Source organism: Phyllostomus hastatus, unplaced genomic scaffold (genome assembly GCF_019186645.2).
Source record: "Phyllostomus hastatus isolate PE091 unplaced genomic scaffold, TTU_PhHast_1.1 phas_scaffold_345, whole genome shotgun sequence".
Lineage (NCBI taxonomy): Eukaryota > Metazoa > Chordata > Mammalia > Chiroptera > Phyllostomidae > Phyllostomus > Phyllostomus hastatus.
In genome coordinates this window covers 17,906,993-17,970,752 of record NW_025334024.1, presented here as the reverse complement: position 1 = coordinate 17,970,752, position 63,760 = coordinate 17,906,993, and the positions used below count along the sequence as shown (strand labels likewise).

The following is a 63,760-nucleotide window of genomic DNA, read 5'->3' as shown; positions in this document are numbered from 1 at the left end:
CTCTTTATGTCGTAAACACAGCCCCAGCTTTGACCCTGTGATATCCAAACCAGATGCCCCAGCTGGATCCCAAATGCCTCCCTCAATCCTGGTCTCGAGGGACCCAGGCCTGGACCCTGAATCCTCATTTGAGGCCAGGTTGCTTCCTGGTAGTGATGCTTTGGGGCAGACAAACAAGAAGGGCTCCGCCTACTCCCAAAATTCCAGAAAGACCATCTCTGGGGAGCCAGGGCAGGTCTCAAAGGGACCTCGGTTGGGGACCCGGGACCAGTGGTTACAGCGTGCCCAGTATGCATACAGGCCCAAGGCAGAGGATTTGCCCCCAGAGGAGCCAGGCCCTGCATCCCAGAGTGAGAGTCTCTCTTCTCTGGGGCAGGCCACTGGAGACAGGGTGGCTGTAAAGACCCTGCCCCAAGCTTTTGCCTGAAGAAGGCTTGCTCCCAACCTATGGTTACCTCCACAGCTACTGTGGCTACAGTGGCCTGGGCCGAGGACTCCCCTTAGGGCTGGCCAGGGACACCCACCTGCAAAGCCCTCATTTATAGGGAGAATGGGCTGTGGCCTGAGCAAGGGTTGGGGGCAGGGACAGAGGTGGGTCTGAGATGCAGGTTGAAAGGTAACCTAACAGAGTTGCTGAAAGAGTTGATGTCTGGAAGGGGCCACACTGATGCCCAAGCCGACAGGAACGGTCAGCTGGAGCAGAAGCTGGTCTCGGGGTGGGAGGGAAGCCCACTAACAGTATCTGCCCAGCCAGGACTTCTTGGGAGCTTCCCGCATCCTTGGGTTGCATCGTCAACTCTGAGCCCACCCTCAAAAGCAGCATGTACTGCTGGCTTATTAACATTCCAAGGAGAGTGCGGAATGTGACTCTTTGAGCATGGAAGGTTCTGGTGTTTGTCCCGCAGTCAGAGGCAGGGCCTAGAGAATAATTCATCCCTTTTTGTGTCTTTGCTCACGATCTCTAGGGCAGATGCACTGGCCTCCACACGTGAGTGGGCATTACACCACATGGCAGGCAAGCCCTCCAAAGTTTGTGTCTCCTCTGTAACATGGAAATGATGTCATGTGAGTGACATATATAATTTAAAACTTTCTAGAAGCTCTGTTTTATTTTTATGAATCCTCATCCAAGGACATGTTCAGTGAGCCTAGAGACAGGAAAAGAGGGAGAGAGAGGAGAGAAACATCAATTGGTTGCCTCTTACATGCATCCTGACTGGGGACTGAGCCCACAACCCAGGCTTATGCCCTGACTAGGAATCGAACCTGGGACCTTTTGGTTTATAGGATGATGCTCCAGTGAACTGAGCCACACTGGTCAGGGCTAGTAACTCTACTTTAAAAGGTAAAAAGAAGCAAGTATATTTAATTTGAATAATATATCTTATTTAACTCAATTATATCTAAAGTATATTATCATTTTAACAGATCATAAACATAAAAAATTAACAAAGTATTTCACATTTTTTGCACTAAATTTTGGGACTCCAGCGCATGTTTTATACTTACAACACATCTTGATTCAGACTCACTGCATTTCTAGTGCCAAGACCACATGTGACCAGTGGCTACTATTTTGGATAGTGCAGCCTGAAATGATGTCACCACCCTTTGCAGGACCATCTGCTAGAAAGGTGTACAGGCAATCTCCTGGTGTGGGCCTGTAGCCAGGCAAGGTGGGTGCAGGAATGAGTCAGATCTGGTCCAAACCTCTGTCCTCCACAAGGGCAGTCTCAGAACATTTGATGCCAACTTGGCTCCCTCATTCCTTCTCCAAGAAACCTCCCTAATCCCCACCTCACTCCAGCCTGGCTGGCCCTGCCCCAGGCCACCCAGCAGGACCTTTGCTCTTCCTCCAGGAGAAAGGCCAAAACCCTAAGAGACTGTCAAGAATGGTGAAAGATGACAGTATCCCTGAGAAGGATCCTGACTTGGTTGAAGAGACTTGATTAGTTTGGGAGGGCTTCCTGGAAGAGGTAGCCAAGGCAAAGTACAGTTGACCCTTGAATAACATGGGTTTGAACTAACACACAGACATTTCTCAGTAAATATTTTAAGTGTATTTTACTTCTGATTTCCTTAATAACATTTTCTTTCCCCTAGCTTACTTTATTGTAAGAATACAGTATATAAAACACATGACATACAATATATGTGCTAATCAATTGTTTATGTTATCGGTAAGGCTTCTGGTTAACAGTAAGCTATTAGTAGTTAAGTTCTGGGGGAATCAGAAGTTATACACGAATTTTTGGCTGCATGGGGTGGTTTGCATCCCTAACCCTGTGTCGTTCGAAGGTCAACTGTAGGTGACATCCCAGCAGAGGCACAGGAGCCTCAGCAGCTCCTGGGAATACTTACCAGACAGAGGGAGGAAGGCGTGACTCTCCCCTAGCATGTATGAACAAAGGGGGGATGTGTGACTGGGGACACACGGATCGCCAGGCTCTGGAGGTGTCAGTCACCAGGCAGAAGTGTGCCTTTCCTCCCAGGGGTCATGGGGAGCCACTGGAAGTCTGGAGCAGAGGCTGAGAGCTTCCTGGAATGGAAGGAGAGGACTCTTTCTCTGAAGCTCAGAAAGCACTAGGCATCCCTTGGCCCAAATCCACCTTCCAACATAGGCAAATTCTGGCAGGTGCAATGCATCCGCTCCTCCTGGTCCTGCAGTAGGGACACATGCCTGGGTCCTGGCATTTCTGGGCTTGGCATTCCATGAGTCTAATCTAAATCCCTCCACTGCAACCCAAATGTTTTGTCTTCAGGGGCATGGGAGGGTGAGCAGGTGGCTCTTTATTCCCACTCAGCTGCTGTCTTGGGAAGCATTGTGGGAAAGGCATGGGGACACAGTGGCCCCAGGGTCACATGGGCTCCTAGGGATCCCTCAGGTTTTCAGGAAGGGGCTCTTTCTCCTCCTCCTCCTCCTCCTCTCTCAGCACCTGCTCTGCGTGACAAGCCCTTGGTTGCCTTGGACACAGGTGCCTCCAGAGGGCACTGCCCTGTCTCCCCAGTTACCCAGGCCTCCTGGGTAACTGGGAAGTGGGTCCTTGCTGCTGCTGCTGCTCCTGAGTGTTCAGGAATAGGGTTTGGGGGCGGGGAGGGTACAACTGTTTCAGCCAGAGGAAGCCACAGCAGGAATCCATCGATGAGCTGTCCAGGGAATCCTGGAGCATCCAAGATGAAAGAGTTCCATGACCCCACTCTACAGGTAGACCAGCTGAGGCCTGAGAGGGAACAGAATCTACCAGAGTGAGTTGCTGGGAGACCTAGACTCCTGGATTTCATGACTCCTGGTTCAGTGCTCTTCTCTCAGCCTTACATATCAAAAAGACCACTATGCCAAATAATTCCATCATGGAACCTGAAATCCTGTCAACTGAGCTTTGGTGCTTAGTTAAGACAAGGTCCCCGATGAACTGCAAGTTCCCCTGGGGGGGATATACACCTTCAGGGGGAAGGATTTTGTCACCTCCTATTCAGTCTGCTTTATGACCTCTTCTCTTGGCCTCAGTTTCTCCATCTATAAAATGGTCTATAGGGGCTAAAAGTAGGACTTGATGAGGGAGGGAAGGCAGGTGCCCAGAAGAGTCAGGCTGTGACAGAGTTTGGGCACAGGCACCTCCGGATCTCAGGATGTGGGTTACCCCGGGTGTCTCCTGAAGTCAAAGGGGCCATAGCGCGGGACCAAAACTGACAGGGACAGATGACTAGAAGAGCCTCCTGACCCCCAGGCCTTTGCCCATCAACGTGACAGGAAAATAACTGGGCTGAATTTCCTACCAGCCCAATGTAATGGGGGCTCAGAGCTAGATTTAATTGACTTACAGAAAATAAAGACATTCCCAGTGTTTTATGCAACCAAGTCCATGATCTATGACCCACACAGAACAACGACACCTGTACTTTAGAAGTCAGTGCCTGGAAATGCTCTCTCTCCTAGAAGAGTGAGATCTGGTGGTATAATTTCCAGAATATGCAGGTGAACTGAAAAGATATTCTGGGGACAACCAGGCCTTTGAAACCCTGGCCCCAGTGCTAAATCCAGAAGCCTGTGGTTTCTGGGGGCAGCAGAGGGGAGTGGGAGGAGAGCTCCTCACCCTGTGCGGCTTGCTAGGTACAGAGCTGCTCACACGGGTCCTTTGATCCCGGCTTGTGGGTAGGGGCCCAAGTGCCAACCTGGCTGCTTTAGCTGACACTGGGGGGCTCCAGCAACTTAGCTAAGGGCTCAGGTCAGGGTAGCGGCAACCAGCTTTACAGTTGTTGGGGTGCCTGCCTCCATCTCAGTGCCCTTTGAGGTCAGAGGTCACACTGAGAAAAGAAACTCCCGTGTCTGGCAGCAATCAAGAGCTGACCAACCTCAGCCAGGTCACTGAGCCCTTGCTACAAGCTAAGACCCCTAGAGATGGACCCCCAGCACCCAGGGCACACAAGACCTGTCCATGTCAGGAGATGTCATGCTTGGGCTCCTTTTTTCTGCCCCGCTTCACACTGACACCAGGGAGAACTGGGGGTGCAGTCATGGAAACAGAGAAAGGAAGGGCCAACATTTAGGGTTCCACTCTCAGACCCAGAACCCCTTACCCCAAAGCCTTCCTACTTTAGCATAATTTCAGACTTATGGAAACATTGAAAAAAAGTAACAATGAGTACCCACAGGTTGGTCACCATGACTCCCTGTTTCATCACATTTGTTCTTTCTCTTTTCATATATATACATCTTTTTGAACTGTTTGAGAATAAATGGCAGCCATGATAGCTTTTTACCTCCAAATACTTCAGTGGTTTTTCCTGAAAACAAAGATACTCTCTTACATAAACAGTCCAAGAATCAAAATCAGGAAGTTAGCATTGTTGCATTACTATTATCTAATCAGCACACCTAATAAAGATTTGGCCAATTGTCCCATAATGCCTCTTGTAACCCCAATAAACTGCACAGTCAGGCCTTGCACTCAGCTGTCCAGTCCTTTCAGTCTCCTTTTCTCCGACGGGTCCTCAGTCTATCTCTGTCTTTCCCGACACTGATGTGGGTGGAGAGCACAGGCCGGTGGGTAGAAGAATGTCCCTCAGTTGCTTTTGTCAGGTGTTTAATCGTGAACAGACTCAGGTCACGAACTTTTCGGAGAAACATCGCCAAAATGACCCTGTGTTGACTTCAGGCACGTGATGTTGATTTGTCCTATTGCTAGTGATGTTAACTTCGCTTTTTGGTTTTGGGGTTTCAGAACTGAAGCATAACATATACACAGAAAATGCACACACCCAGTGAACTTTCACAATCTGGATGCACCTGTGGAACCAGCACCCAGATCAGCAAAAGTGCATTGTCAGCACCCCCAGACCCCTGTGTTCTCATAAGTTCCTACCTCCCAAGAGTAACCACCAACCTGACTTCTAATAGGGTAAATTACATTTGTCCATTTCAAATTTCAAAGAAATGAAATCATTCATTTCAGAATCCTCCTTAGTGTCTGGCTTGTTTGCTCACATTATGTTTGTGAGAGTCTCAGAGCCGACTTTATAGATGATTCTATAATCAGTGCAATGCCTCTCATTATAAGCCTTCAATGACAATTAAAGAAAATATAATTCATCTATACATAATTTCAAAAATTAATACCGTAGTTGTAACATAAAAGATAAGTATTTATACTACAGAATAAATCATATTTATGTATACAAATAGGTAATTTTTAATAAAGCAATACATGTGTCAAGACGTAAATGCCAGGGCACAAGGACACTGAAGATGAGATGAGCCGGCCAAAATGGAGGCATAGGTAGACACACTGTGCCTCCCCACACAACCAAAGGAAGGACAACAACAAATTTAAAAACAAAAAACAACCAGAACTGATAAAAAAATCGAACTGTATGGAAGTCCAACAACCACGGAGTTAAGAAACATTCATCCAGGCTGGTAGGAGGGGCGGAGACAGGCAGCTGGGCAGAGAAGATTCAAGGCAAGGAAGACTGCGGTGGGGGCGGGGGTCCCACATTCACATGCAGATAAACCAGGAGGAACAACTAGGGAGTGAGACAGACCACACAACCCAGGCTTCCAGTGCAGGGAAATACAGCCTCAAACCTCTAATTCAAAACACCTGTGGGGGTTGAGGCAGCGGGAGAAACTCCCACCCTCACAGGAGAGTTCGTTGGAGAGACCCACGGGGTCCTAGAATGTGCACAAACCCACCCACCCTTCAAAGAACAGATCAAAGCTCCAGAAAAAATACAACTAAGTGATGAAGAGGTAGCCAACCTATCAGATGCACAGTTCAAAGCACAGGTGATCAGGATGCTCATAGAATTGGTTGAATTTGGTCACAAATTAGAGGAAAAAATGAAGGCTACGCTAAGTGAAATGAAGGAAAATGTACAGAGGACCAATAGTGATGGGAAGGAAACTGGGACTCAAATCAATGGAGTGGACCAGAAGAAAGAAAGAAAACAATCAAACAGAAAAGAAGGAAGAAATAAGAATTCAAGAAAATGAGGAGAGGCTTAGGAACCTCCAGGACATTTTTAAATGTTCCAACATCTGAATTATAGGGGTACCAGAAGGAGACGAGGAAGAGCAACAAGTGGAAAAGTTATTTGAACAAATAATAAAGGAGAACTTCCCCAATGTGGCAAAGGAAGTAGACTTCCAGAAAGTCCAGGAACCTCAGAGAATCCCAAAGAAGTTGGACCCAAGGAGGAACACACCAAGGCACATCACAATCACATTAGTCAAGATTAAAGATAAGGAAGGAATCTTAAAAGCAGCACGAGAAAAGGAGACAGTTACCTACAAAGGAATTCCTATTAGACTGTCAGCTGATTTCTCAAAAGAAGACTAGCAGGCAAGAAGGGGTTGGAAAGAAGTATTCCAAGTCATGAAAGGCAAGGATCTACATCCAAGATTGCTCTATCCAGCAAAGCTATCATTTAGAATGGAAGGGTGGATAAAGTGCTTCTCAGATAAGGTCAAGTTAAAGGAGTTCATCATCACCAAGCTCTTATTATATCAAATGTTAAAGGGACTTATCTAAGAAAAAGAAGATAAAAAATATAAACAGTAAAATGACAACGAACTCACAGTTATTAACAACCAAACCTAAAACAAAAACAAAAACAAACTAAGCAAACAACCAAAACAGGAACAGAATCACAGAAATGGAGATCTCATGAAGGGTTATCAGCAGGGGAGTAGGAGGGGAGAGAGGAGGAAAAGGTACAGAGAATAAGTAGCATAAATGGTAGAAGATAGACAGGGGGAGGTTAAGAATAGTATAGGAAATGGAAAAGCCAAAAAACATATATATATGACCCATGGACAAGAACTAAAGGGGGGGAATGCGGGTGGGAGGAGGCGTGCAGGGCAGAGGGGAATAAAGGAGGGTGGAATAGGACAACTGTAACTGTATATTCAATAAAATACATTAAAAAAAAAAGATGGGATGAGGTTTTCTGATTTTTGTGCCCATGTCAGGAAACCCCACCTGTAACACGACCACTGCAAATGCGTTCAGGCAGAGGAACGTGAGTATGTTGCCTTCGTGGCATGATTTTCCTAGATGGCGAATGACTCCTTATAAAATTTCAAACAACACAAAGTACATTAATTTGCTATGCACTAAAACTGTGCAAACGTTACTTTGGGTTTGCAAATCACACGGAACAAGGTTGTACGTTTGTGTGAGGGCAAATTCAAACAATCCTTTGTTGTGTGAAACTGCTAGGACTCCTAGCACCCCTGGGACTTCCCAACTGAGAGCACCCCCAGATACCCCAAATGTTCTTCCAGTGGTACCACGAGTTGAGGGAATGAGAGGAGAGGCCGCCTGGGTGGATCTAAGAACCACAACGGTTGGGCACTTGAGGAGGGCGCAGGATGGGGGTTGCACATAGCCTGAAGAAAGTGGGGTCCCAGGGGAGAGCACTAAGGTGGGGCCTCCTGGTGGCCAGTTTCTGGAGTAGCAGGCTGGCATCTGGGGCAAGAGGGTTGGGGACCTTATGTGAACCTTGCTGCCCATCACCCAGCTCCTCTCCAGGAGATGCCACCAAGAACTACACTTTCCCGGGCTCTGCACAGACAATAGACAGTGGGGGCCCTGTCAACCACAGCCCCTATGGGGACCTCCATGGGCTGAAAACCCACCTAAGCCCCACACTGAAAGGATTATGGGACCCTGACATAATAAAAATAATACAAAATGATATTAAACTGACAGGTAACTATAAAGAAGGTTAGCATAGTACTACTGATTTCTCTCAACATGCTTTTATTTTAATAAAATAATGAATAACAAATTATTTGAAAGCACCTTCCTTTGTGCCCCTCAGAACATGCTTCCATGTGACTGTGGGGTGACCCACCAGCAAACACAACCCATGGACTGATTGACTCGTCCTCTCTTTACAGGTGGGCACCATTCTTATCCCTATTTTGCCAATGAGACATGGAGGATCAGATCGATGAAACGCGTGCTCCAAGCTGCATAACAGGAGTTGCCTGGGACCAGGACTGGCCTACCTCAGAGCCAAGCCTGAGCCACCACTCTCTAGGTCCCTTAAGGTATTCGTAGGCCTATCCCCCCTCCTCCACTGACAGTGCTAGTTCCTAATGTTAGTGCTAAACACTGTGGAGGGACACACACACACACACAAACACTCCTTCCACCAGCTCCAGAAAGTGAGATGCTCAGGTACTTCTTGCAATGTGTTTACGCCCCCACGTGGCCTTGTGTGAAGCTGTAGTTTGGTCTCTGGTCCACCTTAGCCAGCCAGCCAGCCAGCCAGCAGCAACAGGCGCCCAACCCAGCTGTACTGGGAAAGAATTTGCCCAGGTTATAGATTGACAAAATAACTGAACATTTTTTTGCTGTTGTTTGTGATCCTGTTTTGCTGGCACAGTAAACTCTTGCTTCCTCTGTTTTCCAGGGCTACAGCCCTGGGCCAAGCAGGGAGCTGGTCAGTGCCACTGAGCACCACTGGGCTCCTGGGCAGAGGGCATGCATGGAGGGCCGGGGCCAAGGCTGCAACCATTCCCCAAAGGTATAGAGGATGTAGGAAGGCATTTCGGGCTGGGGAACAGCAGGGGCAAAGGCTTGGAAGTAGTTACAAGAAACTGAAGGTTAGCGTGGGGAAAAAAGCTGAATTAGCTCTTGCTGGTGTGGCTCAGTGGATTGAGCGTGGGCTTATGAAGTGAAACATCATGTTCCATTCACAGTCAGGGCACATGCCTAGGTTTTGGGCCAGGTCCCCAGTTGAGGGAGTGAGAGAGGCAACCAGTGATGTATCTCTCACACATCAATGCTTCTCTTCCTCTCTTTCTGCCTCCCTTCCCCCTCTCTAAAAATTTTTCTTTAAAAAAAAACTGAATTAAATTTAACCCAGTCTCCACCATAGCCTGGGGATTGGGGGTGCCCTGATTACAGCCATAGCTCCCAGTCCTTCAGACCAAAATAGCTCCTGAGCCAAGAAAAAGAGGACAGCTTCGCATTAACACCCCCCACGTACTTTCCCCTGCCCCCATTATGTAGCCACTGTACAGCCCGGGGGAGGTGTCTGCTCCCACAACATACATGGAAATGGCTGCCCCTCTGCAGCGGATGAAGAAACAGAGGCTCTAAATTTGGCTGAGGTCCCTTGCCCAAGTCACGTGTTCAGTAGTGTCAGTGTTGGGGTTCTCGTGCCTGTCTGACCCAAGGCCCAGCTTCTGAAACCACCACATTACATGGGTGTCCTGTGTCAGAAGAGGCATTTGCCTTGGAAAAGCAGGTATGAAAATTTTTGGAGGCTTGGCACTTTGTAAATGAGCCCCAAAGCCACAGTGCCACCCTGGTAGTCCTCAGTGAGAAAGAAAAAATACCCAGTCCATGAATTCTCAGGCTTCTACGTGAAGTGAGGTGTTCAGGTAGAGGACCTGATTGTCATTATTGGCTGCTTAAATTATATTTGGTTTTCCCTGCATGTGTTTGAAATGCACTAGCCCTGCATGCCCACTAGGGGACAAGGTTCAGACTAATGAATACATTGTTAGCACCCATGGAGATGAAGGCCCTATTTAAATTATAATCTTTACTTAAAGATGGCTAAACAAAAACACAGCATGGTGGGGAATCACCTGTCTTCCCTGGAGGAGCATACAGGAGCTCTTCCTCTGGATTTGGAGAAACCCAAACTGATCCCTCAGGCTGTTAAATGTAGATAAGAGGCTCCCAGGTCAGGCCCTGGGCTGTGTGTCCAGAGAGCAGAGTCCAGACCACTCTCAGCCACAAACTTAAAAGTGGACCCCCCCGGGGAACTTGGGGAAGTCAGCTCAGATCTCCAGATTCTATTTTGCTCTTCAAAGAATAGATATATAGGCATCTCACAAAGTCATGGGTTCTGCCAGATGTGACTGGATTTTATAGCAAAAAGGAGGTTCATGGTGAAATGGTTGGCATTGCTGCAATAAATCTGGGCGAATTCCTTTTACTGCATGACTTATCAGTGCCTTGGCTAAACCACTGTTCATTGTGAACCTCTTCCAGTGCTGGGTGGTGGGGAGGTGCCCTTTTCCCTCAGGACATTTTCTGGAGTCATGTTCCAGGGAACACACTTTAGGATAACTGGGGTGAGATACTGTCTCATGTCCTCTCCTGCTCTGACCCAAGGCTTGGAGATGGGACAGGCAGCCTGGACCATAAAACTGGAGCCCTTCCCTTGGCCCACCAGGTCAGAAATTTTGTCCCTGATGTTTTCCCTTGCGGACAGGCTCTCTCCCAGATATCACCAGGGTCACACGCAAACTACCTTCAGATCTCCCTCCAAAGCCTATCCTATCACAGGAGCCTTCCTTGATTTCTCTGATAAAATAGTACTCTGGAGTTTTCCCAGCTGTCCTCTTCCCAGCTGCCTCCCTTGCCCCAGGACAGTCCACAGTCCACTGTGCTGTGCCTTCTTCCTTCTCACATGTACATGCAGGTGTGTAGCACAGACACACTTTTGGAATTTTCCTGATTATTAGATTCATGCTGCGTGTTGACAAAAATTTTTTTAAGAAAATGGAAAGGCGAAGAATGACCGTTCCTACAGAGGTCCATTACCCAGAGAGAAGCATTGTCAACTGCTGGCACGTGTCCCACTAAACTTTGCTCGCAAAGAGGCATGCACAAAGGGCAGGGAGGAGGAGAAGAAATGCACAAATAAATAATTGTCGCTAGTATCAAAAGGCCCTCTCTTCTTTGTTCAGTCTGTTCTTTCCATCTGATGTTCTATCCTGTCCAGAAATTCCTTCCGGACCTTTTCATCCCCACACTAGGAAGCCTGTTAGGTGCTGGGAGCCGCTGCTCAGGCCAAGGTACTAGCACTTCACTGCCTCCCCAACCCCTGCATCCAGCCCAGGGTGTCCTCAGGTACCCTCTTGGAGTTGCTCCTGAGCCTGAAATAGGAGCCCTAAGCACTTGGAGCAGGGCCTCCCCAGAAGGGACTTGGAAAGGCCACTGGGCACTCAAAATTTCCTGGAGAACTACATTCATGGGGAAACACAGGCTGTGCCATGATAGCCATTGCTTGTTGCTCAAGCCTATGATGTGCCCACACTTCTGGGGGCTCCTGCCCAACTTCGTCTTGCCTCCCCCACCCCCACACACACACCAGACCCCTAGAGCTGTTCTACTCCTCTCCAAATTTACTTTCAGGAATGGATATGAGTCATTGGCAACTTGGAGTGCAGATGACAGCTACAAGGCCCACACAGATGCCCTTCTCAAGTGGGTCTAGTTATATAAGATATGCCAGATGGAGCAATGTATACGCATGTTTAATGTAGAACATTTGTAACGCTTACCTTTGACTCTCTCTCTTTAAGATAAATTAAAAGAAGTAGAATTAGCCAAAGATCTGTCCACTCCTAGCAGGTGGCTCAGCTAATTGGAGCATCATCTCATACACTAAAAGGGTCGTGGATTCAATTCCTAGTCAGGTCACATACCTAGGTTGCATGTTCAATCCCCCGTTGGGGTGCATATGGGAGGCAACCGATGGAAGTTTCTCTCTCACAATGTCTCTCTCTCTAAGATCAATAAACATATCCTCAAGTAAGGATTAAAAAAAAGGATCTGTCCATCGGGTAGCCTCACTTAATTCTCCCACCTGCCAAGATAGCAATGCTCACTCACCAACATTAGATATTAAGCATATCTTAATATTTGTCAGGTTAATTGACAAAAATCAGCATCTCATTTTAATTCACATTTCTTTGGTTTTGAGGGAGGCTGACCATTTCAAAATATTTTCTCAGAAAAATGGCAGCTTGATCTGCTGCTTTCCCTTTCTCAAGGAGAAATAAGTTCTTTTCCTTTTTCTTTTCTTTTCTTATAAGAGCTTGATTCAAAGACGGCTTCGGAGACCAGATGGGGCTCTTGAGTTGGCCATCATGTATCAGGTGACTGAGCTGGTTATAGTCTTTAATCAAAAATTCCAGTGAACACAAAATCCTCAAGGGTGAATTTTTACTTTGGAAGTGGCATGTATGTGGTAACTTAGGAAAACTCTGTGGTTTCAGATTTAGTGGAGTGATGTAATTTTTCTCAGGAAAGTGTGGTAGGGTCAGCCATCTGTGTGTCTCTAGTAGTTGGCTCAGAGCCCGACACATTGTAATTATCCATAAATGCCCACAGACTGAATAATTAAACTGTGCTGCCTCTTCCTTAAGGACGACTCTCTGTAACCCCCAATGAACTATCTGTACAAAAAAATATTTTGCACTTGTGGATGAAAAAGAGGTGATGTAATAAATCATAAATTGCTAATCGGGCCAGTCACTCGAGGCACATAATCACCTAATCCTTGCTTTCTTCCATCCTCATGGATTTTTCCTTACATTCCCTCATTAATTTTAAATGCATAAAAAATTGTGAAATTGTCATTCTCAGGAGCATTTGAGATCTTGTTCCCTGACACACGTCATCAGTATTAGCTCAAATAAACTTATTAAAATTCTCTACAGGTTTGTATATTCTTACATTGACACTCCCACTTATTTAGAACCCCTTAGAGTTATTTTTAGTTTTAGTCTGAAACAGCCCTCTCCAGATCGAGGAAGAGAGATCTTGTAAAGTCTGACTTAATGGTAGTACTTCTGGAAAGGGCCAAGGGTGAGTGGCATTGTAAGTATCATAACAGGGGCAAGTGTGACAACAGCAGTTTTATGGCTGGCATGTCCTTGGGTCTAGGTGGGCTGGCCAGGCTCCCCAAGTAAGCCAGGGTGTTTTCCTTCTGGAAGACCACATTCTCAAGGCTCTAAATGGCCTTTTCTGGTTATCTCCTATGTCCCTTTGCTTCCGGGGGTGGGGGAGGGGGGGTTGCACTTGACCTAACCACAGTTAGTAGAAGAGTTCTGTTAAAGCAGTTTATAAGGAAGAAGGTGAAAACTGGAATCCCACCATGGAAAGAACTGAAGAAATAAGTATTTGGTGCCATGGTTCTCAGCCTTTCTCAAACTAGCAACCACTAACCACTTGTGGGAACCGTCAGTGTTCAGGCCGATGTAATTGTCAGTTCAAGGCCCCATGGTCAGTATCGGGAGCCAATGAAGACTTTCAAAGAGGAACCTGAGTTCTAGAAGGGTCACTGCCTGCTCTGTAGAGGAAGGGTGGCTGAAGCCAAGTCAAAATTGGAGGTGTAGAGACAAGAAGAGAGGCTTAGAATAGGGTGGTAGAGTAGATGGAGGCAAACGTTTGGACTGGAGAAATATTTAGGAAATAAAATTAACAGTATTAGATAACTGACAGGAGAATGGGATGGGAGTGAGGAAGAGGGAGGAGTGGAGGTGACTCCCAAGTTTCTAGCTTGGCTCTCTAGGCAGATAATGGGGCCATTACTGGGTGAGAGGAGGAGGGGAAAGCTGATTTGGCAGGAAAATGAGTTTGGGGCAAGTTGTGTTTGAGGCACAGAGGGGCCTCCAGCGAGAGGCGTCCAGGTGGTTGAATATAAGGATGTGGTGCTTGGGAGGAGTCTGGACCGGTTGGCCCAGAAATGGAGAGGAAGCGGTAGTAGGGCTGTCCAACCTTTTGACGTCTCTGGGCCACATTGGAAGAAGAGATGTCTTGGGCCACACATTAAAAACACAAACACTAATAAAAACTGATGAGCAAAAATAAAAGGTTTTCAGTGAATTTGCGATTTTGTGTTGGGCCACATTCATTGCCATCCTGGGCCGCAGGCAGCATGCGGGTTGGACACCCCTGCTAGGGTATCACAAACAACAGTAAGCAATCGGAAAGGTTACCCGGTTTCGCGTATGCAGAGTCGGGGCGGTCAGTAGTGGAGTGCTCAGCCACATCAAATACGTGATTGCATGGACCCGCAGTCCTACTCTCAACCTGCTCTGGATCAGAGCCCCTCAGGGCGAGTAGCGGGTAAGTGGGGGGAACCGGATTTGGCCCCTCCAGGTCCGGCCCTTCTGCCCGCCCTCTCTTCCTCAGCAGCCATTGGGCAATTCCCTTGTCCGTCAAGGGCCCGCCTCCGTAGATGAACCAATAAAGGCTGGCGAGAGGACGCTTCCTTCTTGAGTTGCACTGGGAGCTTACTGAGGTGAGGTTTGGCGTCTGCAGCGCAGCACTCTACGCAGGCGTGGCTCGGCCGGGACGGAGCCCCGCGGCAGAGGCGCGGGCCGGTGAGAGCAGTGCGAAGGTCCGTGGTTGGGGAAGGGGACCTGCCCGGGTTATGGACGCTTCTCACCCCCACCTGGCCTGGCCAGCGTCTGGGCCGCCCACGCTCACGGCATCAGCTCAGGTGATGGGGTGGAGAGCGGAGTGGAGGTGAGGTGAGGCGTGGTGAGACGAGGTGAGGTGAAGGTGAGGTGAGGGGGCGGGCCCGCAGCCGGCTGGGAAGAGCTGGGCTCTGAGCCACGGTCATCCCACTCGCGCCACCGCCACGTGGGCTCGTGACTAGCCAAGGACCCTTGCTGCGTAGCGAGGCACCAGCTAGGTACTTTGGCCCGCGTAATAGCTCTGGGAGCGTAGTGTCTTGACTGAATCCCCGTGTTTTACAAGCTGGGAAGCTGGGGCTTAGGGACGTGGCCGCGCTCGGTTTGATGGAGATCCGGCCGGGCTGGACTCAGGAGACCTCCCTCTTATCTACGAAAACGTGGGTCAGCGACTTGAACTTGGGACCCGTTTGTTTCCTTTGCGTACGCGAAATTGTTTGGTTCGGGGCTGCGGCAGGCAGATAGTCTTTCGTGGAGCCCCGACGCCTGGCTTTTCTGCAGGGTTCGGGGCGGTGGGGGGAGGGGGAAGCGCCCTCTCTTCACCCTGACCCGCTTCTCCTGTCCCAAGTTCAGCGGGGTGGACTAGGGGGAAAGGAGGACGATCCTGTCAGTTCTGGGAGCTCTCAGATACCTCAACGGGCAACCCGGGGAGGGCAGGATTCTTAAACAAAATCCGAAAACACGTGGGAAACGCTCTTTCTCCCGGGTCACTCTAGAAAATAGAAGTAGGAAATAGAGCAGGATTTTTTGTTGTTTGTTTGGTCTGTTTTTGTTTTTGTTTTTGTTTTTGTCTAAGGCAAAATACCACAAAGGCTGTGGAAGGTGCTGGGAAACTGTTTGCTTCATGCCTTTGCTGAGGCAGATGTGAACCTTTTGGAAATTAGTTTGGCAGTACATCTACACTCTCTGACCTACTAATTTCTTCTTTGGGAAGAAAGGAGGATAAAATCTAAGTAGGGAAAAGGTTGATGGACAAGGCAGTGCAGTTTGGTGTTTTATCAATGGCTGTGGAAATGACCTTCATATCCCCAACAATAGAGAACAGTTAAATAAATTGTGATTGTTTATACCAAAATGGGATATTACACATCCATGAAATGTAATATCATGAATAAAATGCTCTTAACAGGAAAACTGGATTCGAAGTTGTGGTTACAACTATATAAAAATGTGTACAGAATGACTGGAGGATAATACACCTAATGATAAAAGTAATAACTACCTCTTTTTTTTTTCAGCAGAAGGGTCATATTTTTTTAAATCCTCACAAAACCTTAGGAGACTAGTAGTCCCATCCCACCAATGGACAACTGGAGCTTCAGCACTGTGTCTGATGCCAAACAGCTAGTGTTAGACCTAGTATGCGACGGGGCCTTTAAAAATCCACATTTAGCCAATATTTAAGGACTTGTTGTGTGCCAGGTACAGGGCTGGGCTCTGGAAAGCCCCTGGTAAGGCAGTCATGGTTCCTGAATTCATGGAGCTTTAGCAGGTTTAGTAGGTTTAGTCATGGTTCCTTTAGTAGGAAAGCAGAACCTTAGAGTCTGCTGGGGAGAGTGAGCCTGGGAGCTAGATGCTGGGCTGTAGTGAGGGAAATGGGTCCCTGGGCCAGCTGTAAGGAATGAGTGAGCTCCATGGGAAAGCCCATGGTGGGCCTTTAAGAGTGGGGAGTGTATACAAATCCTGTTTTTCACATTTTCTGGCATGTGTTTGTGTGTCATAATGAGAGGTACAGAAATGTGCTTAGGTATTTTGAGTTTAGTCAACTCTTTTAAATAGTTCACCTTAAATGACTTTTGTTCAGGGTAATAGCAAACTAAATGTTTTCAGAAGTCATTATTATTGAGAAATTAAATTTGAAACTCTTTTAAACTTTAATTTTCAGGTTGAAAAAAAAAAACCTTTTGCTGAAGGAACGCATTTGCTGATATAGTTTCAGAATGTCAAGTACTGTGTCCTACTGGATCTTAAATTCTGCAAGGAACAGCATTGCCACATTACAAGGGAGCAGGCGTTTATATTCAAGGTATTCCTCAAGTAGGAATAAATCAAAATGGACGTTCTTTTCCTGGGCACCAATCACCCTAAAAAACAATGCCCAATGTGGTAGCTTTGCTCTGCCAAAAGCCTACAGACACACATCGACAGAGGAAGATGATTTCCACCTACAGCTCAGCCCTGAGCAGGTAAATGAAGTGCTGCGAGCTGGTGAGTCCGTCCACAAAATTCTTAACCTTGTCAGCGGAGTCCCAAATTCGGTGTTGAGATTTGAGAGCAACCAGCTGGCTGCCAACTCCCCAGTGGAGGACCGGCGAGGTGTTGCCTCCTGCCTGCAGACCAATGGACTGATGTTTGGCATCTTTGATGGACATGGTGGCCATGCATGTGCTCAAGCAGTAAGTGAGAGGCTCTTCTACTACGTGGCAGTGTCACTGATGTCTCAGCAGACCTTGGAGCAGATGGAGGGAGCAATGGAAAGCATGAAGCCCATGCTGCCCATCCTACAGTGGCTTAAGCACCCAGGGGACAGTATCTATAAGGATGTCACATCAGTGCACCTTGATCACCTCCGGGTCTACTGGCAGGAGTTGCTTGACCTGCACATGGAAATGGGATTGAACATTAAGGAAGCATTAATGCACTCCTTCCAGAGACTGGATTCTGACATCTCGCTGGAAATCCAGGCCCCTCTGGAAGATGAGATGACAAGGAACCTTTCTCTCCAGGTTGCTTTCTCTGGGGCAACAGCTTGCATGGCCCATGTTGATGGGGTTCACTTGCATGTAGCAAATGCTGGTGACTGCCGGGCCATTCTTGGAGTCCAGGATGATGACGGCATGTGGTCTTGTCTGCCCCTTACCCATGACCACAATGCCTGGAACCAGGCTGAGCTGTCACGGCTAAAGAGAGAGCATCCTGAGTCAGAAGACAGGACAATCATTATGGACGACAGGCTGCTGGGCGTGCTCATGCCCTGCAGGGCGTTCGGGGACGTGCAGCTAAAGTGGAGTAAAGAGCTGCAGCGCAGCGTCCTGGAAAGGGGCTTTGACACTGAGGCCCTCAACATTTGCCAGTTCACCCCCCCAAACTATTACACTCCACCCTACCTGACTGCTGAGCCTGAGGTCACCTACCACAGGCTGAGGCCCCAGGATAAGTTTCTTGTGTTGGCTTCCGATGGCCTATGGGATCTACTAGACAATGAGGATGTGGTGAGGTTGGTGGTAGAGCACCTAAGTGAAGCAGGTCGACACAAGCCAGACCTGGCCCGGAGACCCACCAACCTGGGACTCATGCAAAGCCTGCTACTGCAGAGGAAAGCCCAGGGGCTTCACTCTGCCGACCAAAATGCAGCCACACGTCTGATCAGGCATGCCATAGGGAGCAATGCGTATGGAGAACTGGAGCCGGAGCGGCTGACTGCGATGCTGACATTGCCAGAGGACTTGGCGAGGATGTACAGGGATGATATCACTGTCACTGTGGTGTATTTTAACTCAGACTCAATTGATGCATATTACAAGGGAGGTTAAGAATCTCCCATCTTATTGCCAAGGTTAACTTAAATGTTCTTCTAAGATATTTTCAGTTACTCTTAAACTGGCTATTCAAACCTTACTGTTAAAAGGGCAGTCAGGTATTGCTTGCTTAATAATAAACTAATGTGAGGGGTGGGGGGTAGGGAAACTGCTTAAGTTTAAAAACAATAGCAGTAATTTCATGTCCCTGTGTGTTTTGGTCACCTCTTCTATAAAGAGAGGACAGAACACAGAGACACAGAGTTGGCTTGGGCTCATGTAGCCCAAATCCTTTTATAAAGACACATGAAACTCAACCTGAGCCTCCAAAGGGTAAATTTAATGATGATTCTAATCATATGGAGAACTTCAGGATCTTCTAAGGTTTTGCTACAAAATCTACAAACTTGATAATTCTCCTCAATTCACAATCATGGACTTCTAGACTATGAAAGGGCGTTTGGGTTGTTTGTTTTTTAAATTGCTAAGACCTAGGTTTATGAAAGATATAGAACACTTGTCTATGCAATATTCTAACCATTTTTGTGATTATACTTGTGAAAACCTTTTATAATGGTGCATTGTAGTTCTATTTTAGTTTCTTTTAAAACGGAGTCTTCAAACTTGCAAACAGGCTTGCTGCCAGCATTTGTGAAATGACCTGTCTTGATTTTCAGCTGAGGGTGAGAGGGCCTAGGCCTCTCGGCCAGTGGAATTTACTGGTGCAACTTTTGTCCTTTCCACTAGGTCCTACCTCCTGAATCTTGGAGCCACAGTAGGAGGTAACTTATGTCTAAGCCTGAACTCCTGGCCTTTCCTGCATTAATAATATTTTCTCCAGGGTTTAATCCTCTGGAAATTTAGTCCTAGCACTTAACCTTTCTGATTATACCTCTCAAATGTTCTTCTGTTATTTCCTACCTTTTCTATGCTGAACTCCCTCATCCTGCTGCTTCTAACTGTAAAGAATGCTTCCATTTCAAATGGTTGAAAGGAGAAAACGTGACCTCCTTGTGTCAGATGCTTAGGCAGCGCTGGCTTCTGCAGTGGATTATAGACTAAAGGCTTAGCCTGAATTTGGAGACGTGAAACAGGAAGTACCTGAGAATAGTCACTAACCAAGGCCCCCTGTTGGGGAGGAGAGCACAGGGAGATTTGTCAAATGGGAGACTTGTCCATGGGATGTGGAATAAATCACATTGTTACTCCTCAGGAACTGGATCATAAATAGTACAGGAGTTGTGGCGAAAATAAATGTAACCTGTAATGGCTTCTGTGGGCTGCACAGACTTGTGTCTGTTGGAAAATTAAACCACATGGGTCCTTTTTGGGAGAGGACTTTCATGTTATGAATTAGGTGGCATTTAAACAACAGGAAATGTGTCCCTAAATGGAAATACAAATATAATCCCACAAAACTGACATTTTTACCTTCCTGCACTATATTAGTTGATCCTTTTCCTCATCCCACCCCCACCGTGCCATCCACTGAAGGAAAAGCAAATAACTAGAACTAGGATTGACTTCCTCATTTTTGTCCATGTCCCAGTGACAGTCATTCAAGTGTTGGGATACTCTAGCTTGGGGACATTTCCCTGTACATTTTCCAGTGCAACTGGTTAGTGATACAGCCTCATCGAAGAAATTGTCTTTTGAGTGTTTAAGCTTTGGTTCTTTTGGGTTTTTCTTTAACTGATTTTTTTTATTTAGAGAGAGAGAGAAATAAGTGAAACAAACACTTTTTTGTTTCACTTATTTATACATTCATTGATTGATTCTTGTATGTGCCTTGACCAGGGACAGAGCCTGCAACCTCGGCATAGCGGGACAATGCTCCAACCAACCGAGCTACCTGGCCAGGGCCAAGCCTTGGTTCTGAAGCCATTATTATTCCTTCTAATTTAGCTCTTAACTCATAAATAAAATGTGAATCACCACCATTCTGTTCACGTGAAGGTTTGTTGCTAGAGCCAAAGATTGCTTGTCTGACAACCTTTGTTCTTTATGCCCACTAAACCCTGGCACACCCTCAGAGCATTTACCTGAATTACAGAGCATGAATCCTGCTTTGCATCTGGTATGATCATAAATATATCTGATTCAGTAACTTGTGGGACAGCTGAGAGAATATAGACTTCCCAACTGTTTCTCCAAGCATATCTGTTTTTTCTCTGCCTAATAGATTTCCTGCCTTCTAATGGGTATATTGAGAGGAAAAAGGCCAGCTTAGTCTGCCTTTTTCCACTGTGAACTCCATCAGTGCTTCCCACAAATGCTTGAAGGGATACCCCCTGGTTAGACCCCAGTGTAGGTCTCTCTGACCGCAGTTCTGCTGTCATTGGCAGAACTGTTATACAGAGCGAAAGGTCACCAGTTTGATTTCTGGTCAGGGTACATACCTAGGCTGAGGGTTTGGTCACCAGCTGGGGCACGTGCAAGAGGCAGCCGATTGATGTATCTCTTTCACATCGGTATTTCTCTCCCTCTATTCTTATTCTCCCTCCCTTCCCCTCTCTTACTCCTACGGCACATGGGCTACAGCCTGAGGACAGTGGGGTTGAGAGGGTGTACTAGTCAGGTCTTCCAAAGCATTTACCACTCCTTTTATAATGAGACTTCTAAAATAAACTAAAAAATGTATGCTTTGGTGCTTTAATTACATATTGATTATTTTAGGTAAGAAACTTTGGTAACAATTGACCTAATTTAGGTATTTTATATGTAAATAAAATGTCTGTTGATTCTAGGGATTGGTCAAAATGGATAAGGAAGATGATATTAGTTCTAAATTCAAATTAGTATGCTAGGTCAAGTTATTACTGAGATGTAATAACTTCAGTTTTCTGAGATGTTAATTGTAACATTAAAGCTAATTTATTATAAGAAAATATATACTTTGAGGTGTGTTAACATATAAACATGTCTCTCAGAAGTATGATTGGCCTAAAAGATCCTTGGTCTTGGGCACACTGCGTAAAGTTCAGGTCAGACACAATTGATTGGCACCTTTTACATATAAATGAAATATAAACAGTTCAAATGAGTTAATAAAAGAGATTAATTAATTGTATAGAACAAGAAAATGTGTTCAGAATGAGTCTGGCTTGAGTCTTGTCCATCAGCCTTTGGTGATGTCTATCCATTGACAGTTTGGGGGAAGCTTAACTTCCCATGTTAAACCAGAATGTCCCAGAACTGAGCCATCCTAGTTGCATCTTAAAGTGGTTCATTTTTCCCAGAATGCAACTCTTTCCCATGACAGAAAAGGCCCCAGTATTGCTTTGGACCTGGGGTATAGAGACTGGTGGTACCACTCGTCCTGCAAGCTGCCGTGTGCATCACTGAGTGGAAAGCACGTTCGGACTGCTGTGCAACCAGGCTGAGGCGCTGTACTCTATGCCTAGAGCACTTAGCCACCCTGCCTCCTGGAAAATAGTTCTTTTTTTAAAATAATTATTTTATTGTCGTTCAATTACAGTTGTCTGCATTTTCCCCTAACCACTCCCCCAACCCAACCCCAGCCAAACCCACCTCCCCCACCCTTGCTTCCATCCTCCTGGAAAATAGTTCTTAATCAAGCATTTACTTGGAAAAATTCTTAACCGTGTTCTTTATATTTACTAACATTTGTATTTTAAGCTGTGTACCAGTGTTCATATTTGACATTGATTTTCTAACCATTAGAGATATTTAAATGAAACTTGTAAATAAAAGAGGGAAAATGCAGTTTGGTTTCCTTTGTTTTGAATGTTATTTTTTAGGTCTTTGTGGCACTGGGGGAGGCCAGCCCTGGCCTCAGATTTCACTGCCTTTATCTGGCCATGGAACATTTTAGTCCATTCAAGAATCCACTAGGGAAAAAAAAAGAATCTACCTAAAAGACAAGTTTTCTCAGCAAAATTTTGGTGGCTGCCGGCCACATAGGAAGTCATTAGTGTTAATCATGTGCATGAGGACCTGCAAAGAAAAGAAGGAAAAGGAAGTGAAGGCCTTTGTTGTGAGGGTTTCCACACACTCAGTTCCAAAGCCTGTCTGCTGGGATTTCACATCATTTAAATGAGCTTGTTAAATCTTAAATTATTCATTAATCTTTTTTTAAAGATTTTTAATTTATCTTTACAGAGGGGAAGGGAAGGAGAAAGAGCGGGAGAGAAACATCCATGTGTGGTTGTCTCTTGCATGCCCCCCATGGGGACCTGGCCTAGCAACCCAGGCATGTGCCCTGACTGGGAATCGACCTGGTAACCCTTTGGTTTGCAGGCTGGCACTCAACCACTGAGCCATACCAGTCAGGGCAATTCAATTATTCATTCATCTTAAATGCAGAGCCAGCTTTGGGGGAAAGTCTAGGCAGCTACCTAGAGTTAAAGACCCCCTCCAGCCCTGACTGGTGTGGCTCAGTTTTGGGGCGTTGTCAAGCAAAGCAAAGCTGAAGGTTACAAGTTTGATTCCATACAAGAAGCAACTGATCTATGTCTCTCACGTGGATGTTTCTGTCCATCTCTTCTCATTCTCCCTCCTTTTCCCTCTCTCCCTTTCTAAAAAAAAAGAGCCCCACTCTATCTCACCCCCACTAGAGGGATATAGCTCATAAGGACTACTCTAATGGATGCTTCTTAAAATGAAAATACATTATTGTTAATTAATAATGTTATTAACACTAGTCATTAACACTTTAGTGTGAGTTAGGGTGGTTATATTGGGCCTTGAGGAGGAGCAGATTTTGGGACAGAATGGTGGAAAAGGGAGTATCTAAGGTCTGACTTGAGCTGTTTCCCTCTTTTTAACATCATAAAACAGGGAGGTTGAGAAGCTTCCCCTGACACCATGGTTGGGCAGATTGGAGATGTCGGCACTTGCCCTATGACTGGCTCTCAGAAAGAAATAGTAATTCACAAAACATCTCTTATTGCCTAGTGTTGGCCCAGAGTGGCTGGAGATGGGGCAGAGAAGGGCTGAAAAGGAGCTAGATATACCTAACATGTACATTTCAATATGTCATTATTTTGGAACATGATAAAAATAGAGGGAATTATTTTTAATAATTAAAATGAGAAATATATTTTAAAAATTAAGCTCTTTGGGCTCTTTAACTAGAGGTGGAAAAACTTAAACTTTTTTTTCACCCCTAGAGCTTTGTTTTCATTTTATTTGATGCTACTAAACGCCCTTAAGTAGTTCCCAGGCTGGTGACCCTCTGAATTGTGGGTGGCTGGCACTCCAGGCAGCTGCCTCTGGGATGGGCGCAACTTTATCGGACTCCTGTGGGTCCGACTGTCTTTGCCCCTTTGGCCCCTGACCTGACCTGCTCCACGTGGAAAATCGCCTGTCTGGGAGGAGCACAGAGAGTGAGGGGACCAGAGTCTCCAGTTCTGACCTTCGCTGGCAAGGGGTAAGTTGGCCAACCATGTTACTTACCCTTGCCCCCGGAAAATAGTCCGCAGAGGGACTTTCCAAACCCGACTCTGTCTCAGATCTTAACTCTCCCCGCCTTTCTGGGATTCTGGAGAGCCCTCGCTGGCCCAACCCCATTCTCCCTGCAGCAGATGAACAGAAGAAATGTCTGCCATGAGCTGGTCTGTCCAGTCCACCCCACACAAATTTTATGTGCCCCAGAGCCAGCCATGCTGAGCTGGCCAAGGGTGGCACCATCCAGCTGGGGCTCAGAAGCCCATGACACTGGGCACAATGGGGATGGACAGGGGCCAGACCCGGTAAAGGAGCACAGGGGTGAGTCCAGTCCAGCAGGTCTGGGGACAGGCTGTGGAGACATTCATGGATGTAGCAGTGAGAGTTGTGGTGAAGGCTGAGGGGGAGCTACCCACACATGGCTGGTGGTCAAGGAGGAGCCCATCCAGGGGTCTCCAGGAATGACGAAGTGAGCAAGGCCATGCAGCAACCTCAGAAAGGATTATGGGCATGTCTTGTTCTTCACTGGCATGGGGGGGGGGCAACACAGAAAGTTCTACCTCAAGCCCCCTACTTTCCTTGCAGGCACTGGCAAGCATTTGTCCTGTTTCTCTCTTCTCCACCCCCATCCCTGTGACATCAGGTTCAGCCCCTTGTCCAGCTGATCGTAGAATGAATGAGGAAGGATGGGGGGCAGATGGAGGGAGGGGTGGTTGGATGGATGGATGGACAGACAGATGACTGAGAGGGACAGATTAAAAGGAACTGACAAAAGAGATCAGAGAAGTAGGAGGGAAGCTGCCAAAGGTGGCGTGGAAGTGAAGAGGGGGTGAGGAGTGTCTGGTACCAGAAAAGACTGTGGGTAAGGATGGGTGGAAATGAACAGTTAGCTTAAAAAGGGTCACTGGAAAAAGGTGGGGCCATCGTATATTGTTACCTGGGACTCAGGACACAAGGCAGGCCGGAAGGAAGGTGAGGTGGAGGTAGAGTTGGGTCTGCAAGGAGCTGTCTGAGCTGCCAAGATGGCTTATTGTAGGGGAGAGTTCCATGGGCTCCCTTGGGGTCCCAGGGGCTGTGCTAGCCTTCTCCGTGCCTTGGCATGCAAGAGAGTTGGGCCTCTTCCAATTCTGTCTGGAGGCTTGGTCACTAAACCCCAAGGATATCCTGACAAGAACACTAAGGGCACAGGCCCTTTGCCATGGGAATCTGTGATAAAGCAACACAAAGCAGGAGGCTGCCTCTAGATGTCGCCATCCGGCCATGGTGGCGTCAACGACAGCTGCAGTGGTGTTCCTGAGAAGGTGAGGCCGTGAAGCTCACCCCTAGGTGGAGCAGTGGCCCCTGGGACTGTGACCTGGAACACCCCCAGGGAGCCTCACCGGACCCTGGACGTCCTTGGGATGCGGTGTGGGAGAAGGACCCTGCCCTGTGGTCGGTCACTCAGCCCTGCCTTGTGGGGAAGAGGTTGCTGGGGTCCCAAGGTGTGGTGGGGGAGTGGCTGCCACCTTTTCCACTTTCCCCCAATGTGGGTGCCCCCTCTGTGGACTGCCCCATAACTCTGAACCTTCCCCACCCCCACCCCTCTATTCCCTGCAGCCCGTCCCCGCAGCCACCCTCCCAGCAGCTCTAGGGTTCATTCCCTCCTGCCCGCCCCCTGTCCCAGCCCCAAGAATGATCCAAACCACTTTTATCCTTGCCCACTCCAAACAATAGCTACCCCCACCCCCCCAGTCATTCCCACGCAATACACAGCGGTCAGAACGATCATGGTCAGACTCAAATCTGAGCATGTCACTCTTCTGCTCTGACTTCTTCCGTGGCTCCCCATCACCCTAGGGAGAAAGCTCAGAATCCTGCCCCCCAGGCTGTGTGGGTACTATAGTCACACAAGGATGAAGGAGTAAGAAAAGAGAAAGAGCTCCACTCTCCCCACAAACTGGAGTCACTCTTCCAAGTCTGAGCCCCTGGTTACCCTGAAGATGGAATTGGAACCCTCCACCTCTTGTTCCTTGTTGTGGTTTGGAGAAGGACCACAAACACTCCTTGAATCAAAAGTTGGGGGTCTATCAATATTTCCCCTCCTCTTGAATCTGGATCAGGGGAGGAAAGGACTTAGCAATTTGTTTGTAACCAATAGAATACAATAATTAAGTGCCACTAGAGATTGGCAAAGCTAATGTGCAGCAGAGTCTTGAGAACTGATGAATCTGATAGAAGGTTGTGATGGTTAGTTTTGTTAATTTCCCTGGGTTAAGGAATGCCTAGAGAACTAGAAAAGAATTATTTCTGAGTGTGGCTGTGAGAATGCTTCTGGGACATGTTAGCATTTGAATCAATAGACTGAGTAAAGAAGTCGGTGGACATCATCCTATCCACTGACGGAACAGAACAAAAAGGCAGGAGGAAAGTTTGCTGCTTGTTGAGCTGGAACACCCACTTCCACCCTTGGACATCTGGTGCTCCTGGTTCTCGGGCCTGTGGACTCGTACTGGGACTTACACCATTGGCTTCTCTGGTTCCTAGGCCTTTGTCTTCGGAGTGGAACCCTATCACTGGCTTTCCTGGGCCTCCAGCTCAGAGACAGCAGATCAGGGAATTTCTCAGCCTCCATTAATCACATGAACCAATTCATTATAGTAAATCTCACTCTCGTCAAAGGCAAGTATTATGAACCCATTTTACAGATGGTGAAACTGAGTTTGGAAAGGTCAAATGATGTGCTCAAGGTCACAAAACGAGTAAATGCAGAGCTGAGTTTGGAACCCTGGTGTTTGACTCCGAAGCTTTTGCTTAGCTTAGCTTTCATGCAATTGCTAAGCAATCTTTCAATTCTGTTGAATATTTATTCATTTGATAAAAAAAAAAAACACCTGCCCTATCTGCTTTCCGAAAGCCTGGCAGGAAGGAGTGAGCTGTCGGTCCATGGAAACATTTTAGTAGAAGCTGGAGAAACACTAGGCAAGGTGTGAGTTGGATGGACTGTGGGGGGTGCCCCACCCTGAGGCTGGGCCCTCTGCTCGAGCCTGGGATGGGGCTGTGTGGACGTAACACAGGACAGACCCCGGTTGTGGCCTTTCCCTGTGTCCCCAGTCAGTGTGGCCTACAGGGTTTCAAGGGCAAGAGCAGGTGGACGCTAGGGGGTGGAGCAAGCCTTAAGCAGGCGGGAGGGATCAGCAAACCACAGTCTGCCTGCTTCCCTGGCCCCTTGGCCTTGGACTGGTCTCCAATGCCCCTCCCTGCCCTGGGCCTGGCACCTCTGGCCGGGGGAGGGCCAGCATTCACCAGTTGCCCAATGAAGCCTGCTCTCCTGCCTGACTGGCACCTGTCAGAATTCTGAGAGAGAGAGAGAGGGAGGGGGAGGGAGGGTCAGGCAGCTGAACAATGGGATTTGAACGAAAATGGCCACCGTGCTTGTGTTTGTAAGAAAGAAACTGGACACCACTGACATGTCCTTCATGCACATGCTGGACAAAGAAGTTCTGGTTCTTCCGTCCTGGTGGACTTTACGAGTGATAGTAAAAAGAAAATGATGGTGGATGATCTTTTATTATTTGACAGGAAGCTGCTGAATGCCAATACTGTAAATGAGGGGTGAGGAATCAGATTAGGAACACAAGGAACAGTGTGACCCCAGGTTAAAACCCTTTCCCCAGCCCTCACACCCCGCCCCCCACCAGCTCCCTCGTGACTTACCCTATTGGCCCGGGGCCAACCTGTGGGGGAGGGGACCGTGACTATATTGGGAAGGGGATGAGATCACCCAAAGGCTGGCAGATTTAGAACTGGGTAACTTTTTCCACTCATGAGGCTCTCAGAGGCTTCTGCGCTGGCTCATAAACCTTGGGGGGTAGGGGCTGTTTCTCCTTCGCAGGGGTGGACATGGTGGCTGAAGCCGGAGAGGGCACAGGTGCTGGGCTGAAGTTGAAATAAAATGGAACTGTGGGTCTGGGGTCTCCTAGGCCTGGCTGGGACCCTGCAAGAACTTTGCCCCCAGCAGATCGTAGTGTCCTGTCACTCCCCTGGGGCCTCTGTGGGCAGAGAGTACATTTTGTGGGTGCAGGAATATCCCCGAGGGTGGCCACTTTGCAGAGAGCTGGGCTGAGTCCCCTTGGGCCCAGCTCTAACACCCTGATCCATCTGAGATTTCTAGTTGCCAGCCTAATCCTCCCCCAAGAATGCTCCTCCCCCAAGAGGGCTCCCCCAGGTTTCTGGCCAAACCCAGGAAAAACCCTGGTGGAGGTAGCTGTGGAAGGAAGAAACCTGGGCTAAGAGGGAGCTGGGGTCCAATTCCAGCTCAACGAATAACAGAGTTTAGTTCAAATCCCACCCTTGACCTTAGTACCCATCAGATACTTTCAAACCTGTGTTCCAGCCTCTCAGAAAACTTACAGTGTATCCTAGTCTCTGAGCTTTCACCCAGGCACTGTCCTAGCCCAGACACCCTTCCCTACCCCCACCCCCACCCCACCCCACCCCTGAGCTGAGGCAGGTGCCACCTTCCCCCAACTCGGTGTCCACTACATAGGCTTGTCCATGTTTATCTGGGGTGACTCTGAAGACAAGGGCTGGCTCCAGGGAAATTGCTAGGACACCATGTTGCATAAAGAAAAAGGATTGTCTCTGGAAGGGGTGGGGGTCTGAAGAGGAACAATGGTGTGCCCAGCACTGTTCTGTGCCAAGGACTCTAGCGGGACCTCAGAGCTGCAGGCCCCTCACGCTCCACAGCAAACAGCAAAAAAATACGGTGTGGGCACCCTGCCCTGGACCTTGCAGGTGAGAAGCAGGAGCTGGGCAGAACCAGAATGAGCCGGCACATCCCCTCCTTAGCCCGACGCTGAGCAGCAGGGCAGGGAATGGAATTCTCCAGCCGGATGGAGTTGTTCCTGGAAAATCCCCACCAGCCCTTCCAGAAACGTGCATCTGCGCCTGACTGGCTTCTTCGAGTTGGAAGGGAGGGGCCTTCTGGCAACTGGGCTACACAGGCAAGGCCCTTGGCCTTCTTCGGACCCCTGGCCCACACTCTGAGATAGCGTTCACACGCTAGTGAGCACCACCTGTCAGCTTCAGAGAGTTCTCTTAGCCACCCCAAGGGCAGGGATCAAGGTCCCAGTCATTTGAGAAGGAAGATGGTGCCCAAGATCCCGTAGCAGAGTCAGGATTCTAAGCCCACCCATCAAGGGTCAACCTGCAAATGGCTCCAGTCCCTCCACACCATTCAGGATTCTCGAAAGAGCAGTGTGAGCCTGCAGGCGGAGGGTGCCACTTCCAGCTCAGTCCCGCTTGACTGAGAGCCTGTGCTGACCCCATTCCTGCCACTCTCAGAATAACCCCGGTGGTTCTGGGCACAGATCACCGACCAGCACCTGGGGCCTATTTTTGCCCTTCGGGTAACGAGGAAGTCTCACCTTGTGCAGTAACCACTTGGAGCAAAGATGGGACATGTGACGCAACCCCAGCTGATCTTGCTGCCCGGTTGGGAAATGACCCCAGGCCTGGCTCAGCCACTCTTCCTTTCCCTCCCCGCCTTGCCACTTCCCAGAATCTGGCTTTCTACCCCAGCCCCAATTCTTGCCAGTCCGTACCCTGCCCCCCTCCCCGCCGCAACTGTCTGACCAGAAAGCCAAGAGCTTCTTCACTGTCCTCATGACCCATTGCTAAATCTTAGGCACCTGAACAGCCAGAGATTCCTTCTTACATCTGACTGGAAACAGGCTCATTTCCTCGGGTTCCATGGGGTGTCCAATATTTTGGCATCTCTACGCCACACTGGAAGAAGAGTTGTCTTGGTCCACGCATTAAATACGCAAACACTAACAAAAAAAGAAAACCTCATAACGTTTTAAGTAAATTTACGATTTGGTGTTGGGCCACATTCATAGCCATTCTGGGCCGTGTGTGGCCCACGGGTCACGGGTTGGACACCCCACATTCTAAAATCTAGGTGCAGGGGCCACCTGGGTATCCAGCACCTAGAGGTTGACATTTAGAATCTGGGGCCCTGGAATACCATGGGGGCAATGGTTATGGCATTTGAAGAGATGACAGAGCTGTGGGCCTATCACAGATACTCCGAAAGATCAAGTACAATCTCGGGGGTCATGGACCCCAAAGGCCATTTAGAGAGGGCTGATCCCAGACATGCATGGAGCAGCATCCCAGCAGTCTTGGAGGGGCTCCTTTCTGCTGAAACCTAGTGGGGGGGGGGACGGGTCGGGGAACAGATATTATGTCCTAAACTCAGCAACATAAGATAAATGTACAGAAAAAAAAAAAAGACTAGAAGGAAACCTAATAATAATGTTATTGTAACAACGAAGACAAGAATGGCTGTAGCTGTAATGACAGCAATAATAGTAGCTATTCCCATTTTTTGAGGGCCAGTTATGTGCGAGCCCCTATGCTAAGTAAGGGCTTCGCTTATATTATCTTAGTTTATCCCCACCGTGTGTTCTCTCTCCGTGGCAGTGACCAGTGGCCTCTGGGGTGAGCTCTGTAGATGAGGCTGGTTTTGCCAGGTCTGCCAATTCCCTGAAGGTGGACAGATGAGCTCTCAGTCCCAATGTCCAGGGGATGCTGTGCTTTCCCTGCCAGCAGCGCTGGGTGCGAGAGGGCATGACCGGCCCCCTCGGGGATGCCTTTGGGGAGCCAGCCAGGCCCACTGAGATGACCCAGGCCCCCACTCGGCTCTACTCCGCCAGGCGTTGGGGCTCGAAATAGCAGCCGTTTGAGAGCTGACAATCAAAGGGCAGCTAAAAAAAGTTCCCTCAGTCTGGGCTCTGTCGGACACGGCTCATAGGGCCTATTTTGGGGGAGAGGGTGCCGACATGCCAATGGAAAATCCATGGGGTGGGAGTCTCCAAGGTGGGGAACCCATGTGCCTCCCTTTCCTCATTCTGGCCCCCCAACCCTGAGTGCACATGCGTGTGAGCACACACACGCTTGTAGCGCCTGCCCACCCCCACCTGCCTGTCATTCCTGACTGGTGGACTTTGTCATCCCTACAGCAGCCCAAGAAAGGGATGAGGAAACTGAGGCTCAGAGAGGAGAAGTGACTTGCCCAAGGTCACAGAGCCTCGAAGTGGGCAAGAGAGTGGCCAGTCTGAGCCTCTATGGCTTGCAGTACAACGTTCTTCCCATAGAGGCAGTCCCTGCCTCTGGCCTTCTGGGACATTAAAAGCTCAGACGCAGTGCATTCTGGCTGGACTGGGAAGAAACGAAGGATGACTTAAGGGTCTTGATGACACATGGGAAGAAATCCCACAGGCAACCCCCAGGCCGGTTCTGATGGGACCTTGCCTAGGTGCAGGGAGGAGGCAGCTTGTGCAGGACCCTGTCCTGGGCGAGCCCATCCCCCTACACTGTCTCTGTGACCACCTTACTTTCTTCCCACCACCCAGGCCCTCAGAGCCTGGCAGCCCCTGCCAAGTTTCCAGGGAATGTGTCAGATAAGGGGCTGGGCTCATGACTCCCTCCCACGCAGCCACTATCTCTGACCCTGCTGCCACCATGAAGTAGGTAAGAATAGCAACAGCCCCAGTGAGTGAGCATGCACACAGAGACAACATAGCAACGTAGTCAGGTGGCCAGCGCTGGTCCTCAGGCTGAGGACGCGTCTCCAGGTCCCCCTCCCCATCAGTTCCAGCCGCATCGGGCTCCCCCGCTGTCCCGCGCCTGAAGCCCTACAGCACTTTGTGATAAAGCACCAAGCTTCATCTTCTGCCTCTGCTGCCTCAGCAAAAGGGACCTGGTAGGGAGCACACCAGCTCGTTGGTCCGTGCCTGGGGCCTGAGCCCTGCCTTCCTCTGAGGAGCTGCATGACCTTGAGCTGGACACTGTCCCTCTCTGGACCCGTCAGTGGGGAAAGGTGGCACAGCAGTGCCCTGAAGCATGGGACACTGTCAGCAAGGCCTCTTCTGGGGCCAGGGTCCCTCGTCATCCTGGGAACTGCAGCCTGGTCTGGCTACTGAATGTCCCTGTGAACTCTGACCCTCTGACTGCCTGATCAGCAGGGATGTGGACAGGGTAAGGGTATGGAAGTCCCTGAGATATGATCACAGGGCTGGGGACGTGTTGTGGCTGAGTCCCCTTCTGTGTCTCCCTGTGACACTTCTGTGGGTGTGCTCCACTGTGTCCCATACATGTGCAGGAGAAGCTGCATCACTCTCAGGAAGAAGCTGTTGTCATGGAACCCAGAGTGAGCGTCACAGTGACATAGGAAGTGGGAAGATCTAAGGAGCCTTTTATTCAAGTTCCTGAGTCACGATGACACTTGGGGGTAATCAAGGGAGCCTAGTCCCTCAGTCCCCACGTCAGTGGCCCTTGCAACTCCTACAGCCTGACTCACTGCATGGGTCAGACCAGCCCCAGGCCCCTCCCCCAGCCTTCTCATCCCTTTGCCCCCTGTGCTCTCCTCGCCTTTCCCCTTGACTCTCAAGCCCACCTCCTGTCTCCCCTCATGTCCCCCACCGACCCTAAGAGTACCAGGGACAAGAGGCCAAGGATGCCAGGGAAGGGGAGGAAGGGAGGGGCTGAGGCGAGCTCCTGGCGTGCTTACACATTGTGACACAGGCAGCAGGCAGACCGGACTCTAGTGTGCACTCACTCATGCACAGACACGCACCTGTGTGTACACACATGCACACACACATGCTGGCCCGCCAAGGGGTCTCCCAGCTCAGTCTGTCAACACTAGTCCTGCCAGATAGGCTCCCACACCCTGCGATCATTTATTTGGGTCCTCCCACAGCTCTGAGGCCCTCTCACTAGGAGCATGCCAACCTGCTGCAGCAGGATGGCTGGAGGTGAGACCGGAGGAAGAACTTCTGCCCTGAGGCCCGAGCTAGAGTTCTGCGGTGGTAGAGGTGGGCATGGGTAGGGTGGGGGGTCTCTGAAATCTCAAGGCTGTTCCTTTCTTGGTGAGTAAGGGCCAGACTGACCTCTGAGCCTCTTGCTTCAAGAGCCCTAATCACTGGGGCTGGAAAAAGTTTAAAAATATCCTCATGTTTACATTCTTTCCAAGCCCAGCTTCCATCCCCAGTGCTGGATCCCTTTGATCTGGCCCTGTGCCCCTGGAAGGGGCCTGGGAGAGGGGGAGCCTGAGCTCCCCACTGGGGCAGACTGCCACTCCCTCCAGCTCCAGACCAGTCCAAACCCAGCAAGACCATCAGCAACAACCAGAGAGAGCCCTGGAGCTGGCAAGGAGCCAAAGTTGAAGCGGGGAGGGTGTCTTGCCCAGGGTCACCCAGCTGGGCCATGTCGGGTGCTGGAGTTGGGGTCCCTCTCCACACTCACTTTCAAAAGCGTACACCTCGTTTTCTCTTCCTGCCGTATGCCCAGCACTGTGCTAAATGCCTCTCATGGGAAATAGCCCATGTAGTCCTCCCGACAACTCCATTTTATCAACAAGTAAACCAAAGCTCAGAAAGGTGAAGTGACTCACTCACCTGGGAACACACAGCGAGGGAGAGGCAGAGCATGAATCACATGTGCTTCTGCCCACGCTGAGCCACCAATTATCGCCCACCTTGCCCCAGCGGGTCCGGGCCCTGCCTGCCTGCAGAGTGAGGCCCACTTCCTTCGTGTGAATTCCACAGGCACTTGCTGACCCACCACCAAGCCCGAAAACCAGGGCTAGCTTCATGTTTCTCTCCCTCTGCGACCCAGGAGAAACCACCTACCTCTCTGAGCCTTCCTTTCCTCTACAGACGGGCTGAGGATCACAGCAGAGGCTTATGAGGCACTGAGGGAAACTGAGCCCATGTCCCTGGGGATTGTGGACCTTGTGGTCAGCCTATGTGGACATAACTGGACAGCGGCCTGAGGCCTGGAGACCCAACAAAGAAGCCCTCAAACGAGCAGATGTCTTAATTTGCCCTGGTGCCCTGTCACTCACTCTTTTTTTTGCTGGTGTCCCACCCACCTGCTCACTGACCCAAACATCCATCCAGTTACCCACCCACCCACCTACCTGCCTATCTCTCCGTCCAGAACGAGGACACAGGAAACAGGTGATTCTGGGGTTCCAGCTCAGGTGCTGCATCCCACTGGCTGGATGAACTTGGGAAGATCCCCCCCACCTCTTTGTGATTCACTTCCCTGACTCTGTAAGAAAGAGCTGGCCTGGGTGATCTCTAAGGACCTTCTCGGGGATCTTGTGGGAGCAGAGATCTTCCAAAGGCTGTGGACACTTCTGGAGAAGTAAAACGACAAACCTCAGCCAGAGACAGTCCCACCTTGTGCCCTGCTCTCAAGACTCCCACTTGCATCCCTTAACTACCCTGACCTTCGAGAACCTCCACTGGACAATGGGGCCAATAACCCTCACAGGTTGATGGGGAGGTTAGATGTGATGCCGCCTTCAAAGGGCTTTGTACCCCCAAAGACTTCTCAGCGGGTACGGGTCGAGAAGAGGATCCTGGGAGAGGGAGGGAGCTCTGCTTGGACCACAATAGTCTGCAGAGCCTCCAGTGTGGGGGCCTGGGTCCAGGATGGCTGGGATCAGCCTCAGAGTCCATCCCTCGGCTGGGGAGCCTGGCTGAGTCTCCCAGGCTCCCCCAGGCCAGCCAGGATGCCTGCTCCATCTCTCTTGGCCCCCATCCTACAGAATCTGCCAGGAGTGGAGAGATTATCTCCTAAAAATAGGGCCTGGGCCCCACTACGGTTGTTTTTCTCCCTTCCCCGTGATTTACCATCATCAGCTCAGGGTGCCTAGAACAGCAAGTCCACCCTGGCTCCCCAGAGACTGTTGGGATGGAGGCATGAGGAGGAATCAGCATGGATCTGGGGTCTGTCAAGGGTCAGGGATTAGAGGTCAGTCTGGAGGTGTGGTCGGGGCTCAGCAGGGCACCAGGGCCATGGCTTAATCTTGGGGGGTGGGGGGTTTTATAGCACCCTGGGTGTCCCTCTGTGTGATTCCTTCTTCTCTGACTTCCTGCAGACTCCCCTGGTGCTGAGCAGCCCACGTGAGAAACACAGAGGTGCGTTGGGGCCAGCACTGGAGCAGAGGGACCTCATGCCCAGCCTTGCCTCTCCTGTTCTAGCCCCATGGGGCCTTCAGGACTCCTGCCCAGACCCTCCTGAGACCGAGACCTCTACCCACTCCTGTGTGCAGGTGACTCATGTGCAGGAACACAAGTGTGTCACGCATGAGCAGAAGACACGGACTTACAAGGTGCCCTCCCGCAGCAAAGATGATACCCAGCAAACACAGAAATGATGCTCTCAAAGACACCCTTCTCAACCGTCACCAAAACAGGGTCGATCCATCCAGGGCTTGCAGCCAGTGGTCTCCGAATGCCCATGGAAATGACCCACCCTACCCTGACCCGTGTGGCTCAGTTGGTTGGGCATCATCTCACAAAGCAAAAGGTCACCAGTTTGATTCCCAGTCAGGGCACATGCCTGGGTGGCAGGTTCGGTCCCTGGTCAGGGAATGTATGAGAGGCAACTGATCTATTTTTTCTCCCTCCCTTTCTCCCTCCCTTCCCCTTTCTCTATAAATAAATAGTTATTTTTAGCCCTGGCTGGCATAGCTCAGTGGATTGAGTGCGGGCTGGGAACCAAAGTGTCCCAGGTTCGATTCCCAGCCAGGGTACATGCCTGGGTTGCAGGCCATAACCCCCAGCAACCGCACATTGATGTCTCTCTCTCTCTCTCTCTCTCTCTCCCCCTTCCCTCCCTAAAAATAAATAAAATCTTTAAAAAAAGAACTTTAAAAAAATAAATAAATAAATAATTTTTTTAAAAAAGGAAGAAATAATCCACCCTGCTCAAGATCTCACCAAGACCTCATATAAAGCTCCTTTGACTTTCTCTAGAGGGGACCCCAGCCTTTTCGCTCAAGCGCCCGGACCCTTTCTGTGCAGAAGGAGACAGGGAAGGGATGAAGGGGCAAGTGGACACAGGTAACAAACACACACCCGGACACTTGGACCTGGGCACAGCAGTCCCTTAGGGCCTGTGCCCAGCTCTCTGAGGCTTTATTATTGGACCAACACGCTGCCATTTGGGCAGCCCGTAAAGTTAGAGCTCCCTCGGGCAGCCGGTAAAGTCAGAGTGCGGACACGTCTGGTGCTGTCGCCTTCGCCCCTGGGCAGGCGGAGGCCTTCTGCTCTAACCTCACTCACTCCCACGGAGCTGTGGTGCCCGGCCCTCTCCCGGTAGATGCAGATGGAGTCAGAGTCCACCCTCTGAGCTGGCGCTGCCTGGACCACTCAAACCGCTGCCTTCAGGGGCACATTGTCCCCTGGTTGATCCAGGTCCTTCTTCCTCGCCAGAGTCAAGTGGGTGAAGATGAGGATGAGGAAGATGCCTGAAGGGCCCGAGAGGGATGGTTCAGCCTTCAGAAGGGGCTGTGGGACTTGTCCATCACCAGGGACTCCCTGCTATTGGCATTGGTTTAGGGAGGAAGCAAAGTTGCCCACACAGCATCCCCAAGGCGGAGCTGGCTTGACCGAGGTCCTGGTTCCTGAAGAAGCCTGACTGCTTGGCTTGTTCACCTCTCACCAAGCCCCGCCCACTTGAGGCCACCCAGAACTCCCCCGCCTCTAAGGTTCCCTTCTCTGAGGAACAGTATGGGTGGGGGTCATCTGGGAGCCAATGAGTTGTCTCCACGGGCCTCTGAGAAAAGGCACATAGTAGTGTACATTGTGCTAGAATCAGCCGAGGAAACCAACCAGGAAAAAATTTAGGGAGGGCTAAAGAATAGAGGGGGATGGAAAGGGAGGCTTGGATTGAAGGACTTCAGCTAGAAAGACCCGGGCTCTGCCACACCCTGGCTGTGTAGCCTTAGACAAGTTATTTAACCTCTCTGAGCATCAGGGACCTTATCTGGAAAATGAGGGGAGGCAGGGATCTACCTCACAGGGTTTTGGGGTGATTTCAATGAAATGATCCTGTGCATGGCCTAGAGCCCGCCATATGGTCCCTGTGTAATAATGACACAGTAAGTGCTGCTACCAAGGATGACAATGGTGACTATAACAGGAGTCAAGAGCATGATGACTAGGAGAGTTGAGGGATCCTTCTCCAGCCTGGGGAGCACTGTGGGGACAGGGGCACCGTTTATCTGGAGGCTGTGGCTCTGACTTCCCATCCCCCCTCCCCATGCAGGAGCCCAGCCCCCATTACCTATGGCTAGCAGGGTGCCCACGAGAATGCCCACCGCTGACAGCTTTGTGGGCATGCCCTTCATGCGGCCCACCTTGAGCAAGCACTGTCCCTCCTTGTTGCAGCGGCACACGATCACTGGGGGCAAGCAAGAGAAAAAGGCAAAAGCTGGGGGGAGACAGGGGGTTCTCTCCAGCTGCCCAGAGCTCCCCACCTGGCCCAGCTGGCTGGCATGTGTCTTTTTGTGGCTATGTATATACTCATGTGTGGGGAGGGTGCGTGCTCCTCTGCGTGTGTCTGTGTGAGCCTGCATGCACATGTACCCAGTCCCTCCCCCTGCATCCAGTGGTTCCCTCAGAAACTGCAGGCTGCACCGGAGCCTTGGCCTCACCTCGGACCAGGAGCTGCCACATCTGGGCGTTCCGGCTGACAATGACAGGGACTGAGTATTCACTCGGCTCCACCCAGTGCAGGGCCAGGGTGAGATAGGCATGGGAACCTGTTGGAACCATAAGCGGTGATCAGAATCACTAGCTTGGGCAAGCCCTCTGGAGGCTGCTCCCTCCAGGCCCAGGCCCCCCCCCCCCGAGGTGGAAGGGCATCTCTCTTTGGGCACTGCCCCCCTTCCATCTGGGCCACAGCCCTCACCCTTCCCCCACCACACACCATTGAGAGCCTGGATGCGCCAATCCCGCTGCATCGTGGGGTTGGGACCAAGGGCAAAACTGTAGGGACCGTGCCCATCACGCAGGTCAGCATCCTCGCCGAGTCCACTGACAATCACACCATGGTTATTGCGGGGTGTGCAGAGGTGTGGGGTGGGCACAAGGGCCAGAGTTGGGGCTGGAGCAGAAGAGGCCTTCAGGAAGTGGATCACGAGGGTCACAGAGGTGCTCAGTGTCGGTTCACCTGCAGAGGAGGCGGTGCTGAGCTGGCCCGGGCCCTTGTAAGGGCGGGGTGAGTCTGGAGTCCCCTGGCTGATCCCTTCCCACCCATCGGACTCACTTACTGATTCCCCTGCCACACCCCACCCTCTCCTCTACCCCTTCCCACCATCAGCATCTGCACACCAGTCTCCTCCTCACTATCTAAACAGCCGCCTCATCTTTCTTTTTGTGCTTTTCTGGGTGCCAAGCTTGTCTTCACTCCCCCCAGTCCCACTGCTGGTGCCAGGGCCTGACCACGTGCAGAGGAGCTCACTTGTGCTGGGCCTGCACTGCACCACCGGACGGCCCAGCTCTGCGCTAAAACCTGCCTCCCTGACGTACCCGCCCCCGGGACAGCTCTTCATCCCCTCAAAGTGGCATTCAGAGTCTTCCATACCAGCCCCACAACTTCTGCTCCCAGCCTGTGAGAAGCCCTCTGAGGATAAGGGGCCAGGCTGGGGGATTACAAGAGGAGTGGCCTGAGAGGAGAGGAAGCCAGGCATTTTCAGAGGGGGACGCTGGACCTGACCTCTCACCCCTCCTTCCTGCAAGGGTGGGGCAGAGTAGATGCCAGCAAGGGTCCCAGGGAGGCAGCTCTGTCCTACCTATCCATCTGTCCATCTGCCTGCCTATCCACTGCTGCCGAGCCATACCTGCATCCTGAGCCTCCACCAGCACTGTGTACGTGTCCCCAGGCCGGGCACCCTGCAGGTGATGGGCCGTGAACACCTCCCCAGAGACCTCTCTGATGCAGAGCCAACCCTCTGAGTCATTGACCAGGGAGAACCTGAGGTCCAGAGAAGATGGGGAGGGGCAAAGGCACTGGGATGATATACAGGGTCTTGCTCAGAGACCTCCAGGGCCATGTGACCTGCTAAAGTTTTATATCCTCTCTGTGACTTGGGGGTGACAGCAGTTCCCTGGGGTGTCTGATCTCGCTCCCCAGCTCCAGGGGTACGGTGGGGGATAGGGTTTGAGCCGCAGATATTATGGGTGGGGAAGGTACTCTTACAACCTGGGGATGCCTAATTTAACTGCACTGGTCCCAGGTCGCCCCATGAAGCAACCAGGACCTGTAGCCTGTCTGTGCTGCAGACTGGGTGAGGGTGCTGGAGACGGCCCAGTCCAGTCAGCGTGGGAAGGTGCCATCTGTGCCCTCCTGGGGTCCAAATGCCCCTCTCTGTGTCCTGTCCAGCTCACCCGGCCCTGGTCCTCCCCAAGGAGTCACAAGCTTGGCTTAGCCAGGTCTGAGGAATGCCGCAGGCCACAGACCACGTGAGTTGCCTCTGAGGCCCAGGGTCCTCCCTGGGGAACCGGGCAGGTCCTGCCCAGGGAAGGCACTGGGCTTCTGGCTCACCTGAGAGGCCTACTCGTGGGGTCTGTGGGCTGGATGGTCAGCAGGAAGGAGCCGGCCGGGGAGTTGACCGGGATGCTGGCCTCATAGCTCTCTTGGTCCAACTTGGGGAGTGGCAGCACCCTCTCCACCAGCACTGTCACTGTGGCTGTGGCTCCAGGGCCCGCGCCTGGCCCCACCAGCGGTGCCACGCTCCGCACCACCACGACCAGCTCGTGACTTGGCGCTGCCTCATAGCTGAGGTTCTGGAACCAGTGGGGCCTGGGTCACCGTGTGGGCTGGCGTGTGCATACATGAGTGTCTGTGTGCCCCTCCCCCACCCCAAGCCCTTTACCTTGAGGAGCTGCAGTTGGACATGACCAGAACCTGGCTCCCAATCCAGGCCGAAAGTCCCATCCATATCCCCTGCCTCAATGGCAAAGTCCATGAGGCGGAAAGCAGGCTCAAGGTCAGCATCAGTGGCCGTGAGTGTGGCCACCAGTGTCCCGGGCTCTGTGTCCTCTGGGAGGCTTACGGGCTCAATCTGGAGAGATTTGGGTGGGCATGAGTCCCCCATCAGGGCCTTCCCAGGGTCTCCTCCCCTGCTCCCGCTTACCTGGGAAGTGGTGAACTCTGGAGCATGGTCATTGACGTCCGTGACTGTGACGGTGACTTCACATGTGCTGCTGAGACCTGAGGCACAGGAGGGCATGTTGGGGAGGCCAGGATAGAGACACCAGGGGCAGGGAGCCTGGGTCATCTTCAGGGTCACCATCAGGGCACTCACCACCCTCTGCTCCTCCTAGGTCAACGGCCAGCACCTGAAGCAGGATGTGCTGGCCCGCATGCAGGGGGAGAGCCCCCAGCGTCACACTGCCCGAGGTGGAGTCTAGCTCGAAGGCTCTCCCCTCAGTGCCCTCCTCAAGCTCAGGGCTTAGCAGCCGATACACAACGTGGGAGTTGGGGGAGCCAGGGGCATCCATGTCCTCTGCCAGCAGCCGAGTCACCTTGGTGCCTGGAAAGACAGCACCCATGTGGGTGGGACCGGGGCCCCACCTGGAGGCTTACTTTACCCACTCCTCTTGTGTGCTGGGCTGCACCTGAGCTCGTGTGTGTGTGTGTGTGTGTGTGTGTGTTGTGGGGGTCATTGAGGCTGGCCCTGTCCCAAAGAATAAAATGCCATGGTTCATAAGACTTCACCCCTCCCCCAGCCCCTGACAAGGCCTATAGCCCACCTGGGGGACTGAGCTCAGGCATGCTGATTGGGGGGCCACGTGGGGGGCAAAGAGGCGCATTGTCGTTCTCATCCATCACCACCACCTGCAGCTCCAGAGGCTCGGTGTAGTCTTCACCGCGGGCATTCTGAGCCCGCACCTGGAGCAGGTACTATAGTGGGCAGTGGGGGGCTTCAGATGAAGGCCAAGGGCCGCTCCAGCCTGGCCTGGGTCTGGGTTCCCTTCTGGTGGCCAGCTCCAGCTCTTCTGGGTGCTCTTTCACTGCCTCGGTGCCTGTGGGGGATGTGACACCCCCCAGAGCCAACCAGACAGTGACCAAGCACCGCTTAGCACCCCCTCCTGGCTTCCCCCTCACCTCACCTCAGCCTGGGCTTCTCGGTCCAACTCCCTGGTCACGTAGACTTTCCCCTCTGCATCCACATCGAAGGGTCCAGGGGGCTGGCTCTCCAGGTGATAATGTACATCCCCCCCACTCCAGTGTACCTGATGGGGACACAAATGAGGACAGCCCAGGATGGGAGGCAGGAACAGCATGCGTCGGCCCTACCGTCCGACTGTTCTCAGGTGGGGACCCTGGGCCCCAGTTACTGTGGGACCCAAGGCGAGTTGCTGCCACCCCTGAGCCCAGAGGGTTCTTCTGTTTGGGGCACTTGTGGCTGTGGCAGTTCCACGGTGGCTTTGCGCCGGTCCCAGCCTGCACCCTGTGTTTGATTCTCTTCCCTCAGGCAGGGCCTGACCCCAGGCTATTCCTCGAGGAGGCCTGAGACATTCCTGGCCTGAGCGATAATCCCCAAGGCAGCAGGGAGCAGCAGGGGGTGGCAGCTGTTCTCCCGAGGAAGGAGGAAGCCGTGGGGGCAAGCTCAGGAGGTCACAGCGTACAGCCACACCCGCCAGAGGATAGCAGGTGAAGGGCTGCGGGTCTGGTCCCAGGGCCTTGAATGACCCACTGCATGATGAGAACTGAGGGGGACAGTGGAGGGAAGGACACAGGTAGGAGAGGAGGAGGGGTCAGGAGGAGGAGGAGGGGTCAGGAGGAGGAGGAGGGGTCAGAGGAGGGTGGGACCCCAGACCCACCCCCCAAATTTCTATGAGTCTCAGGCCCAGCTGCACCATCCATGCATGGGGCTGCTTCAGCCACTGACAGGCGCTTACTCACCTGGGAAATGTGGTGTGGGTATGGGACTTTGAGATTCTCCGCCAGGTGGACAGGATCCTGGGGCACCCAGGTGCTCTCTACTATGGAGACATCTACAGTAGCTGTGGCCTGGTGGCCTGAGGCCTGGTCGCCCATATCCTTGACCTGCACCAACAGCTGGTAGGGTCCCTCCAGGGCCTGGTCTAGGCCAGTGCTCCCTAGGAGAGGCAGGGTTGCTAAGTGAGCAGGGCACTAGCGAGTAGGGGTTCAGGCCATCCTTCTCAGCGAGGTGCCAAACACAAAGCCAAGCACGTGGCAGGGGTTCCGGACACTCTCTTGACCAAGGGATGAGGACTTTTAGCACCACTGTGAACACCCAGCCAGGACCTGACAGTTTGCAAAGTCATTTCCATATCTATCCACACAATGAGTGATTGGGGGACTGGATGGGTGGATCACCAGCACAGTGGGGAGGAGTGCGTGGACGAATGGGTAGATGAGTAGATGACCAGTTGGATGAGTGGATGGTGGACGAGGTGGATGGATGGGAGTTTGGGGAGCAGGAGGACTGACGGGGATTTGGGTGTGTGGCTGAGCTAGTTTGGATGGATGTTTGGGTAGAGGGACTGCATATGTGGTTGGGGAGCAGGTGAGTGAGTGGGTGGCTGGCTGGGTGGGTACATGATTGGCTTTTCTTCCTGTCCTCAGACCACGCCTCCAGTCTGAACTCCCAGGTCCAGGTCTCTCTTGCTGTCCATTCAAAGGTCTCCCAGCAATGTCCAAGGCTACAACCCCTCAGTCCTCTCCTGTCCTTGTCCCTTAGGCCCAGTTCTCCAGAATGTAGGGCTGAGGCACTTCATACACACCATTTCTTAACTCTCCATGCATGATTCCAGCCCCATGCATGGTTCAAGTATGAACTTTTTTTGCTTTGACACTCTCTCCATCTAGAATGTTCTTTCCTCCTACTTTATCTCTCAAGTTCCAACCCATCCTCCTATGACCACCTTCTGCAGGTTTCCCTGACTCTCCCTCCCCAGCACACCCAGCTCAGGCTCACCCTTGGGGCTGAGGGCCAGAGCCCCCAGCCGAGGCTCCAGCTGGAACATGTCTGGGAAAGGCTGGGCTGGGGCCTGGTTCAAGATGCGGAATCGGAGATCTGAGTTAGCTGTTCCTGGTTCATCCCTGTCCGAAGCCTCGAGGAAGAGGAAGGGAACACCTGGTGTGCGTGGAGAGGGCAAGCCATAAGGGATGCAGAGGATGAGAGAACCTCCCTTGCCTCCCTGTCTCTTCCTGGCCCCTCCTTCCAAATCCATCATCATGTCACGACTCAAGGTAAACCACAGCTTTTTACTTCACTTCACAGATGGGCAAACAGAGGCCAACACAGATGGGACTCACCGGAGGACCCTCAGCGGAGTAGAGGGGTGCAGGATGGGACAGAAATTGGACCACAGCCACCGTGTCCCTATGCTGACTCTCTGGCCACCTCTTCATTCTCTGCTCTCCCATCAGTGCCCACCTGAACTTGCTGTGACCTGGCTGCCCTGGCCACTCACCGGGCCTGGTGCCCTTGCTCAGCTGAACTCTGTAGACGGCCTGGGAGAAATGGGGCACCTGGTCGTTTTCATCCCTCACATGCACACGCACAGGCTGTGGGCCCCACAGGACTTGTCCATCCTCAGCCTCCAGGGTGACCTGCAGGGAAGAGTAGTTAGTGCCCCGCCCTTCCTTTGATGTTTTCCCCTGCACCGGGCCCAGCCCTACCTGTAGCTGGTATTCTGCCTGCTCCTCTCGGTCCAGGGCTCTGGTCACCAGCAGGAAACCGGAGTCAGGATCCACAGCAAAGAGGTCCCCAACTGCCATGTTTGAGTTTCCTGACAGCACAACCTGGCCCTCAGCTTTGTCACGGGGTAGTGGCAGCTGGTGGGGAAGAACAGAAGTGAAGGGAGTAAGGACCAGGCCTGGGGGTGCCCCCTCCACCCAATGACTGTATTTTATAGGTGGGAAAACAGAGGCTCAGAGAGGGCTAGCACTTCCCTGAGGTCACACAGCCAGGAGATACCAGAACTGAGATTCAAAGCTAGAGCGCTTTCCCCTGTACCTGATGCTTCCTAATACTCCCTGCCCTCCTTTCTAAAGCCTGAAACTCCTTTCCTTCTTTTACTGAAAGATCTACTTTCTTCTGGGATTAACATCTTTCTAGTTATGCACACTATACCGCATATTCTCCAGAGAGCAGGGTTCTCTGGAGTGAGCCAGAGGAAGAAGAGAAGGCAGCCCACCTTGGTCAGGTACAAAGGGAAATTTCCACCATAGTTTTCTGGGACTTCCACATGCAGCTCTGCAGCCTGGGCCTTGGGGAGAGCCTGTGGAAAGATTTTCGTCTTGTCACCAGGCTCTGACTTCCTGCCATGGCACTGGGGACCTCACAGGGAGGGGAATTTCTGCCTGTTTCCTGGACCTAGCCATGAAGCCACCCTCGTGATCCCATAACAGGCTTAGAGCCAGCTCTGCTCTTCTGCCCCCAACTGCTGCCACCCATGGTCGGTGTAACTGGTCAAGGTGGAGAGGGCCACAAGGGTGCCAACCCCCAAAGCCAGGATCTGAAGTGGGGAGCAGGGCTCAGCTCACCTGGGGGACGGAGAGGCAAAGCAGCCACAACCAGGCAGGGACCATGGTCAGGACGGGCCTGAGGGACACGGCAGTGAGTATCCAGCCCAGACTGGTGGGCAGGAGGTCCCTCCCACCACCCTTCCCCTAGGAAATATCCCTCTTCTCCCTCACGCAGCCCCAGGCCTTGGCTTCCCCAACCCCCATGGGATGTTACTGTCCCTCCTTCTTCAGCTGAACCTCCTGCTACTTGGTCACTGTGGGTCTGGCGGCAAGACCTCCTCCTGTCCCCTGTCCTCCTATGCTGCCCCTGCAACTCTCAGAGCTGCCCCTCCCCATCCCACCGAAGTGAGCTCTGCCACCACACTCCTACCCTTGTCCCCTGCCTAGCTCCTTCCAAACACATAGACAGAGGGACCTCATGACAGGCTGACCTCCTCTTCCTCCCCTTAGAAGGGCCTGTGGCTCCCCATTGCTTGCAGGGCGGCGTCTAGCTGCTCAGCCAGGCCCACCAAGGCCCCTAGGCTCAGCCACCCTGCTGCACCTTAGTTTTTACCCCCACAAGGATCTCCATGGAACTTTCACCTTCAGACCTTGTCTCCTTCCCCCCTAAGCCTCTTCAAATCGTGGATCCCAAAGTGGTAATTTCCCAACAGCCCTGAAAAGCACAAAAGTTTGGAAAGACCCTGATGACTCTGAGGGTCACTTCATACAATTGCCTCCAGTTGCAGCAAGGCCTGAAGGACAGGGCCTGACCAAGGTCACAGAGGATTCATTAACCACAGGCGAATTCTTCCTGGAACAGAGGACTCTTGGTTCAGGGTCTCCAGGACTGTTCTTCCTTCCACTGCCATCCTGGAGACTCGGAGTCCCCTCGGGACAGGAGCCCTGCCCTCATCTCAGCATATTCTAGCCCTCAGCATGGAGCTGGGCACACAGAGCGTGGACAACTGCTCTGATCTTCCCTGGATGCTGGGAGGACTGGGCAGTGTTCCTCCTTCCCCTGCCACCATACCCACCTCGGCCCTGCCCACCCCCCACCTCCCAACTCCCAGCCCTTCACCTGCTGGCTCCGAAGCCTGGCTCCCTCGCTTGGTCCAGCTGCCAGGTGAGAAGACTTTTTTCTCCAAGGAGTGCTGGCTGGACCGGCTGGGTGGAGTAGGGCAGGGCGGACACTTGAGCAGGAAGGGCGGACACTTGAGCAGGTAGGCGGGCCCGCCACGCTTGCTCAGGAGTGGAAAACACCACTGGGCCCACAGCAGCGCGCCTGGCCCTGGCCCAGCCCCCCAAGTTACTCATTGACTTTGGAGAGCTGGGGGCTGCTCAGCATCTGTCACTGCCAGCCCCAGGAGGTAGGGAGATCTTCGGCCCAGCACTCCTCCCATCTCCACGCAGCTCAGGGAGCACTTCTCCACCCCTGGGACGGTGCAGTCTGCAGACTCAACCAGCCGTAGGTCGACAATATTCAAAAAAGAAATCGTTACATTGTCGTTGACATGTAGTCAGGCCTACAGTGGGTGCGTCTCCCTGAACGTGCAGAGACTTTTTTCCTTGCCATGATTCCTTCAACGCTATGAGTATAACAGCTATTTATGCAGCATTCACATTGTGTTAGGTTATATAAGATGATTTAAGTATCAGGTATTATAAGATTAGGTATTAGAGATGATTATAAAACATATTAGATATTATAGAAATCATTGAGAGTATACAGGAGGATGTGCGTAGGTTATATGCAAATACTAAGCCATTTACATCAAGGACTTGAGCATCCACAGATGCTGACATCTGTGAGGGTCCTGAAACCAGTCCCCTGTGGATGTGGAGGGATGACTGCTTTTTCTGTGGCTCCACACTCGACCCCACGTCTGCCCCACACACCAGCACCTGCAGCTCCACCTTGGCCCGCTCTGTTCCTTTTGACTGGATGCCATTCCCACCCCTTCATGTGTCTGGGGAGGCCCCTGCTCAGGTGTCAGTACTCAGCTCATAGTCCCTTCTCCAGGAAACCTCCCCTGGGCTCCTGGTCTCATTCAAGGTTCTGCTCTGGGAATACCTCCCCTTCCCATGCTGGGTGCTCTCTCTGTCAGTGCAGAGAGGACACCAGATTTTTATTGTCTGTCTCTTCCATGAGACGGTGAGCCCCTTCGGGGCAGCACTCAGGGACCCTGCAATGACCTGGCCCTTGCCCAGCCTCGGCTGCCCTGTCTGTCTTGTGGACCTAAGACAAGGAGCTGGAGGCTTTACGTGAAGGACATATGAGCAGTGCATGGCCTGTCCTAGGTGTCCAGGACTCCAGACCACCTACGAGTGGGGTGGGACAGTGGGTGGGGGGACGGTGGCCTGGGACACTCCCTGAGGCTCCCTAAGTACTCACAATAGCCCCTGGACACTGGAAGGGCTGAGACAATAGACTGCTTCCTGCCTCTGAGTAGGACAGAGAAGACGAAACCAGCTCAGGTGACCTTGAGAGAATTGCCGGGCTGTCCAGAGGCCCTTCCCCCAGTGAGGGCAGCCAAGCAGAGCCAAGAGAAGCTCCTGGGGCCTGGGAGTCCAGAGCAAGGCGGGAGGGTGGGAAGGGTCACAAGGTCTCTAGTCTCTCCTTGTCCTCAGAGTTTCCCATGGTCTCCCCTGAGTCCTTCCCACTGCATATCTGGTTAGGTTCTCTCTGGCCGGAGGCTGCACCGGGACCTCTCAGCTGCACCCAACCTCATCTGTCGCAAGCTGAGTGCCTGCCTCAGGGTCACTCGGGCATCCCGGGCACCCCAGGCTAGAGCAGTGCGGTGTGGAGACGTTGAGACATCTTACGTGCATTAAACTCCTACTACATGCCTGCTCTAAGTACATAACTTCATTATTCCACTCTGTTCTGAAGAGGACACCATCCCCATGTCACACACTGAGGCACAGAGAGGTTGGCTGGCTTGCCAAGGGTCACACAGTCAGTAAGTGGCAGGACCAGGAAGATTCGGGCTGGATGCTTCTTCAGGCCTTGGGACCTTCACTTGCTCTGAGAAAACCATGCCTTCTGTGTGCCTTGAAGTATGTTGGGGTGGGGGTGCAGCAGAAGCTTTGAACAGTAACACTGCCCTGGGGGGCATGTGGTTTAGTCCCAGAGGTCACATACACTGAGAAGCAGCCTTCAAACCCCCTCCTGCCGTTGAACAATGGCATCAGGACCCTAGCCAGGGTGTAAAGGCTCCCAGTGGAAGGAATAAATTGAACTAATGAAGGAATATATGAACCCTGGCCTGGAACTTTCTCAGAAACTCCCCAGCCTTGTCCCGGGCCATGCCCAAGCTCTGGAGACTGTCCCTGCTCAGCCTGTGTGGCAGGGACAAGCCCTTTAGCTCCCTATCTGCCATTGCTGAATGGGGACGCTTGTTCCTGAAACAACATACGTAGAGCAGGCACCTGCGCCCACAAGGGCTCCCCTTCCTGGGCGTGAGCGGTGTGGAGACAGGCACGCCTCCATCAGTGAACGTGCACACCTTCCCACACAGATGCCAGGCCTCTCATTCCAGGCAGGGAGGGCTCCAGGGACCTGTCCCCCCAATACCATCTTAGCCAATGCTGAGCATGGGGTGTTTGGACCAGGCCACTCACAGAGAGGCCCCCTCAGTAGCACGGCCTCAGCAGGGAGGTGGGGAGCCATTCAGAGTTAAGTCCACAGGATATGCCTTCCTCGCTCCACCCTTAACAAGCCAAGGAGTCTTGAAGTCTACCCCAGCCACCCCACCCGAGTGGGTTTCCAGCCTTTCTGGAGGAAGCAAGGCAGAGACACCAGCCAGACAGAGGGCCAGACCCAGGACTCCTGTTTGGACATGAGACCTGGAGCAAGGCATGGTCTCCCGGGCAGCCTCAGTTTTCCTTATACACAGAGAGGGGTGATTGAACCCTCAACCAGCTGGGCAATGCCAGGTCCCAGCACAGAAGAATCTGGATAACACCTGGGAAAGCTTTGTGTCTCCCCCTGCTGCTGGGACCCCCAACTAGGCCCCAACCCATTCCTGCTCCCTCTGGCTCAGCTGGCTATATCTGGGCCCCAACATTCAGATAGTCAAGGCCACACACCAGGATGGGGCAGGGAGCCCCCATCCCTCAACTCTGAAAATGCTGTCTGCTCCTGCAGTGCTGCCCCCTACCCCCCGCCCACCCATGAGGAAACACAGAGTCCACAGCCTTGACCTATCAGCAAATAGACTTTATTACAAAAATCTGCCTGTAAACAAATAGCCACTGCACTGGACAGCCACCCTCCGGGGCATGCACACGGGGCTGGAGAGAAAGGCAGAGTCCTCTCCCCACACACAGCCCTGTCCCATGGGCTGGCCTCGGGCTGCTGCTTGGGACTCACGTGGGCCTGCCTAAGCACCTCTTTGGGCCCTGCACTCGATGGCCAGTGGAAGCCACCTCCCTGGGCAACACTGCCTGTCCGTGGCCATGAGGTGGGGTACACCCGAGTCTGAGCCAGCCCCGAGGCCCCCTAGGGCAGTTGCTGGGCCAGCCCACCAATCTGCCCAACTGTCTGCACAACACCGTACGTGGCCTTGAGGCCTAGAGCACGGAAAGGTCGTGGCAAGACTTGGACTTGGCACGAAAGGCCATCTTGCGGCTGTTGCGTGCTACAATGCGGCCCAGGAAGCGCTTCGCCTTCTTGCCGAGGCTCTCTCGCCGCCGGGTACCTGCTTGCCGACGTGCATTGGCCTCTTTGCTGTCCCTGCGCAGGCGTATCTGGCGCACAATGCCCTCGAACAGCGCCTGGACGTTGTGGTGCAGCGCAGCGGAGGTCTCGATAAACTTGCAGTTGAAAACCACCGCACAGGCCCGGCCCTCTGGTGTAGGTGGGGAGAACACACCAGTAAACAAAGTGGGATGGTGAAGAGTCCACCCAAATCCTGACCACCCCATGGCATCTGCCACTCAGGAATCTATGGGTAAGGGACAGTGGAGCGCTGGGCCCTCTGCAGAAACAGAGACCCCAGTTCCTGTATGGAGGGTCCCAGGCATTGCTGGTCACCCAGCTGGGTGTTTAAGTTTAAGGAGCTCACAGAGTCCTGCAAAAGGAGATTTATTTATTGAAATAATTTGAAGTCTGACATGTAAATAGAAGCGCCCCGGTGGTCAACACAGGAGAATGAGAACTTTGCTGGACAGCTGAGTGAATTATGGTTTGATGTTATGTCATCAGGAATGACCAGTGGAATGGTGGGAATGTAACCAAGTCCCTGCTTGGTACCTCTGAGAGGCTCCGTTCTGGGGCCACAAAGTAGGATACCGAGCTCAAGAAGGGAGGGTCTTCCCCAGCAGCAAGTCTACTTTGAGGCTGGCCCAGGCCTGGGATCCAGGTTCTGATGTCCTGCCCTAATTCCATGCACTCTCCTCACCCCTCATCTGTCAGGTCAGAGGACGAGAGGACCCTGAGATGACCCCGCAGCCTCCACCCCTCCTAGCACATTTGGTCCTTCCCTGGCACTCTCAGGTTTTAGAAGTCCTGTGGGAAGAAGCGCTCCCCTCCCCCTCCAAGTTTTCTTCCTGGACATTTTTAGCCACTGATGACCATCCCCAGGGATTCAGAGTCAAGACTGAGCTGACCACAGCCCGGCCAGGATCCCCCTCCCTTTCGGTCCCGCTCCCGGCTCACCATCCAGGGAGACCTCACGAGAGCGCACCAGGTCGCTCTTGTTGCCCACTAGGATGATGGGCACGTCGTCTGTCTGCCGTGCCCGCCGCAGCTGGACCCGCAGCTCTGAGGCCTTCTCGAAGCTGCCCTTGTCTGTCACTGAGTACACGATGACGTATGCATCCCCCATGGCCATGCAGTGGCCAGGTAGCCAGTGGCCCCCATCCTAAAGAACACATACACACACATCTACACAACAGGCCTCAGGCCCCAGCTCCAAGGTTGTTACTCCCAGCAGGCCCCTGCTCCCAGCTCACCCCTCCCACCCTGCCCTGGGTCTCAGCCTGCATCCTACCTGCTCCCAGATATCATAGACCATGAGCGACGCCTCTTCTCCATCCACCATGATGGAGCGATCATATGTGTGCCCTGGACAGGAGACCAGTAGTTAGGTTCACTTGCTGGCTGCCAAAAGCTTCCCCCCGCCCCCACCACACACACACCAGCTTTCCTATTCTGGCCTCACTCCCCAACTCCTCCCCAGAGCCACCCCCCACCCCCAAACCTTCCTGTCCACTGGTGGCTGCTATAGGACAACAGAAGTGATGGGGGTGGGGGGGAGGGGGGTAGCTGTGCCTGGCCTCCACCTAGACACCCCTCCCCCAAGCTGGCAGCGTCCTGGGTGGCCAGTCCTGTGCTCCCTGCCCACCTGTTGCCTGGGCCCCAGGGTAGTTCTGACCATGGTGTTCTGAGTGAGAATAATGACAGTCACATCCTCCGCAGACCTTCATCACCTAAGATGCCTTTCCTGGAAACCCCCTCTGGCTTTGTTCCTGTCTGTCCTGGCAGGAAGAAATGTTCTGCTCCGTCCTAGAGTAGCCATATGTATGCCCCTGGCCTTCTCAGCATTTCTTCCTCTACCAAGGGTCCCTGCTCCTTTAATTTCCCCAACTGTGAAACAGGTAGACAGAGGCATGTTTCTGAAAGTGCCTTCAGAATCCCTTGCTATTTGCCGCTTTTATCCCAGGTCCCCACCCCTGTAGCCCCTAGTCCTAACCCTGGGATCTCCCCTCCTTTGAATAGTCCCAGCCCCTTCCTTACCTGTGGCCTCGGCTTCAGGCCCATCCTCTAAACCACCGAAGATACGCGCCAGAGCGCTCTTGCCCACGCCAGGCGCCCCCAGCAGCAGCACCTTGTAAACGCTCTCGTCTGAGTCGCTGCCCCCTGAGCTAAGCGAATCAGAGGAGCTCTCTGGCCAGTCCAGCCTCGGACCCTGGGTCCGAGTTCCCGCTGCCGCAGCCGTTGCCAGAGCGCTGGGAGCTAGCGCCGCCTGCAGGTCGCGCTCGTCCACCGGCATGCTTCGGCGGTGGAGAGGAGGTGCGGCGCCCCAGGGTGTGCTGCCCCGACGGCGCTCGCGCTCCCGGCGGCTCCCTCCTGCTCCGCCGCCATTTAGAGTCATCGCGTCGGAAGCCGTCTGGGGAAGAATCGGGATGGCTCTTAAGCCACGGTGGAGATGGAGAGGGAGGCTGGACCCCGGGCGCGCCTCTGGACCGACGACCTGCAGGGGTCCCATCTCAGTCGTGAAGGTCTTTGCGCCCTGGCTTGAGACCCATCCTTCTGACTCGTCCATCGGCAACCCTGATGGCGCGACCACCCCCATCCCGTTCAGACAGGACACTCACCCACTCGCACAAAGACACAGTCAGGACTAGGTCCCGTGCTCGGATCGCAGACCCAGGACTAGGCTACCCGACGTTGTCACAGCGGCTGCCTTCTCTGTCCGCACTGGGTCGGGGCTCCGAGAGCCGCCTATTTAAGCCTCTGCCCGCCCCCGCACTCGCCCCCGTCCACGCTGAAGCCCGGGCTGACGTGTCTGTCCCCCTTCCCCCCAGGAGGGATCCCACACCCTCCCCCTAGGACCTCACACCCACCGAGACCCCGCCCCATCCTCCAGGGCGGAGCAAGGCAGACTGGCAGAGGAAGGGGGGGGGGGCGGTGTCTGACTCGTGTGTGTGTGTGTGTGTGTGTGTGTGTGTGTGTGTGTGTGTGTGTGTGTGTGTTTTGTCTGGGAGGCACCGAAGAAGGGAGAAGGTAGGGGAGTGTGTAAATGGGGAGGCGAGGTGGGAGGGTGCCATCATAGGTGGGGGCAGGGACCAACCAAGGCTGCTGGCTCTTTGGGGAAGAATTAGGTCTGGCCCTTTAATAAGTAAAGTTTCCTTTCCCTCCTTTCCAGGTCCTGGCCTGTTGCCCAAGCAAGCAGAACATTTACAGGCTGGACAGACTTCACCCTTCCTCTGTCCGCTGACACCCACTCCCCACTGACGCATGTCTGAGCTAGAATTTAGGGGTCCTAAATCGGGCTTCTAGCCTCAAGTCCAAGTTCTTCCCACTCCCCTCCTTGCCATGGGAAGTTGAAGTTTCTAGCTGATGAACCTGCCCTTCAGGATGAGGGTTAATGTCACCCCATGAGCCCCTGGGGGCCCTTGAAGAGCTGTTTGGGGGGAGCGGGCAAGGAAGGGAGGTCCTCTGGCAGTGTGCTGCAGGTAGAGGTGCAAGCCTGAATCCTGGGGTGGGGACCCAGACCTCGAAAAGGGAAAGGATGAACTCAGCACCACCTCACCCCCCAGCACCCTCCACACAGCTGCCAGCGACTCTGCTAAAAATACCTGGCCCTGGCCCTGGCCCTGGTCATTCTGCTTCTGGGCTGGAAGTTGCCCAAAGTTGGTGAAATCCTGGCAGGCAGGCATCAGATGCCAGCAGGAGCAAGGCGAGGTGGACCTGGACCAGGAACTGGATCAGAACTGCATCCAGCCACTTTAAGAGCCTTCGGTGTCTGCCTGCTTCCCTCTAGACCCGGTCCGGACCTGCTTGTTCAGGGCACACGCAAGGCCTGGAGGTTCAGACTCCCATCCAGGAGGTGCACAGAGCGGGGTGCTGAGGGGAGCCCTTAGCCACCACTCTTTGTCACCACTTCCCAGAGCTCTCTCCCCCTTCATACCTAGGGTGGCTGCGGGCACACAGAGGGAAGTATAATGAGGAGGCTTTGTCTCTAGTCCTGGAACTGCCTCCATGTTCGTGGGTTTTGCCTCTATCCCAGACTCTGGGTGTCCAGCTATAAATTGGGGATGTATGAGCTGTTCCGCCTTGCTCGTATATCTGGAGTGTGTGAGGGTTGGGGGTAGGCAGGCTGTGAAGTACTTTGTGACAGGGACCTACTATCAGACTCTGACATTTGCTTGTGATAAGTGTGGCAGGAGTGGGGGCACCCATTCAGGGCTCAGGTGACATCATAGATGGAAGGATCCTAGTGGGCTGTTGTAGGTTGTCATGGAGACCTGGTAGGGCTCTCTGGCTGCTGCATCAGTTTCCTTGGCAACATCTGAGAGGGCCTTGGAGTAAGGAGGGCCTGGCTAAGTGAGTGTTAGGGGGTTTGTGCAGACCCCCCTCATTCTTGAGGTCTCCAAAGTAGGCAAAGGCTGGACTGCGGGATGGCCTGTCCATTTGTGTTCTTCATGCAGCCTGGAGGATCTTGGAGGCCTGGGCAAGCCCATGCTGGCTCTGGCTTCCTGAATGAGGTCCAGTGGGAAGAAGGAGTCCAAGGGTCGAGCCTCATGTCAGAGGACACAAGTCTCCGGAGCCAGCAAACTACTTCCCATCAGGATCCTGGCTGGGCTGCTCATGGCCCCTCCAATCCACATGACTTTGCCGTTAAAAAGAGCCCCTGGATGTCTGACTGGAGGGCGGGAAAGTGTGGGGGTGGGGGGTACCTGTGGCTCTTCCCAGCAGGGAGCCATGCAAGGAATTAGGGCTGGGTTTCCCCTCTGGTAATCTGAGCTCTTGGCCTCCCCAGTGTTTCTTCATTGCCAAGGGAACTGCATCCACATTGGGCCACTCAGGCCCCAGGCATTCTCTGGCAGCCAGGAACACTCACCTCAAGTGCGGCCAGGGGCCCTGGGACCCAAGACCGGGACTCGACCTTCAGACACCCCTTACCCCCACCTCCTGGGCCTCTCAGCTTTCTGGACAGCCCGACCTTCAAATCCCAGCTCTGCCACTCAGTAGCTGTTTCACCTCTGCCCATTTATCTTGGCTGCACCTCCGTTTCCTCCTGTGTAGAATGGGGATAATGCCTCCTTGGGGGTATTATAAGATATGAATAAAGTAGTTGGCACATGTCTGCTGTATAGTATCTCCGTGTGAACAGTTTTGTTTTTCATGCTTGGTTGGACAGCCAGGTTTGAGCAAATCCCTGTCCTGCTCCTTCTTTCCTGCTTCGGCTCTGTTCTCAGCTGCCGTTCCTCTCTTCCCCATACCCACCGTCCCTCCGTGGGACCCCACACCCTACCTCCTCCCTTTGGTAGTGACATGTTGCAAGGGGGACTTGGCTGGGTTTCAGTAGCCTCTTCTCTCCCCACACAATGGCACCACAACCTGGTTCCTCTGTTCTGTTCTGAGGCTCCGTTCATTCATTCCACTGCCCCCTACTAAGTACCTCATATGCCCCAGGCCCTCGTGCTGTGGTCATAATGCTAGGCAAAAGTCCACAGAGCTGAGCATGTTCACACATGTCATCTGGTCCCTGGGTCATTCTCACTTATGATTTGTTGTTCCCATTTTGCAGACATGGTAACCGAGGCCTGAGAAGTCATAGGCCAGAAACAGCAGAGCCAGACACACCTGGTAGAAGGCTTTAGGGAACGCCACCCCCCTCCACCCTGTACCCATGTCCTCAGACAGCAGCTGGGTTCCAGAAAGATCCCTAGGCACTATCCCAGGATTCACAGATGGTGTCCCTGCAGGCAGCCAGGGGCCAGGCACAGATGAGTCAAGACTGACAAGGGGACTATCTGATATGCCAGCTGTGACACAATCAGCTTGATATCCGGCACTCACCATGGCCTTGACTGCCAGGAGGGCCAGCTGAATGACTCAGTGACACCTGCCTCCCCCATGACCTCCCAAACCCAGCTGAACACACTCATCCGCAGGGGTGTCTGATCTGCAGTCCGCCATTGAGTTGTGAATGCAGCCTAACACAAAACTGTAAGTTTACTTAAAACATTATCAGATTTTTTTGTGATTACATGTTGCAGTGTATTTAATGTGTGGCCCAAGACAACTCTCCTTCCAGTGTGGTGCAGAGGCGCCAAAAGGTTGGACACCCTAGAGAAACCAAGGCTGTCAGTGCAGAGGTATACACGTGGCGAAGCTTACGGCCAGGTATTGGTGGTTGGAAAGGCTCCCTGGGAACTGAGGGGCCCTGGCTGATCACCCAGCCTCTCTCTCAAGAGAGAGTGAGCACTAAGCTTCTCCATCTGTGGAAGTGGGCGGGGGGGGGGCGGGGGGCAGGGGGTTCAATGCCTGGAAGATCACCTGAAATGAGCCCAGATCCATTTTAAATCTCCACAGGGCAGTCCCAAGTGATTGCCATGACTATCCCCACATAATGCATGAAGAAACTGGGTGGCATGTGCTGGTGGCTTCACCTCTCTGAGCTTCAGCAGTCAGATCTTGGTCACTAGGTGACCAAGCAGCTCCCTCCTGGAGTTGGGGGTTGGGGGTGCTCAGAGGCCTTTCCATCCAGGCAACAGTGCCCCCTGCCAGCTGCGCCATACCAGCTAAACTGCTTAGCTTCCTCTCTACTCCCTAGCTGAAGGTATTGGGGAGTAAATTACTTATTCCAGAAGCTCATCTCCTCACCTGCAAAATAGGGAATAGCAACAGCCACACCAAGCTGGACCAAGAATCGCCCAACTAGTTAGTGTCCATAAAGCTCCTCAGGCTCACTGTTGTCGGCCGGCCCTCAAAAACAGGTTTGCCAAATGCCCAGGCTGCCTGCTGAGGCCTCTGGAGGTCTCTGCGCAGTCACATCTGAGCCTCAGCAGGGATGCAGCAGGCAGTGCAAAGTGTCTTAATATCCCCATTTATCCACAGAGGAAGAAACCAAGGCAGGGAATCAGGCATTACATCTCCTTACTGGCTAATCCAAGGTCTAAGCCCCAGGGTCTGTCCTGGTGACCAACTGTGCGCTGGTCACAGTACTAGGGGAGGCAGAGGCCCCAGACCTGAGCACCTGGAGTGACACACACCTCCTTGGGGGCTGGTGGAGATGCTTCAGCTTCCTTTCAACAGAAAAATCTGTTGTCACTGCCCTGACCAGGGGAGTAGACTGAGCGTCACCAACAGTGAGGCAAGCTGGCATCACACACCTACTGGTGGATGCGAAAGGGTACATACAGCACCCCTGGGCAAGGTTCGCATTCCTGCACTCCAACCTGAACTCAAGCAACTTCTAGTTTACAGGAAATACAGCAAAGGAACAAATTAGATTGTGGTACTTCTCCAGGACAACTCACTTGGACTTTTCAAAAAAGTCACCATCAAAAAAGAAAAAGGAGGGGGTTGGGAAGAAGATAGCAACCAAATGCAAATGCCTGAACCCTGATTAAAAAAAACAACTGTCAATGATGTTTTAGAGAAATTAATATATGACAGGATATTAGATGACACGAATTGTTCATTTTCTTTTAACAGATTTTATTTACTTATTTTTAGAGGGAAAGGGAGAGAGGGAAACATCAATGTGTGGTTGCCTCTAGAGTGCCCCCTACTGAGGACCTGGCCCACGACCCAGGCATGTGCCCTGACCAGGAATCAAACCAGTGACCCTTTGGTTTGCAGGCCGGAACTCAATCCACTGAGACACACCAGCCAAGGGTAGAATTGTTCATATTTTTGGCCAGATAATAGTACTACACTTACACAGGCTTACTCTTAGGAAACACAGGATGAAACACTACTTAGACATAAAGGGTTCTGTGTCTGCAGATTACTGTTAAATGTATTTATATTATATACATGTATAAATAAAACCAATGGTGCAACATACTAACAACTGTTGAATCCAAGTGGTGGATATACAAATATGTTCGCTATACTACTCTTTCCAATTTTGGGGCATACCTGCAACTTTTCTTAATCAAACCATTGGGGAAAATTTGTTAAATGAACTGCATCTCATTAAATGACCTGGCCAATACAGGCACTCACTATGAACGCCCCCCCCCCAAACCCCGAGTGACCCCGAAATGAAAGACTCTAAGACATACTGGGACATGAATATAAATTAAGGGTTTATTACAAAATGCAAAATGTTAGCTTTTTATTGTCAGTGGTTCAAGAAAACAAGGCAATGAGCCCTGGGTGAGGCTAGGGATGAAAAGTCAGGCTCAGGAGCGTGCTGATAGGCACTGGTTCACAACCTCCAGAAGGTGGGTGTTCTCCAGCGCAGCTGCCACCCGCTCCTTATCTGCAAGTTGCTTGTTCACTGGATGGGAAGGAGGGAGTGGTAAAATATATATACCTCCACCAACAAAGCACCCTCCCCCATCACCCCCTTACCAGGATCCTAAGCCTCGATCAGGCTACCTGAACCACGTGAGTCCACACCTGGGACCCCTCCCACCTGGCTGCTCATGTCTGCCTCCTGTACTGTAACGCCTGACACACTCTGGCCTTGTGTCGTTAGGAGAGGGAGAGGACAGGAATGGGGGACACAGTCAACAGACAAGACGTACGTAAGTCCAGCTTCGGTGTAAGTCGCTACCTCCACTGAGGAGTTCCCCATCCAGCAGCCACCCACCCCCTTGCCCCACAAACCACCATGGCAGCGGAAAGCCTCAGGGCCAATGCCTCAACACCAGCCCACACTTACCGGCATGCTCTGAGGCATGGGTCCCTGGCGTAATGTGCACGTCCATCTGGGAGGGAGACAGGCAGAGCCTGAGCACTCAACCACCTGTCTACTCCGTCTTTTCTCTCCCCTACTCTCCACCTTCTAATCATGCCTCTGGACTCTGACCCTTCTGGTACACCCCAAACCCACCCATAGCCACTCCATTTCTACCCAAAGGCCTGCCTATGCCCCAACCCCGCTCCAAACCTGTCTACAGCTCCCTACTGCCCTCCCTGCCACAATTCTCACTACTCTTCTGCACTTTCCAGCTCAGGCCTTTATTCTTGTTGCCCCACGCCATTGAAAGGCTTCTCCAGTTTCATCTCTGTTAACTGGTATCTTGCCAGGTCTTATTCTGAGGTCCGTGTTCATCCTCTTCATGTTCTTCTCAGTGGCAGGTAACTACACTCGCTCCATCCCCAGCACTCAGTTCCAACCTACCTTGAAGCGCTGGGGAAGAGATCGAAGAAGCTTGACTTTGATGGACAGGCCAATAAGGGTAGCCATGCTGCAGTGAGGAATGGTGGGTGTGAAGGCCACTGCCACAGTGCTCTCGGGGTCACTCACCTGGTTGGGGGTGGGATGTCAGAAGTCTTGGCCCTTTCGGCCCAGAGCCCCTCTTCTTTGTTGCTTCAGGCAAGTCGTCTAACCTCTATGGGCCTCAGTTTCCTCATCCATTAAATGGTCACAACAGTCCCCTCTCCCAAAGATCCCCTGAGGAGCCCCTGAGCTAAGAGAATGACTGCCCTTTAATGCACAGCTGAACCTTTCTGACTCTTCCGAACAAGCAGCTCCCCTTAGACGCTGGGCTGGCTCACCTGAACCCGAACTTGCTCTACTACGTTCAATTCTTCTAGCGTCAGTGGATGCTCCGGGTCATTGATGGAGCGAATCAAATGTAGCAAGTGAAGGAAAAGGGACTCCATGCCTTTTCCCACTCAGAACCCTCCGCCAGGAATGCCTGGCCCTGACACAGCTCCACCGACTACTGGCCATCACTTAATCCCCCTCCCAGCGCCCCGAGAACGCGCCCGCGCCCGCGCCCGCGCCCGGCAGCGGCGGATATCGAAGATCTCGCGCGCGTCGATGCTGTCTGGAACCTGCTCATCTTCCTCCCCCGCGGTCACCGGCCGCTCCCCCGAGCGCTCGTAGATGAGGGGGTTAGCGTTCTCCAGGAGGCCGCCCCCGCCGCCGCCCACCATCGCGGAACCGCTACAGGACACTGTCAGCGGGCACTTCCGCTAACGGAGCACTTCCGGGGAACGGGAAGGGGCGGGGCGACGGGGTCACGCGGGGGACACGCAAGGGACCGAGTCCTCAACCTGGGGTTGGGAAGGGGCTGTGGGCTCTGGGTGCTCCTTTCGCGGACTCAGTAAGGTGCGACAGTTCCAGGAACGGCGCAGGGAAGGTGACGCTGGGCGGTGCGAGCCGTAGCGTGCTGGACCAAGGCTGGTTCTCGGGGGCACTGAAGACCGGTCTGAAACTGAGCCTGGCGTATCTTCGGGCATCTTCCTCCGGGCAGTCTGCCCCTTAGTCTGAGCGGGCGCTCGCGTGCCCAGAGTTGCTTCTATCCTGGCTCAGTTCACTTCGTTTCGGAACCTCCCGAGGACGCGACTGCATCCCCCGTTGCACGTTGGCCCCAGGAGTGCCCTGCCGAGTGCCCACGGCGCTGGCGAGAAGGCGTTCTTTGAACGTTTGTTAAATGAACCTTGGCTGGCCTGGCGAAGGGTCACCGGTTTGATTCCAGGCCGAGTTCCCAGTAGGGTGCGCTCCAGAGGCAACCACACGTTAATGTTTCTTCTCTTTTCCCCTCCCTTCCTTTCTCTAAAAGTAATAAAAAAAGTTTAAATGTTTGTTAAATGACTGGCCCCTCAGGCCAGAGTCGGACAATAAGGGGATGAAGAACCTTGAAGGTGGACCCAAGAGACATCCCTGAAAGCAGGGAGGAACTTTCAGGATGAAGGGCACTCACACCTATCTGCCTTAAGGTCGTTCCCATTTCTCCATCAACATGTACCTCCCCTAGGAAGCTCTCCTAGGTTCCTGTCTTATTCCCTTGTTCCCTTACTTGACCCCCGGAACACTGTTGTCAGGCCTGTGGGTATAAGAACAGTGAACTCGGGTTTGAGGAGAGGGTTCTTGGTATTGAGGAGGGGCTGTAGAAGCCTCGCGGCCCCTTCAGAGGTGGCCCAAGGGCGTCCGAGCAGAGGGGGAGTGGCCATGCCAGTGCCTGCCTACTACTGGCCTTTGCCCTTTCAGTGCTGCTCTCCTACCAAACCCACCTATCAGTACCTACTACATGCCCAATCCAAACTCTGGACTTCAAGGAGGCACTCACTGATCCTGGGGGGTGGGTGGGGGAGCAGTGTGCCCCTCTGTGAGCCAACCTTGCAGCTGGACTTTGAGCAAGGGTGAACGCAGTAGCCTGTGGTTGCCTGCTGCTCTTTGAGGGTGAGGCTCCCGTGGTTGGACCAGGTCAGACTTGCCAAAGTCTGCAGAGGCAGGACCTGAGGCAGGGCGGGAAGGAGGAGGGAGCTTGGGGACCCTGTGCCAGACCCAATGCTTGCAACTACCTGGGGTGAGCTCCCTAAGGTGGTTGTCTCATCCCCCTGGTGAGGCCCAGCCCCAATCTGCCAGGTGCTGGGGAGCCCACTCTTTGTAGGGGGGGCCTCAGGGTTTCATAGCCCTAGGCCCAGCCTACCCCCAACTGGAGACTCCCAACTACCCAGGGCTTGAAAATCTCTGACACCCAGGAGGAGATGGACAGAGAAACATTGAAAGCTATCCTGCAGACAATATTAACCATGATGGTAAGGCTCCTGGAGTCCTGCCCCAATGGAGAAGTTTCCCTCTCCTGTCCCAAGGCAGGAGAGACCCATCCCCCAGATATCTTACCCATCTAATGTCCCCCATGAATAAAGGCTGGCCTCACCCCAGAGGTTGGCCCCTTTCCCACATCCTTACCTCATCCCAGGATCCACCTCCTGGATCCTGCCCCTGCTTCCTCCCTGCCCCTACCAGCTTGCCTAACCTACTCTTCCTGATCCACCTGGGGTAGATGCTGCCTCCTGAGTTTGGTGACTGTTGATGGAGGAGTACATGGGAGACAGTAGGGCCCCCCAGAACCTCCAAATTCAGTTCCATGCAGTGATAGGGGACTCCATCTTGGCGGTCCTTGCACTCCAAGGTGCAGATTTTCAGTGTGAGTACATCTGTAACTAAGGCCAGGCCGGCAAGATGGCAGCTCGGAGCTGCAGGTTCCAGGTGAGGTGTGTTGGTGTCCAGGTCCCAACCCATGTCTATGTATTGGGCTTCTAGGTACCAGGCACTTGATGTCCCTCATCTTGGTAAATCTTTATGGCTAGTTTAAGACATTTCCTCCATTTTACAGATGAGAAAACAGAAGTTCATTGACTTCCTCAAGACCACACCCTAGGAAGTTCCAAGACCTTAATTTGAACCCAGGCCCTTCCCTCTGCCCTTGGTCTAGCCCATGGCTCCCTCACCCCTTTGCTCAGATTCCAGCTAGTTATGGACGTAGCTGTGTCATAACTGTGGGTGATACAAGGAAGCTCCAGGTAAGGGGCTGCCATGCCATGACCTGTCCACCCCACACCCTTAGGTTCCCATGCCCTGGTCTATTTCTGTGAATTCCAGCATTGGTCCAGCTTCTTCAAGGACAGCAAGCTGACCCATGTGAGGGAAGACCGTGGGGATGAGATGTTCTTTGTCTTTGGAACCTCTTCCTGGAGCAGCCACAGTAAGTCTTCCCAGATGGGTCCCTCAGAGGCCCTGCGTTTCCAGGATGTGGGATGGGATGTTGGCCAGACCCCTGAGAGCGTGATTGCCCCGACTGTCCAATGAGGAAAATGAGACGCAGGGAGAGAGGCCAGGATTAGGTGTCCAGGATCTCACTGCTAGAAAGGCAGAGCCAGAATTGGAGTCCAAGATTCTTCAGACTGGGGCCTGTGCTCCCTTCACCTCTCCCACCCTGACCACAGCCATCTGGCATAGGCATAGAGGGGGCTGTTTCAAAGGCATATTTGTTTCTTTTTTTTTTCTTTTATCCTCATCTGAGGACATGCTTATTGATTTTAGAGAGAGGGGAAGGGAGGGAGAGAAAGGGAGAACAACATTGATGTGAGAGAGAAACATCCATCAGTTGCCTCTCCCACTTGACTGGTGATGGAACCGCAACCCAGGCATGTGCCCTACCTGGGAATTGAACCAGAGACCCTTGGCTTTGCAGGATGATGCCCAACCTACTGAGGCACACCTGTCAGGGCCATATTTGTTTTTTAAATGCCTTTCCAGTGTCAGAAGGAGAGATGGTCAGGTCAGCCAGAGATAGGGATTAGTACATGGAGTTTGGGCAGGTAGAGGGCCTGGAGCTCCAGGGCTGTGGGAAGCGAGCAGAGACCTGGGAGGGCAGGGGAAGAGCTAGGAATAAGCTAGGCCTGGGGATGGTGGGTGTGGTGGGGGCTGACTGAATTGGCCTGGGTGTCCTGGGCTGAGGTTGGCCCTGATCTGGACCCTTGTCCTCTTGGTCTCTGTAGTTAAAGTCACTGAGGAGGAGCAGCTGCTGGGCAGGAAAATGATGAAGTATCGAGCCAACTTTGCTCTAAATGGGTGAGATGTTGCACCCCTACCTCAACCCCCAGAGAACCCAGCTGGGGTCCCCCTTGTCTGTGGCGACCTCATTAGCATACATGTGTTCTTCATTGCGTTGTGGTCTCTTCCCCAGTTCCAGGACCCACATACACAGAGAGGGGCCTTATGGGTGCTGGACCCTCAGTCCCTCTCTGGATGACCCAGAGGGGTGGCAACAGGACTGTGTTATATTACCAGGAGAGCCTCCCTGTGAAAGGAAGCGACAAAACAGCCCAAGTTCCCCTGCCTCTTGGTGGAGCTGACTCTCTAGCAGGGGGTGGTTTCTTTCCTACTTCTGGAAGCTCCTCCCTCTCATCCCCCAAGCCCACCTGGCCTGTTTGGCTGCCTTGCCTGACCCTAGTCAGGGTGCTCAGGTCTGGACTTCATGGAGCTCACAGTGATCCTGCACCACCCTTCCAGGAGGGCATGTCCACAGGATCCCCAACACTGAGGGTTTCCCCCTGGCTGGTGTGTTCAGGAGGAGCAACACCTGTAGCTGAGCGTACAGCCTGCAGTGGGCGGGGCCCTGCAGGCCCACAGGTTCCGGTTATGGATGGAGACCCTACCTCAGAAGATCCAGGAGCTCATGGAGGCTGAAGAGAAGCACATAGAGCTGTAGCTCTCTGTGTCTGGGGGTGGGAGGGTGGGCCTGTGTGCAGGTGGGCTTTGCTACATGTGCCCATACATACCCACTGAGGAGCCAGTAGCTTATTCCCTCCTTCACAAAACCATTCATTCATTCTTCCACCCATCCATCTATCCAGCAACCATTTATGGAGAATAAATAACTGAGTCCCTGCCTGGTGTGGCTCAGGTGGTTGGAATGTCATCCCATAACTAAAAGGTTGCCTGTTTGACTCCCGGAGTGGGGCACATGCCTAGGTTGTGGGTTTGATCCCCAGCTGGGGCACATGCAAGAGGCAACTGATCAATGTTTCTCTTCCTTCCCCTCTCTCTCAAATGAGAATAAAATAAACTTTAAAAAAGCATAAATAATTGACGTTAGTTGCCAAGCCTGCCACGAGTCCTCCCTTGGCAGACACATCCGATAAAACCTGCTGCAGAGCTGTGGAAGGGCAGATTCCAACGGAAGTTTGCTTCCCCAGCACCCCACTGGGCTGAGGCCCCACCCTGCCTTCCTCACCTCCACCACCTCCCCACCCTCTCTCCTCTTCCTTGGGAGGGAGTCCTCTGGGAAATGTTGCCCACACCCAGCTCTCAGCAAGCCCCACACGCTCTCATGTTGTAAGTGACCAATAGGAAACCTGGATGCCAGGAGCCTGGAGCTCTGAGACCTCAGCACAAAGGCTACCAACTTCTGAGAATGTCAAGTCTCTCTGTCCCCACCCAGTAGCCCCCTAGGTTAAACAACACACCCACTCACTTATCTGTGTCTCTCAGGGGCGACCAATTCCATTTTTTGTAAGTAGTGATAGGCTCGTCCAGGGGTACCTGGAGCCTGAGCCAGCTGCGCAGTGGCCAGGATAACCAGGTGGATTCCTCCGTCGCCTGCCTCCTGAGGTTTGTCTTTACTGTTAGTGGTTCCGCGGACACTCCAGGGCCCAAACTTACACGATCACAGCACATCCAAGATGTTTATCTGTGGCATGTTTCCTGGAGGTAGAACTAAGGGGCCAGAAGGTCCAGGCACGTCTAGGAGACATTCTTGTCTCCTGGCTCCCAAGTGCCTCTCCGTCCAGGGAGGTCTCCTTGCCCATTGGAATTCCACTTGTCAACCA

The 63,760-nt window shown here is 52.5% G+C and overlaps 4 protein-coding genes across 11 annotated transcripts; 1 reads left to right on the top strand and 3 right to left on the bottom strand.

The window, feature by feature from the left end:
* The first annotated feature begins 14,547 nt into the window (after positions 1 to 14,547).
* On the top strand, positions 14,548 to 21,977 carry PDP2 (pyruvate dehyrogenase phosphatase catalytic subunit 2). Of its 5 annotated transcripts, none has more exons than XM_045818803.1 (2): positions 14,548 to 14,661; positions 16,623 to 21,977. In XM_045818803.1, exon 2 carries the CDS (start codon positions 16,678 to 16,680, stop codon positions 18,268 to 18,270), a length of 1,593 nt encoding a protein of 530 aa, XP_045674759.1. In that variant the 5' UTR covers positions 14,548 to 14,661; positions 16,623 to 16,677; the 3' UTR covers positions 18,271 to 21,977. The 5 variants fall into 5 exon arrangements, with proteins under 5 accessions (XP_045674759.1, XP_045674763.1, XP_045674764.1 ...); XM_045818807.1 differs by lacking the exon at positions 14,548 to 14,661 and adding an exon at positions 14,664 to 14,789; XM_045818808.1 differs by lacking the exon at positions 14,548 to 14,661 and adding an exon at positions 14,875 to 14,958.
* A 13,608-nt stretch (positions 21,978 to 35,585) lies between these two features.
* On the bottom strand, positions 35,586 to 45,213 carry CDH16 (cadherin 16). 3 transcript variants are annotated; one of them, XM_045819244.1, is made up of 19 exons: positions 45,077 to 45,204; positions 44,599 to 44,671; positions 44,035 to 44,092; positions 43,686 to 43,769; positions 43,168 to 43,323; positions 42,960 to 43,098; positions 42,461 to 42,619; positions 41,422 to 41,618; positions 40,626 to 40,748; positions 40,266 to 40,416; positions 39,818 to 40,045; positions 39,647 to 39,723; positions 39,386 to 39,574; positions 39,055 to 39,296; positions 38,351 to 38,484; positions 37,438 to 37,680; positions 37,163 to 37,270; positions 36,793 to 36,909; positions 35,586 to 35,974 (listed from the first exon to the last, which is right to left on the bottom strand). In XM_045819244.1, exons 3-19 carry the CDS (start codon positions 44,077 to 44,079, stop codon positions 35,877 to 35,879), a joined length of 2,490 nt encoding a protein of 829 aa, XP_045675200.1. In that variant the 5' UTR covers positions 44,080 to 44,092; positions 44,599 to 44,671; positions 45,077 to 45,204; the 3' UTR covers positions 35,586 to 35,876. The 3 variants fall into 3 exon arrangements, with proteins under 3 accessions (XP_045675200.1, XP_045675202.1, XP_045675199.1); XM_045819246.1 differs by having other exon boundaries at positions 44,607 to 44,671; XM_045819243.1 differs by lacking the exon at positions 44,599 to 44,671 and having other exon boundaries at positions 45,077 to 45,213.
* A 2,989-nt stretch (positions 45,214 to 48,202) lies between these two features.
* On the bottom strand, positions 48,203 to 51,490 carry RRAD (RRAD, Ras related glycolysis inhibitor and calcium channel regulator). 2 transcript variants are annotated; one of them, XM_045818753.1, is made up of 5 exons: positions 51,319 to 51,490; positions 50,738 to 51,110; positions 49,992 to 50,065; positions 49,658 to 49,862; positions 48,203 to 48,848 (listed from the first exon to the last, which is right to left on the bottom strand). In XM_045818753.1, exons 2-5 carry the CDS (start codon positions 51,093 to 51,095, stop codon positions 48,571 to 48,573), a joined length of 915 nt encoding a protein of 304 aa, XP_045674709.1. In that variant the 5' UTR covers positions 51,096 to 51,110; positions 51,319 to 51,490; the 3' UTR covers positions 48,203 to 48,570. The 2 variants fall into 2 exon arrangements, with proteins under 2 accessions (XP_045674709.1, XP_045674708.1); XM_045818752.1 differs by lacking the exon at positions 51,319 to 51,490 and having other exon boundaries at positions 50,738 to 51,307.
* A 5,262-nt stretch (positions 51,491 to 56,752) lies between these two features.
* CIAO2B (cytosolic iron-sulfur assembly component 2B) lies at positions 56,753 to 58,626 on the bottom strand. The gene is made up of 5 exons (XM_045818839.1): positions 58,438 to 58,626; positions 58,190 to 58,269; positions 57,813 to 57,938; positions 57,351 to 57,396; positions 56,753 to 56,963 (listed from the first exon to the last, which is right to left on the bottom strand). Exons 1-5 carry the CDS (start codon positions 58,571 to 58,573, stop codon positions 56,866 to 56,868), a joined length of 486 nt encoding a protein of 161 aa, XP_045674795.1. The 5' UTR covers positions 58,574 to 58,626; the 3' UTR covers positions 56,753 to 56,865.
* Between the last annotated feature and the right edge of the window lie 5,134 nt (positions 58,627 to 63,760).

Coding starts and splice junctions, on each gene's coding strand:
- PDP2 (XM_045818803.1), top strand. CDS start 16,678: ATGTCAAGTACTGTGTCCTACTGGATCTTAAATTCTGCAAGGAACAGC.
- CDH16 (XM_045819243.1), bottom strand. CDS start 44,079: ATGGTCCCTGCCTGGTTGTGGCTGCTTTGCCTCTCCGTCCCCCAG. Junction 38,485..39,054: donor CCCACGAGTAGGCCTCTCAG/GTGAGCCAGAAG, acceptor TCTGGACCTCAG/GTTCTCCCTGGTCAATGACT. Junction 36,910..37,162: donor GTGGCAGCTCCTGGTCCGAG/GTGAGGCCAAGG, acceptor GCTTGCCCCCAG/TGATCGTGTGCCGCTGCAAC.
- RRAD (XM_045818752.1), bottom strand. CDS start 51,296: ATGGGGGTGGTCGCGCCATCAGGGTTGCCGATGGACGAGTCAGAAGGA. Junction 50,066..50,737: donor GCCTGAAGCCGAGGCCACAG/GTAAGGAAGGGG, acceptor TCTCCTGTCCAG/GGCACACATATGATCGCTCC. Junction 49,863..49,991: donor TCTATGATATCTGGGAGCAG/GTAGGATGCAGG, acceptor TGTGTTCTTTAG/GATGGGGGCCACTGGCTACC.
- CIAO2B (XM_045818839.1), bottom strand. CDS start 58,573: ATGGTGGGCGGCGGCGGGGGCGGCCTCCTGGAGAACGCTAACCCCCTC. Junction 57,939..58,189: donor TAGAGCAAGTTCGGGTTCAG/GTGAGCCAGCCC, acceptor ACCCCCAACCAG/GTGAGTGACCCCGAGAGCAC. Junction 56,964..57,350: donor CCATGCCTCAGAGCATGCCG/GTAAGTGTGGGC, acceptor CTTCCCATCCAG/TGAACAAGCAACTTGCAGAT.